The sequence below is a fragment of the Lepidothrix coronata genome, unplaced genomic scaffold (genome assembly GCF_001604755.1).
Source record: "Lepidothrix coronata isolate B3197 unplaced genomic scaffold, Lepidothrix_coronata-1.0 Scaffold60, whole genome shotgun sequence".
Taxonomy (NCBI): Eukaryota; Metazoa; Chordata; class Aves; order Passeriformes; family Pipridae; genus Lepidothrix; species Lepidothrix coronata.
The window spans coordinates 4,537,954-4,610,042 of NW_016690240.1; the positions used below are offsets into that span (position 1 = coordinate 4,537,954).

Below are 72,089 nucleotides of genomic sequence, written 5' to 3' on the forward strand. Positions count from 1 at the left end.
GGATTTGAAAGTCTGGTCTTCCGTTTCATTACTGTGATTAGCAGACAATTATTCCACAAGCAGGAAGAAAATTATGTGTGTTTCAAAAAAGATAAGACATTTTAGACACAGTACTATCTATCATTTCAAAACTTGGCATGGCTAAAGATCTTCAACATTATGCCAATCTGTGGTATCACACAGTCTCTCATGTCCTGTCTGATTCTTAAAATAACACATTTCCATCCCTTTGGGATTACACCATTACTTTATGTTGGTATGAATAATGGTTGTAGTTTAAGCTTCCTTGTAAGATGCTCCATAAAACTTGCTAGGTCTAATTTCAGAAACTTCTTTAGGATGACAACACCATGACTAAACAAAACACATCTTTTCTCCCTGAAGTGCCTGTATCTATCAGAGAGAATCTGATCAATAAAAAGAATATCTGCATGTTAGGATATTAGATTTTGATACAAGAATGTTGCTACTACAGCTGGAGAGAAAGCATCTGCTAGAAAAAAACTACTACATGGAAAGGCTTCCAGACTAACATGCTGGTTTGCACTGTCTAAAGCTTTTGCTTTCAGGGCAGCATTTACTCTTGGTACTTTCTGCTCAGAACTGTTATTTCAGACAGTATTCTGATATGCCTAGCAAACGGGAAAATATACTGAAGTTGCACATAAGGTAAGGTCTTTCAACATAGCTGCACTTAGGCTGTAACCATTTCTTCAGTCCAGCCAAAAAGTTATCACTGGCACAGATTGATATAGTAATTGTCCAATGTAATTAACAAAGTTAATATTTTAGTTTAAAGCTGTTCTGTTATTTTGGTAAGGTCAGTGAAAATTAACCTTGTTCCAACCTGGATTTTGATATTGCAGAAGAGATGGCACTGGGGAAGAACAGGTTGGTGTCTGCAAGAACCAAGGGTGTTCAATAGGCTTTCAGCAGCATTTAGCTGGACATGGTAAAAAATATGCTATGCTTCTCAGGATTAAATTTAAGGTCTTATAAAAAGGAACAAATATTCACTTGTTATAATACCAAAGTAAATAACAAAAGGAGACAACACTCATCTGAAGGTGAATTCCCGGGAAATATCACTGATTAACTTCCATCAGACTCTCCCACTGTATATTCAGTACCATGTATACAACATCTGAAAACTTTTCAGATCACAAATAGAGCTCATTTTCCACCATAGATGGATGAAATGTCTTTCTGTACCAAAAATATTCTATTTTTAGCAAATCAGAAGTTTACTATTGAAGCAAGAGGTTTTAGTCAAGTAAACTAGACTTCATTCAATATGCCAAAGTGGAAAAAGAAGCAGAGAGACAAACAGTTTCTTTTTTGGATGAATTTCCAGATCATGGCATTACAACATTCCCTTCCAGATTCTGCCACTTAATTATTTCACAATACAGTTTAAAAAAGCTTTCCTTACTGTTTTGAATAACACAATTTCTGATTGCAAATTCAGCATAGTCCTAGTTAATAGACAAAAATATGGACAAAGGTACCTTTAAGACTGATCTGCTACAAGCTTCCATAAACAGTGGATGGCAGTGATTTATTCCTAGGGAAAATCTTACTCTACTTCTTGTTTATTAATATGGAAGTGCTGACCTAGGTAAAAAAAGGTATCTATGACTACAAATTCAGTTAGCAACAAGAAATTTCTGGAAACTGAATCCTGGTAATTCTAATCAACTCTCTTCAGTTCTGTAAAGAGAGGGTACATTGATACTTTTCAACAGCTTTTGTAGAGTTCAGACATTAGAAGGAATGTAATACTTTAAAAATATACTTTTTTCCAAGCAGTCTACTCTCACATTTGATTCCTTTTAACTTCATTACATTCCACATTTCTTAGAATGCGTGTTTATTCTCCTCCAAATGTTACAATTGCCAGAATTCTGGACTTTTATATGTCTTTACATAAAAAAAGTTGCACAATTACATCTGTCTGGGACCTATGATTTCAGTTTCACTGAAGTAAATCCATGTCTTCGTGGAAACATATAAAAAATAAGCTTTTAGTTCAAGTGCCACTCAAATACATAAGACAGAGGTCAGGCTGTGGGTCTGGATAACTGGAGTGGTTGTCTTTGAAGATGCACAGAGGGTCACTTTTTTAAAGGAGAGTTTTTGCATCCTAAGAGGTACAGAAAAAAGGCTGCAGACTATTTGTGTGAAAAATAATCTAATATATATGTTGTCTCTCTTACTCCAGCACTCAAAATAATCATCACTGTGATACCAGCAACACTTTCAGAGGGAAGATATTTTAATTCACTTGCTTTTAGCATATTTCCCAGGCAAGAATCCTCTCATACTTCATTCATTACAGAGACTGTGTCTCCTTTACTAAGACAGAGAATAGTAATTAAAATAGAAAGTAAAGATCAATGATTTTGCCTGAAAATTATTGTTGTTTACATCAGATCAAACATAATCTTACTGAAAGATTATGTCAAAATCTTACATGGCATGATACCTTTGATTTCCCTACTTATCTTCTCTACAACCATAGTGCTTTGTTCAATGAAGTAATTTTTTTTAAAATAGTGAGATGTCATCTGACTTTTTGATCTTATTTAAAGTGACATTGGCAATATTTTTCATTTTTACGTCTTCTCTTTAATTGAGGAGAAAAAGTAAAAATATCAGTAAAACATTAAAAAAATAAAAGCAACTTAAGCATCTTATTTAAAAATTTAAAAACATTTCATTTTTAATCTAAAGTTTTGAACTATTTTAATCATTTTAAAGAAATCAGATTTTCATCAAAAAATGTTATACTTACGGTTTTAAAGCAAAGAAAGCATATTCTGAAGGAGTCCACACACATTTTCAGTCAAAAAATAAGTGGTATTCTCTGATTGAAAATTTTATCAGGTCTAATTTTAGTCCAATGGCTCAAATACTTTTCCAAAATATATTTTTTACATCTTCCCAAAACAGCTGTAGCAAAAACTATTACTAATCCTGTCTCTCCTTTTCTCAAAGTCTACCTCTCATTCCAGCAGGAAGAAGTATTAGTCTCACTTCAAACCTCAATTCCAGGTTTACATTTTCTTAGAACAGCCTTTTCTTCAACTCTGGGGAATACAATAAACATCAAATGGCACATTCTAAAGTAAGATTTTGCTTATCTGTCAGTTGCCATATGTGCACAAATTTACCAGAAACTATGGATTCCACAAGTTTTTGCCTTCGAATCAATATTCCAGACAAATAGCAATCAAATCAAATTTGTAACATTTTTCTATACTTCCAGCAAATTATGGTGATCCTTGTCCTGGATGTTACATTTAATTACTAACGACTGCAGCAGGCAGACAACTACCCAAGTTGAATCACACACAACCTTAATATTATTAGGGAAATTAGCTCTAAACATTATGACTGAAACTTGTGTTTATATGGTTTAACTAGGGTTATTTGGTGGCGGTATTTTTAATATACTTAATTAAATTGATACAAGCATCAGTGAGCTAATCTACATTAAATGAATTTGCTGACATCTACTCAGGATTGTGTGGATTTATGAAACTCTACAACTGGTAAGTGCCATTGTGTATCAGCAAAGAGGTGAAGAAATTAGACTGATGTGTCATCTAAATGTTGTCTCCCCAAGTCAAGTTTGAAGTCCAGGAGCAAAGGATGGTGATACTATGTGCCTGGAATGCACGGAGTTCCCAGGGAACGCATTTTAATGAAGATTATATTTTAAAAAATCCCTTAACACCACAAGCAGTTCTATTAAGAGACATATTTCAGAGGATATGCTGTGGATCATAGTTTAAAGCAAAACTTAGAGTGAGGATTAGAGCTCTGAGCAAGAGCTCAGAGGACTGGCAAATACTGGGGTGGACACAGACTTTAAACACGAAGTTTAATTCTTTATTAATAGATAGATGTGCTATTTTAATTCTGAAGATTTAGTAGAATTGGAATCTGATAGAATGAAATAATTTCTCTGAGTAAAAATGTGTGTCAGGTCAAGTGTTACTCAGAAGGTAACATTTCTAAACAACCAGAAGATCATCACAGAGGTATAGACACGTCTTCAGCTTTTCAAGGCAATCTTACAGCAACATTTTATTTGCAGAAGAGACAACCACAAGATGGCTCCTTTCATATGATGCTAGCTAAAATAGAAACCTGTTCTGATAACATAGGCTGTTTAGTCTTTTTCAATCCCCTTCACAAACAACTGAAACACCAGGCACCATCCTCTGACAAAAAGATGGTGCTACAATTGCTTTATTAAATCACAGTTTAAGGAGGAGCATGCTTCTTCTTGAATGAGTAAAGACTAAAACGCTCAAATACAAGTACCTAATCTCACTGAACAGTGTGTAGGCTTCAAGAACACTTGCCAGGCTCAGACAAAGATATTTCACAGTCTTCACCTTCCTCTAGATTTTTGTTTGCTCTCTGTGTAAGTGGACATGGCATTTTCCCCTTTATTAAATATTTTTTCATGTGATAATCTAATTCCTAGATTATTGAACTGTAAAATTATTACACAGTTCATTAACTCCACATCCATGTAGATGCAATCAAGCTACGGTCTTGGTTGTTGTTTCATTTAACATTTGAATTAATATTACATAAATGTACCACTTCAAGCATCCATCCAAGTGCAAAACAAAACAGTACACACAGTAATTATGGGTAATATGGTTCTTAACATCAGAAAGTCTGGTTTGGTGTGAAAGGCTTGTTATGATCCATTACACAGATTTCATTCCAGCAGCCATGAATTCCCGGAGCCTCAATGTGCAGCGCCCCATGGTGGCGCTCCTCAGGGTGTGAGTGTGGACGTTGTCATGGTATCCTTTGCATTCCTCACGTCTCAAAACACCTCAGAGCACAACACACATGACATGAACATGTCACTTCCCCTGTCACTGAACAGCGGGCTACAGTGTGGCAACTCCTTACAGCATGACAGTGGAGTCCGACAGCATCTCTAATGAAATATCAGGAGGAATTCAAGGAGTCACCATCTGAATTACCTAAAGAGGAACTTGAGCAAAACTCCTCTGCACATCCATGTGCTTTTTCAGATAGGAGTTACTGAATGCAAGTACTCAGCAAGTCAGATTTATATTCAGCTTAAATGTCTACTTTTTTTCCTTATCTCCTTTTTTTTTGTTTTTACAATTAGGATACAATTTGAAGATAATGACATTGAAGGACCTTTTCGTTACTGTGGTTCAGACTTAACACAAATGGAAAACAGAGATGGTTTGGTATTGATTCCTTACAGAACTGTTTTTTACCACAAAGCTGGTATTTTGCCTCCCAGGAAATGTTAATTTTCAGTTAAAATAGTAAGGAATGTGGGAAAAAGAAGGGTAGTTTGTCAAAAAGCCAACAACTATAATTAACTCCCGTATCTTTTAGGGACTAGACCTCTCAGCTGAACATGGCCCAGATGGTTCACATGTACGAAGAAGAGAATAGTTACACGGAGGCAGAATTGACAAAGCCTCATGATGAAAAAGGCCACTCTTCCCAGGCTCATAAAAGATGGCAGCTTTACAACTGTAGCGCCACAAATCTGTTTTTATTTATTACCCACGAAATCACATCGTTTCCTAAGTAGCAAAGCTTTTAAAAAGGCCTTCTTTACGCATGAGTAAATATTTTTCCTATGAACTCTTGGTTTGTCTTGCAACCCAACCCTAGTTTATTTAACAGTGAGATTGCTTTCTCCAGGGAAGGCAGTCAGAAATGGGGGATGGGAAAAGGAGAAGTTAGCTCTGTCTACAGGGCACAGCTGCTCTTTGCTACTAGACTCCAGTGGAGTAATACATCAGTAATTATTTGAAAGTCAGACAGATTCCTTGCTTTCCTTGCCAGACAAAACTCTGAGAATTGAGGACTGGAAAGGAGGATAAAGGACTTTCAGTTTACTGTTTTTCCACTCATGGCTTTTTTTTTCCATGTTAGCAGCTACTGCTGCTATTAATTTTCTGATCTTTGCCTCCAGAGGCCTCACATACTATGCAAACTCAGTTTTAGCACTTGAACACTAATGCTTCTAAGTTTACGAAATTAATTTTTACAGAATGTTTCAGCTGTTTTCCCTAATAACTTCCATCTGAAAAAAATGTGTTTATTTCATATTCTGTTTTAGCAGTGATTTCAACAGAACACTTTGCTGAAGAAAGGTGAAGATGGCAAAAAATCCAGATAAGAAGAACATATGGTTTAATTTAACTAAGATATGGTTTAATTTAACCAAAAATAGGAAGTAAACTTAATCTTCGAACTAGTCCCTGAAAATTATGAGTCAGCCTCTATTTACACTAGGAAAGTGTTCAAAAGTTCACACCATTGCTAAAAAAAAATCATGGCACCTAAAGAAATGTTATATTTTCACAACAGTTCACTGAGAGTTTCAGAGAAAAAAAAAGAAAAAAAGGAGGGAAAAAAAAGAAGATGAATAACATTTGCATGATTTTGTCCTTTTGGAAAATCACCCTCAAAATTAGGAACAAAAGTAGCTATTATCATGACCCACAGACCCAGAACTAGATTCAGGCATAAGGTAGGAAGCAGCCAGTGACTCTGTGACAACCTCCTCCAAAGAAAAGAAGTTTCACGGGATTGAGGACCAGACAAAATGTGAGGAACTCCTTATGTGACTGGGTGCATCAACGTAAGTGACATTTATGGAGGATTCATGTGTCAGCCTAAGAATCCTTCAGACTCCCAAGATATCCGTTGGCTCTGTGCAGGCACGGCAGACAACCTGTGCAAACTGATCCCGTTCCACAGCAGCAGCTGACAACAGGGATGAATACTCTTGGGCATCTCAAATGGCACTAGAAATGTATGTATGGGCAAATAAATAAAGCCCTAAGTGTTAATCAATGCAAGGTTGCTACAGCAAGAATGGAAGGATTTGAATGAACTGAGTATTTGATGAAATTGTGTAGTACTTTTTACAAAAAAAAACAACCCACATGACTTTGTTCTGTACAAGTTATTACAAAAATGCTCCATATTCAACCTGTCTGTAAGGAAAAACGGGCAAATATAATTTATTTGTATCAGGATGGCACAGAACAGATGAGTATGTTACAGTTATGTAACCCAGCAAATCCTTTTTCACAAAACATGGGTTTAAAATAATATATTTACTTCTTAAATTTATACTTATTAGACTACTGAATATTCAAGAAGTCCTCGTTTATAGACCATTTTCTCTCTCAGCCTTTAGCCAAAAGAGAACATAAAAGCAAACTTAGCTAAAATAAAACCAATCTCTTCTTCCACTCTGCTTTGCCTATTAGCTCTTCTGTGCCTTTCTCTATTTCTCTCTTAGAAGAAATTTAGTTCTGTTAAAACTAAACGCCCCAACAAAGAATGAAGTCTACCTTCTTGATCTGACAGAAACAGAAAGCAAGCTTCTCACTTCCCTTAAAAGACTAGGAATAGAACTGAGGATGAAATTAATGCAAATAGACCTAAAAATAACTATTTTTTCTCAAATATACAAGAGTGTGTTCTAGTAAGTTTAGTAGGTGAACTTTCTGAGTCATAAAAAAATTGAGAATGTATTTTTTGTATGAATAATAGTGTAAACATACTATTTATTGCATTCCATTAGAGTTCAGTTTATAAAACATATTAAATGATAAAAATGTCTTTTTATAAAACAGAAAATGCAAAGAACCTGAAATGTTATGTATTACTGTGCTGCTTTTTTTCATGAAAGTTTGTCAATCACAGTTTAACCTATGACTGACAATTTCTTGATTTAAGCTATGTGCAAACAGACCATAATAGCAGATCAGGGAAACCAAATCTGTCCTCTAGAAGGAAGTTAGAATCACAAAACAGATTTATATTTTCTGTATCTGATCTTTTGCATAGAAAGATTGTTGAAAATATCTTCAAGATTTGTATTGTTTTGTACAGAATCTAATGACAATAATGATAGGAAAGTACAAAGGAATGAATTATAATATAATTGAAATAAAATGTGAAAAGTTAAAACCACAATTTCCATGTCCTCAGTTTCACAAGATATGACAGTATAGAGTTTATTTCTATTAAATTTAATTAACTTAAAAAGCCTATTGCCAAAATATTTTAAGGAAGTCAATGGAAATGCAGAATATCAAAACATACATATTTTCACATTTATTTGGATAATGAATCACAATTCAAAAAATAGAGAGACAAATGTGACTTTGCAAGTCATATGCCAACTACAGGCTGATTAAGGAATCAGTCTCATATAGAAAGCACTGTGCTTGTCTATTTTGGAACTTTTGGTGTAGATCATTAGTATGGAAATAAAAGAGGTTGACCTCATAACGAGGAATTTAGTCACGAAAGAAGATATACCAGAGTTCAGTTCCACATGCAGAATTCCTGTACAGCATTATTAAAGCCTCTTCCCTTCTCTGCATTCTGCTTCCCCCTTGCCAAAGGGAATGCAATGGTAGTTGCCTACCTTGTAGGGATTACTAGAAAGTAAATGAAGCTAGTGTCCATAAGAAAACTAGTCAGACCACTGCCTTTATTTGGTGTAGTGGTTTCTATATCCCAGTACAAGATAAAAAACACCCGCAAATCTTCAATATTAATCTTCTCAAGTTCAAAAATCCTTAATTCTTGTTCATCTTCACTATAAGCCACGTTTTTGATATTTATTGCTTTTTATAATAGTTATAAGCAATACGTGAACAACTATGTCAATGCATATACACAACACTGTGAGAAACAGTTCACCATTTTTCAACCTAAGAAATTGTGTTCTTTAATACCAGACATTCTGGCAATGACCATTTTCATAACGTAAGTTGCGGTTTGGGGGTTTTTGTTTGTTTGGGTTGGGTTTTTTTCCTTTCTTTTTTTCTTTCAAGTGTTCTGCCATATGGGATCTGTGTTATTTAATTCTCAAATCAGACACACTGAAAGTATTCCCTCCCCTGGCCAAAGCATTTAGCTTACCCGTGCTTCTGTGTCACTGTCTATACATAATTCATCCTCCTTTGCACACCATTTTGGGATCTAAAACTTGGCAGCATTCTGGAAACCAAAGCAATATTTTATTTTTGGTGCAGATATAATAATATATAGGAGATACAAATATTAGCTGCAGTAACGCCTAATATTGAAACGCCTCATCTGTATATTCATATCACAGTGTTACATTTTTAGGTCAAAGCACTTTGATTAATTGAGCTTCTTACCACCACTCAGGACATGATTTTACTATTCCCATTTCACAGATAAAAAAATAATGAAATAAGCCTCTACAGTTTCAATAAGAAGACAGCTAAGCTTAAAACAAAGGTTTCTCAAAGCAAGCTTTCCATCCTCATATTCTGTCTTAATACTGCTGTAAAAATATAATCACATTTTAAGTTAATAATTTTTATGGTTTTATAGCTAAATATCTTGATACCAGATTTGTGTTGCTTGTCCTAAGTACAGAGAACCATATGTTATTACTTGACTGGGCAGATCAAAACAAAACTTTGAGAACACAAGTGAGGTGTTTCATTTTGCCATGTTTTTACAGTCTAAATCCACTGTTTCTGGCTTATGCCCTGATTGCGATATTTTAAGGAAAACCTTAAGCCAAATCTCCAGTTTGCTGTTGCAACAGCATTCTGGAAAGCATCTTCTCTACATGAGATCAGTACAATTCAACTAAGCACCCACCCTGTATCAGCACCTTTCCACAGTGAATGAACTCCTTAATCACCTTCTTGAAGACTAAAAAATTACCCCGTATGCTGAACGGCCAATTCTTTTTCTAAGATCTTACATATGCATAAAAAATAGTATTTGCTATGGGAAGCATATGTCAGAGGGGCGTTTCATGTTGGGCTGTAAGCCAGGGTGCAGTTCTTTCTGCTTGCAGATGTTTTCCTTTGTGTTAGAATCTTATTTCAGAGCATTGGATATTGTGCATACACAGCTTTATCTATGACAAAATCCAAAGAAGCTAAATAAATAGGAGGAATGTCTATGGAATCACAATTTCTGAGAAGCCAGAACTCATATATTAAGAAAAAGATATTTCACAATACCTTAAAGATCAATTCAAACTGATGTTAAGGAAAAGCTTTTTAAATGTTTGGGTATCTAGGTACTTTTAACAGAAATTGCTTAGTACCTTCTTTGCCCCAGAATGTAATTCCTGGTTTGCGTTCCTTAATAGCGTATACTGAAAAAGGAATATCCCTTAATGCCCGATCGGTGGAATTGTTCAAGGCCAGGCTGGATGGAGCTCTGAGTAATCTGGTCTCGTGGAAGGTGTCCCTGCGCACGGCAGGGGGGTTGGAACTAAATGGTCTTTAAGGTCCCTTCCAACACAAACCGTTCTATGATTCTGTGATTCTACGATTTTCAGGGGCAGATGAATTTTCATACAATTAAACAACTAAATTTTAGTATTAATTACCATGAATTACCATCAGCTAAGTTTTACTATTGTCAGAAAAAGTGGTTCACAAAAAATTTGGGCAGAGAACAATTAGGAGCAACCAACAGAAGTTTCCTAAATTTCTGTGGGGCCATTACTCAAGGACCAATTTCTGATTGCAATTCAAAATCCGGCATTGCCATTTTAATCAGACACTGACAGCCAAGTTATCCTTTGGTTTGCAGTCCATCGTGCAGCACAAACCCAGAGCGATCTGCGAGTGCCTGGAAGCACTTCCATGGTGTGTGGGAACACCGCGACCGTCGATGCCCCACAGCACAGTCCTCTCGCCGGCAGATTTTCCCTGCGGAAACACGGACCGTCCTCCTCACCCGCGGCGCTGGGGCGGCACAAAGCCCTCCACTCCCGCTCAGGGGCGCTGTCCCTGCCCGCTGCGCCCGAGGGGCCGCGCTCGCCCTGCCCGGGGCGGCGGCCGCACCGACGGGAGCGGCTCTGCCGCCTCGGGAACGGGATAGCCGGGAGATGCCGGGCACCGGGGAGAGAGGGGGGGCAGGGAGAGAGGGGCGGGAGAAAGAGGGAGAGGGGGAGCGAGGGGGAAAGGGAGGGAAGGAGCGAGGGGCAGAGGGAGAAAGGAAAAGGGAGAGGGAAGGAGAGACGAGGGGCGAGGAGAAGAGAGAGAGGGAGGGGGGCCAAGAAGGGAAGAAGGGAGAACAGAGAGACAGAGACGGAGAGAGCGGAGAGAGAAGGAGAGGGAGCGAGAGAAAAGGAGAGGGAGGGACGGAAGAGACGAAGACTGATCGAAGAGGCAACACGCACTCCCCGCCTCGCACCGCCCCCGTTCCCGCCTGGGCGCCCCGAGGCCGCCCGGCCCCGCCCGCAGGGGGGCGGAGCGTCGCGCGCGGCCCCGCCCCACTCCCTTTGTGCCGGGGCCGCGCGCGCGAGCCGCAGTCGCCGCCGCTTCCCGCCCGGGCAGCGCGCGCCCGCCCGCTCGCTCCTTCTCCCCTGCCCCCCTCCTTCCCATTCCTTCTCGCCGCTCTCCTGCTCGCCATGTCTCTGGGAGCCGGCCCCGAAGCGGGCTTCTCCAGTGAGGAGCTGCTGACCCTGCGCTTCCCCCTGCACCGCGCCTGCCGCGATGGGGATCTGCCCGCCCTGTGCGCGCTGCTCCAGACCTCGCCCCGCTCCGACCTGGCGGCCGAGGATTCCTTTTACGGCTGGACGCCCATCCACTGGGCCGCGCACTTCGGCAAGGTGGGGCCTGGCCGGGCTCGGCCGGCGGCGGGAGCGGGGGTGGGTATGGGAACGGGAAGGAGAAGGGGAAGGAGAAGGAGGGCGCGATTCCCGCTCGCGCGCAACGCGGCGCCATCTTTGCCCCTTGCGGGCGCCGCCGCCCCCCCATTCCCTCACCGCCTCCTGCCGCTACTCAGGGAATCGGGCGGGACGGCAGCGGACAGCCGCGGCGCTTGGCTCCGTTCCTGCCTCCGCGGTCAGCGAGGCGGGGGTGGGCAGGTCACGGGGCTGGCGGCACCTGCCGTCTCCGCATCTTTCATCCCTTGCCCGCTGCCGGCGGCAGCCGCCCCCCTTCCCTTCCCGGGTGACAGTGGGGGCCTCGGAGCCGGGCTTCCAGACGGTCCCCGGGCACCGGCACCGGGAGCCAATGGCGCGGAGCAGGGCAGGGGGCTCCTCCCACGCTGGTCCCCTCCGGATATCCCCGGCGGGCGCCGGCCATCCGGGCGGGAGGTACCGCCGAGGCGCGACCCCTTCCACGCCCCCTCGGATAATCTCCCGTGCCCTGTTTGACCCTCCACGGTTGACCCCCCCTTCCCGGCTCGCTTGTTGCTTTGTCTGCAGGGTCTGGTCGTGATCTGTGTCGTCTTCGGGCTCCGCACCTGGAGACTGCTTTGTTGTGGTGCCCGTGTTGTGACGACCGGCTCGTTGGGAGTGTGGGGAGAAGGCGCTTGTGCCTGTGAGGCGCTCCTCCCTTGCCTTCAGGATGAAAAATAAATTGTAGTTTATACGTACGGAGTTTTCTGTGTTGGCATCCTCGCAATGCAGAAAAGGGTGAAACGCGGGAAGTAGGTCTGCTAACTTCACGTCTTAAAATGGATTAAATCTTAATTTCTTGATTTTTATATAGGCCTTTCCTGTTTCTGATGCAGTGAGTGTCCCAGCCTATGCAAAATTCCAGAGCAGAGGGTTGGGGTTTGGTGCTTTTTCCTCGTTGATTTGTCTAGATTTGGAATTCGAGGGGCTTTTGTTCTTGTTCTCCCTCCCATTTCCAATATACTTCAATTTGTTTATTGGTCGTGTGCCAGAGGAAAAGATTGATATACTTAGGCAGTTGTCATGGTTTATAAAAGTACATTAAGAGATGGTTTCTATATATTGCATGATCTTACCTGCAGTGCTTCTTAGAGAAACGTTTTAGAAGCATAGCTAAGTAGTCCTTCAGTCCTAAAATAAAGCGAAACAAAAACCCTTAACCCACAAAATCCAAAATGTAAAGCAGCGCTTTATGTGTTCAAAAAGAAGCAAATAATCTACACTCTGGAAAACTGGAGTGCCTTAAATTTTATTGGGAAGTACACTCATATAAAATGTGAAGATAGTAATCCATGTTACAGTCTTGTGTTTCCTTTTTCCATCTCATAAGAATTTCTTTTTGGTACTAGCTTGTGGCAGCCTTGCTTTTGCCTTGAACAGTGTACATGTTGCATTGTTGGTTTTTTTTTTCTTTAAGCATCTTCAGCTCTCTGCCAACCATCTTAGGTTGTGTGAGTTTTTGTGTGCATTCCAGTTTCTGTTGAAGAGACACTTGCAGAAACAGCAAACAAAGGGAACAAGTCAATCTGCAATATGTCGTGCTTTTATTTGCCATACTCAGTCTTAGGTATGGGCAAAATTTGATTGATGGTGTTGTTACTTATTGGAGGGAAAAATCTGACAAATGAATGAGACTTGGAAAGATGACCTAGGCTATAAATGGGTTTTATACAATTTTGCATATATGTACTTTCCTAAAAGCCTTCGGATCTAGGCAGTTTCAATTTATGGACGTTATCTGTATCTTTTATAGTCTTGTTAGGTAGTGTTCCTTTCCCAGAGTCAAAGATTGTACAAAACGTTGAAAAAGTTACAGTAGTGTAATTGGGTCCCAAATCAGGCTTTGTGTTTCTGTGGTATAGTTACACTTTTTTTACCTTTCACCAGTTAATAGACTGTTGCTAGCAGTGACACAATAGCTTCTTTTAGTGGACAGTGAGGTGCATGTTTTATGTTTTTATTTATGGGGTTTTTTTCCAAATTCACTTTCATCAAAGCCAAATGGAGAGTTCTTCTGTTTATCCAAGTACCATAGATATCAAATATTAATTTGTGAAGTGTTCATTAATAGTTACTGAACAGTAATCTTCCTCTTCACTTCTTTGTTTCTTTAGATTTCATGGGATTTTCACTTGTTTGGTTTTTTTCTTTTTTCTGAAAGAAATTAAATGGTGACAGAGCTTAGTGTCTGTCTGTCTGATATAGGGCCATTTAGCAACACGGTCCACCAGACATGTATTGGTTCTAACTGCAGCTCTGTAGCATGATGAAATGACAAAACTGATGGAGTTCCTTTCTGGAAGAAGTCCTTCTGGAACAACTCGTAAGCAGTGACATCTAAACCAGTCCATACATGTACACACATGTGTACGTGAACAAACAGCAAGAGTCTGGGTTTGGTGAACTTTACGAGCATTGAGATGTTTCTGTCCCTTTACCTGTTGTACAGGTTGAACATGAAAGATGGCCCTAGCTGTATCAAAAGACAGTACAAAATAATTTTACAGTTAAGCTGTGTGCAACTACATTCTTGCACAAAGGTGTAGATGTGCTTCAGTAGGGAAGTAGCAGCAATAGTCAAGTTGGTTATAAATGAATATGCAAAAGAGGAAAGGTAGGGGGGAACACTGATGTAACACTAGGACCAGTAAAAATGAAGTCTCAAGACTAGAAATGAAAACAGTATTCTTGAATGACTTACTCTGAAACATACTTTTACAGCTTGCAAATAATAAATAAAATACCAGCAAATTCAGTTGGACATGATAGATATTGCAAGTAGTGTTTCTGGTTGTAATATCTGGGGTTTTAATGACAAAATGGGCCTCCTTTTAGAGTTAGTAGCAAGTCCAAATTTACTTGCTGTGTGGAGTACCTGTGGTGGAGTTTGCATTTTCAGGACATTCCCTGACTGCAGAGAACTGCTTGTCTCCTGAGATGTGAATTAATTCCCATTAGAGTTGCTGTATTCTAATTAGAGTTAATTATGTAGTGTCCTAAATTATCCTGGCATTCTGTAGGTTTCTGAGAGGATGGGTCAGAATGTAGAATTGTTAACAGTCTAAAAAAGCTACTAGAGAGGCAGAAAATGAAGGGCTTGCATAAAAATCACTGTTAATTCACTTTGTTTTGGACTAACCTTAATTCAATTTTTAATCACTTGCATGTGAATTTTTATTTTCTCTGACCACATCTATTTGCTTGTGCTCTTCTGCTTTTATTTTTCATTTTTTTTGCCATTTGACTATTTACCTTATAGGAAGCACAGTAGTGTTGCTTTTGGAACAAAAGTAGTACAGATAAAAATGACCATCTTTTCCTTGGCCAGTGTTGTGGCCTATGCAGGGACCTGTCTTTATTCTTGACCAAATCAATTTAACCTCTGCTTTAAGTTATACAGTGGAAAATATCTGCTATATTAAATTTAGGTTATTTAATGAATGTGGACTTGTGTATCCTGCTATCAAGTATAAATTATCAAGTGAGTTATTGTTTTTTGTCATATTGACTTTTCCTGTCTGTGGATGTAATTACATTTATACCTCATTCTTCCATAATGTTGGAAGAAGCATGTTTTTGTGACAGCCATGTTACGGGAGAGCCACACTTCAGCTTTTAATGAGTTGAAATGTCTTCATTGTTAAAGCACTGTCAGAGAATGTAAAAAAAAAAAAAAAAAAAGGCAAGCAAACCCAACATTTAAAGATGAAGTTGTACAGATAATCATGACATGTAGCCATCTTATAGAACAGATTTAAACAGCACAGGATAGCACTAGTGAATGAGATTCTCGTTTTCCCTTTTCAGTTGATGGGCTGTAATGCCTGTCTAATTATGGAATTCTTTTAGACCGGTGCCTGTGCAGGAAATATTATTCTTTCCTGAATTTGTAATGCTTGTTTAAAGTGTTTTCAAATTAACTCCATTCAAAGTCTTTTTTTTTAAAAAACTGGCTGAAATTTATTTTTGTTTGCAATTGCAGTAGATGCTCTTGGTGTAGCGGGAGGTTTTTTTCCCATCACATGACAATAACTAGTGTTACAATTTAATTAATAATTACTGAGGGTTAACAGCAATATTAGGGGTACTAACGTGTGAACATCAAGGAAAGTCTAAGATTGGCAAACACAAAGTGTATTTGAGTAGTCTAGCATTAGAATTATATGTTTGCTTACACCAGTTCTTTGATGTAATTTTTTTCCCCCAGAAAAAGTGCTTGTTTTCTTTTGGAAAGGTACTTTGTCTTTGGTAATATTGAGGTTTATTCATTAATACGGCAGTATTCTAGTTACCCTCACCCTTACTTCATGCACTTAGTGAGTTAATGGTACATCTGTGTCCAGCCTTAACTTCATTACAGTCCAAAAAAAGTACTTTTGTATATCCTGAAGGATAAGGTTCATATGTGTTTGTTTGGACTTTATAAGGGAAGAAAAAAATTAAAGTTCACAATGTATTTGCAAAACTAATATAAAATGATTAATTACAGTGGTTGGTAGTTACCTCATATATGTAATTCAGCAAGATCAGGAATTCACAGGTTAAAAGAGGGAGAAAGAAAGGCTGACATACAGAAACGGAAGAATGTTGTAATCCTGCTGTTGATGTTTCTATCTGAATCAAGCTGCAAGCCCACATTCGGGTGCTTTTTAATTGTTCGTTTGTGGACAGACTACTCCACAGCTGTGATATGGCTGATGTTTCCTTCAACTGTGAGAGACAGAGAGACCCATAGATTTTTGGTTTATATGAACCAATGCCTTGAGCCAGTGTGGGATTATTATGTGTGTGTGCGGTGGTGTTTGTTTTCTAACCGCAGTTAATGGATGCCTAGACTAAACTGTTTATTTCAGCATAGTGCATTCCTTTTCCTTTCAACGAGAAGACAATGTTACTGTGTGACAGGAAAGGAGCGTTGTTTTGACTGCTTTTGCAAGTTGAGGTCATTGTGGCTGTGGTTTGCCTAGTTTCTACAAATGAGATGTTATGAACATTTAAAAATAGTATCTGGTTATCTGACCCTTCTGGTTAGTGTGTTGGGAAAATAAAAGTCAGAATATAATGGAACAAAATACTGCAATTTTTTAAAACAAAGAATTACTTTTTTTTGTATTGCCACAAACATGCAACCTGTTGTGTTTTTTTTTAACGGCTCCTCATCTATAATAACAGGAAATGGTGGGAGAAATGTATTCCTTTTATAGATTTAGCATACTAGATATTATTAAGAATTAGTTTTCATTACTAATCTTCTGTCACTCCAGGAAAACATTAAATAAATGAAAAATCTTGTGTTTTTCTGATTTACCTTTCTCTAAACTCTTCTGAGAGTACATCTGTGTATCTCCTGACAAGGCTCTTGTTTTGGCAAATGTTACCTAATGATGTCTGGTTAGTATCATTATTTTTTTTTCCTCCTTAACAAAAGTGAGCCAAATGGCTCTTGTAGTTAGATCTGAAGTATTTATGTCCTGTTTTCCCTTTTCCTGAAAAGAAATGTGGAATTCAGTTTTGTAGGTGAGAAGTATTTTTGAGATATAGTCTATAGCCAAAGGAGGGAGGAGTCAAGGAGGAGGGGGATATCCTAAATCTCATATTCTCTCTTGTTTTGCATCCATGTAGTCTTACTCGGAAGTTTAGCTTTTCTTGGATTTATGTATTTATTTAGCACATGCTAATTGTCATAGCACATCTGTGTAACATTTTTGGTTTTATTCCCTCATGTCTTTAAAGCTGGAGTGCCTAATGCAGTTAGTAAGAGCTGGAGCTTCTGTAAATGCCAGTACAACCCGTTTTGCTCAAACACCAGCCCACATTGCTGCTTTTGGAGGACATCCACAGTGCCTGAATTGGTTGATCCAAGTGGGGGCCAACATAAACAAACAGGTATGGATTCATGTGTACTTCACCTATGCATATAGTTTTGGAAGAAGTGTCTTGATCCCTTTCTATGACATATGTGATCCTTACATTAACATACAGATACTTTATTTTTAACATCAGCTGAAGTCAAATGACTTAATTATTAGTTATAGACCTCTTACATTAGAGTAGAGATAGGACTAATAAATGTCCTTTAAGCTTCTAGGGGTTTGGAGGACATTTGTTTTAGGAATTGACATCTTGCTACTTCTTGAACAAAATGGTAATGCTGCTTTGGTATTGGCAGCATTAGCAAATATTCTGATATTGTAGTGCTGCTTTAGGGGCAAGAAGGAAGACTAGTAAGGAACATAATACGTACTAAATATGCTAAGAATTGGAAAATTCGCCATTACCTACAGAACCATGAGACCCTTACGGTGCTTCATGATTTAGTCACACATCTAACTAGTAAGGTCTGCTGTGGTTTATTTTAAGGTGCACATGGTTTTATGTTTTTTTTTCTTTTTAGATTATTTCCTAAGCTTTTCTAGTAACTTCTTGAAAATAGATCAGAAGCATGTACTTCACTAACAAAGAATGAATGGATTACTTAAAATTTTTTTTTTACTATAATTTTTCATTACTTTTACTGGGAGTATGTAATTTATTTGGTAGTAGAGAGTGCATAAATATAGCAAAATACCTGTAAAGAACTGTTTTACTCTGGTGAAGTAACAGAATTGGATGCTTAAAATCTATCATATTTTTGAAGAAAATGTTTGAAGTTCTGAATGAATCTATTATGTATGCTGGACATACATAACATATACCTTTTTAATGGTAATAAAAAGTATTTTTAGTAATATTCTATGAGAGTAATTGATAGTACAGCATATGCTGTTATTGAAAGCTGTGGTATAGCACAGCATCTGTAAAATGTCTGGCCTATTAAAAGTTGTATCATACTTTTCTTAAAATATTTAATGGCCAGACTTTGTTTTACATGCAGTAGAGTTAAGCTAAGTCTGCTGAAGAATTTAAACACTTGCACTTCTAGAGTTTGGTTCTTTTTTTTTTTAAGCTATGCAAAAATAAGAAATGGGGAAGTTTGTGTTGAGTTTTCAGAAAAGAAGGCTGGTGCATTGAGAACAGCTGTGAGACACCAGGAGAATTGTAGAAACAATGAAGGTGACTGGATGCAGAGGCTATAGATCGCATCTTCTCCTTGATACCTGACAAAAGTAACTTATGCAATAAGTTATTGCTGCATAGTGGTAGAATCTTCAGAAGAGAAAATACAAGAACTATAAATGCATCTGGAGACCAGGTAAGAATGTAAAGAAATGGTGATTAGAGAGGAAACATGGCATGCACAGAATAAAGATGTACAAATAACTGCTAAATGAGAAGAGAAGAATGAATGAAAATGAATGAATGAGAAGAATGAAAGTTTCCAGCTATGAGGATAAAGAGAAGAACTGACCAGTGAGGTTGAAATGGAGTTGAAGAACAAGCTTGCTGTCCCGGAACATGATGGGGGGAAAAAAAAATCACATGTAGTGAGTGAGGTTGTAGCAAAGAAGAAAGTAGCAGCTAGCCTCCAGAAGAAGAGAAGAGTGGAGAGATCTCTCCATGGGCTGAGGGCAACATGCAGATGACTGTAAAAGAAAGCAGAAGGCAGTATAATATGCAGTTAAAAGTGGGCAGGAAACTCATTCCAACTTAAAGAAGTCACCAAGGCAAGCCAGTGACTCGGGAGTCTATATTTTAGTGGTTTGTCAGTGGAGCAAATGGTCCTCCACAGGAGGAAGAGTAGTTTAGTTCTTGAGTTCAGATAGTATGATAGTATCTTATAGGCTTCTAAGGGCAGACTTAGGTACTGACAGGCCAAGGACACAACAGAGATGGGTACTGAGAGCTGACATTGTGAGCACCTTGTGTGTTGTTAATGGTAGGCTCAAGTTGCACTTGAATGTAGTAGCTTTTTTTTTTTTGCCCCCACAAAATACTAACTGAACATACAATTAGAGGCATTTCAGACTCAATTTGATGATAAAGTAAGATACCTGTGGTTAATTTTAAATAGTAGTAGAAACAAGAGTGTCTCTCAAGTTGTTTGTTAGGATGCAACTGGTCAGTCACACTGGTTTCGCATGCGCAAGCACTGAAAGCTAGGCAGTGTGCCTTCATGATACCTAAAGCAGAAAACTCATCCCACAGATAGTTGGATACATGGCTATGTAAAGCACAGTGCATGCTTTGCTTTCCCCAGTTCCTTCAGCTGTTTATTAAATTGCAGTCAAATTCTACTACTCTTGTTTGATTTAATTCCTTAAACGATCTTGGTTCCTTATTTAACTTGCAAGCACCTTCAGATGATCATCTAGGGCTTCCACCCACACTTTTGAGCTGTTGGAGCACTATTTCCTGATGTGTATTTTGTTTATTCCTTCCAGCTCGCTGACTGATGCTGTACTCCAAACAGACATAGTCACTGGCTAATGCTTGTGTGAGGACAAGTGTTCCATGGACACTGGATACAAAACACATGCTGAGAAAGATCTGGGAATACTTGATATTTAAAATAGTAAACTTTCCTTCCAAACTGACTCCTGGTCATTGGCTACAGACTAACCCATCACTTCTGGAAAAAGAAAAGGATAGCTTCTGAAAAGGAATCCACTCAAGTCTGTCAGTTTTAACGTAAACCTCCGGTACTCAGTAGAATTTGCATGCATGCTTTCTCATATCTGCCCTGAGGTATTGTATTGTAGCCCATGCTGCCTGCCCTAAAGTTTAGGAAAACTTAAAAATGTCTTATCTCCTTGCTGGTGACAACTGCCCAGGACACTTCTGAGGCAGCAGCAGTGAAGGACAAATGCTGAAAAGTGCTTGTCCCAATTGTCCTTTGCTCCCCAGATAAGTTTTCTGAGTATATCCTGTGATGCCTAGCCCTCTTATATAACTGTGTGTGCTGGCTAGAACCATCTCTATGAGCAGTGGGCAGTTCTTCCCCCCCCCCCAGCTCACCATAAAAAATGCACAGGAGGAAAGCTGAAGTGCCAAGCAATGGCCTGACTGTTTTTACCCAACAGTGAACCCAAAAGAATGTCCTGCTGTTTGGGTTTGGTTTTTTTTCAGTGGGCAGCGCCTGCTAATAGTTCTTAGTAATGTGACTCAGGACCTGCACTTGGCTGCCTGCCTGCTCTAGTTCACTGTAATAGTGCAAAGCAATTATGTTGCTACTTTTCCTGAGGATTTTTTCTGTTTTATCCTTGTCACAACGCAGATTGATTCTGGGCTGTTGTACATATTAACACCAGATAATCATGAGTACTGTTTGATTTAGCTGTTTAGTACTGTTTACTGTTAGCTTTCATTTAAATACTTTTTTCCCTCTAGCCGCAGCCTATTAAATATGTCTGTTGTATGTTGCCTGTGTTGATTGGCCAAAAAGTTTTGTGTGGCCTGTCCTAAAGAAAAGGGAAAAGAAATACTGCATCCTTACAAGTGATACAACTTAATTTTCATGCAGTCAGTTATCATCACATGGCAGTGATGGCAGATTTAGGAGGGTTAGATTACCCATACTAGCAAGAGCTGTAAACGTGCTGATATACTTGGTGGGGAGGAAAAAAAACACTCATTATTTTGGTTTGTTATAGTTTTGTATTTTAAACACCAATTTGGACTAAATCCAGATAGGAATATCCCATCAGTTCTCATTTGCACTCAAAATTCAGAAGGAGAAACAATCACAAATTCAAAGCATTTTTAGCAAAGAATGAGGAAAAATACTCAGTGTTCTTTAGTTTCTGCTTCCTAGCTTCAGAAAGGGTGCTGAGTCTAAGACATCTGAGTAGCTTCTGGAAATGTGATCATCTGATAGAACTTGAAATTCAGTCAGTTGAGTTAAGGAATTGGGTTAGTTTGTTTCTTATCAGGTAAAATGGTGCTTCTCTATCTTAGTGAGATATCATTGGAAGTGTTTTACAAGTGCTTGCAGAGTGTTGAGGTTTAACCTCAGTAGATCCCTAAGCACCACACAGCCACCTCCTTGTTCCCCCCACTCAGTGAGTTGAGGGGAGAATCAGAAGGGAAATGTGAGAAAACTGATAGGTTGTGATAAAGGCAATTTAACAGGTAAAAAAAAGGAAGAAAAGAAAAACAAATCCAAGAAAAATCAAGTGATGATAAAAGCCTCACACAACAACCAGAAAAGCTTAGTTGCTCACCAGTAGCTGACTGATGCCCAGCCAGTGCCCAAGCAATGACAGCCCTGGCAAACTTCTCCCCCCACCTGCCACAGCTTCTTTTGCTGAGCATGATGTTATATGGAACAGGATAATCCTCTGGTCAGTTTGGATCAGTGGTCCCAGCTGTGCCATGTCCCAGCCCACTCCTAGCTAAGACTTTGGATTTGTGCCCAAAGCCATGTTTTTAGTACACCAAAAAACCTTACTAGCTGCTCTGAAGAAAATTAACTCTGTGCCAGCTAAAACAGTACAAATAGTTGAAAGTTTTCAGTGTAAATGTGTATGGGAGCTTTTTATTTTAAAAACAAATATCTGCAGGTAAGTTGGTTTTGGATTTTGGGGGGGGAGGGGGCTGGGTTAGGTGGTTTTTTTTGTTTGGTTTTTTTAATAAATGGAAGGGGACTAAAGGTACCAGTGAGCAAAATTACCTGAATCATATCCAGGGACTTGGAACTTGGAGAACAAAACGGAAAATGTCCTCTGAATTCACCAGGAAGATCCTCAAGCCAACAGAAGTTTGGGTCCCAAAAAGACAGAAAGAGGGAAAGTGGAGTAAAAAATGGCTTTGGAATGAACTGAAAAAATACCCACATCTAAAAGAGACCTGGGAATAAGCAGCAAGTTTAAGAAAAGTATTTAATCAGTAGAGGAAATGTCTTTTGAGGTTAAGCAGCATAGTGAGGAATTGCAAACTGATTAGTCAAGCTGAGATAGATTTACTGATTAAAGCAAAAAAAGCAAAAGACTCTTCAGCCACATAAATAGAAATACAATAAGGAAGGAAGCCAAATACTTATTCAGTAAAATGAAAGAAGTCAAAGGTAATCTAGACATGACCCCAAGGTAGAGAAGACTGCCCTGTCTTTGTGAAAGGATAGCCATGCTTCTCCAGGGGAAACGAAGAAGGTGTTGATCAGAGAGTTGCAAATAATGTGTGTCTAATGCTTCATGACTTTTTGTCATTTCTTCAGGAGTACTGTACACAAAATACTTAGTTTCCACAGAAACAAATGTGTTATCTTGAATGCTAAATTAATGAAACTTAATTGGCATTTCTGCTTATTTATTTATAGTGTGACTTCTAGATAGTGAGACAAGTGTTAGAAGGGTAAATGGGACCTTGACAAGTTCTGCTCTTGGTATGAAAGACCAATACAAGTTATTGATGCTTCCCTTCCTGCAATATTACTACAAAAGGGATTATATCAGAGTGAAGCACATATGGGAAGTGTGAACAATTTAAAGTATTATGAGGTATTGACAAGGATAATTAGGACTTTGTAGAGCCCCTCAAAATAACTTCTTTTGCTCTGCATTATCAAAAAAATATGAAAATGTGCCAGCAAGCTAGACCCTGAACTGTTCTCAGAAGCTTCTTGGAAAAAGCTGTTACTTTGTTTTTTATTTGGTCACATGGATTCCAGTTGTTGAATCAAAACAGAATTGTTCTGATGCTCATACAGAGCACTTTAGTTTCCTTTTTGGATGTGTTGAAAAATAAGTAAATTTAAAAGCCATTTTTTAGTGGCCTATAATTTTTTCCTTTCAGTCTAGCTCATAATCCAGAGATAATTTCTTAGTAGAGCTAGGAGAGTAGTTCAGAAACTGTTTCAGTGCCCCTTAGGAGAATGTCAAAGGAAGATAATAGTAATGATGGCTGAAATTTAGGTGCTGTAATTAAAAGGAATGCTATAAAAATCTAAATATGTGTATTCTGTCATTTTCTAAGTATTTTCTCAAATCCTTAGCTTTAGACACACGTGCTTTTCTGGGCCAGTGATTGAAAGCAGTCCTTCTCAAGACATATTCTCTTCTGTGATACTAATGTTCTTCCACTTGGCGATGGAATCTTTAGCTGCTACAAGCTTAGCTCATGCTAATGCAGTGGTGGAGTCCTTTTGCAAAGGTCTTTGCTTATCTTTTCTGTCTTTCTCCGCAGCAAGACTTCATACTGCAGTTCTCTAGGTCTTACTGTGGACAATATGCTAGTTTTATGGGGCTAGTAGAGATTTTTGTCATCTTTATCACAGGCATGGCTAGTTGAGCTGACTTTCCCTAAACTGAACCTCTTTTAACTGAGGGTTGGTTTTGTAAATACTAATGCTGAGCACAAGAGGCAAATTACTTCTTTTCTACACTTTTACCTCTTTAACAAAAAGGGGGAGAAGGGGCAGATTGGGAGGAGAAAACAATAACAGGATGGTGAATGAAAGACCGCTTCCATGATTGGAAAATTTATTACACTAGGAAGAAAATTTTTCAAGGTAAATTAGTGTCAAATGAATTTGCATGTATGACAGTTAATGTAATTGTATCCTCTTTTAAACTTCTCTGTCTTCCTGTTACTTCAGGAAAACTTATAAATAGGAGAAATTACATAAACTTCATTGGAAAGCAGTCTTCTATCCATCAGCTATAGACAGCCATTTTGGAAGGAGGGCTGTATGGCTCTTTTATAATCTCTAAGGAATTTTCTGCTCTTTTCTGTCTCCAAGCTTTGTCAGCCTCAGCAATTTTCCTTAGTTTATAAGAAAGTAAACTTTGTTAGGTACCATTATTGTTCCTTCCTGGGTGTGCTAGGTAGTTCATTGTTTGGCTGAATATCTATCTTAAGCACTGGTAAACTGGCTTACTCAGCGAATTTGTAACTCATTATAAAAATATTTTACCATGAAATAAAATTGGCAAATTGGAAATTGAGAGTACATAACACATAATCCAAAATTCATGTTCAAGTTATATTTACATGATCTAAAAGATGTGATTAAACTTCTCAAAAGCTTGGCAAAGAATTTAAAACTTTGGTACTTTGTATCTATTAAGGTGGTAGTATGATTATATTTTGAATATAATCACGTTTCAAATAGGGCTTAAGTATAACCAGTACTGTAGAGCTAGGCATGAACACTGTTGTGTGTAAAGACTGGTGAGTCAGTAAGGTGCTGTGTTAATTTAATATAGCTAGTGTTGATATTTTAATAAAAGAAACAGGGAAGCAGAACTGAGGCACATACAGTTAGAACATGTTTAATATTAGTCAAACAGACCAGTAAAGTCCATCAGAAGTTTGGAGAGAAAGAGGATGGGGAAGAAAACAAAAAAAATCTTTGCTAGCCACTGGAAATGTTAAGGATTGTGATGATTAAATCATGTTAACAAACCAATAACAATATTTACTTGCTACTTCAAGGCAGTGTTTCATTACAGATTCTTCTCTGTTGTTCTTAATACTGGTGGTTAATTGCAAGTACTGTGTTTCCTCTGCAGCCTGTAGATCACAATGCATGGAATTTACTTGCTGCTTGCTTGGATTTGTAAAATTGCTGTAGATTCTCCCTGTTGTGAAGACAGTTGGTAGGGAGCAGTTGCCTGAAAAGCCTCCCAGTATGTTTACACATAATGCAAAAAGACTAAATGATTGGATGTGCTGGTTAATACTAATAGAATGTAAATGCACAAAGAAAATCAGAAAAGACAAGTATGTGGGATGTGGGTCAATATTTATGTCTTGGGAGAGATCTGGCCTGTCCTATGAATGCTGGGCATACTTCTGTTACAGTAGAGTTCTGCATACATACTCCTCTCCTTCTGAGTACCAAGGGAGCAACACAGGACTGTCTGTGTAAGTGTATCAACCAGATCTGAAAGCAGTACGGTCCCACAAGCTCAGCCTTGCTGCTTCTGGGTTCAGGATGGCTTGCTCAGTCCAACAGTATTGGGACACAAAAGTGCTAGGAGATAAAGGGGTTAGAATAACTTGTTGCAGTGCTATATGTTGGGGGGGGTGGTTTAAGAAGTTTTGCTGAATATGGTTGCTGATTGCCTAGTTAGGCTTATCTTGTGAGTTAAATGCCCTTTGTGTTATTTCTTGCTAAATATCTAATGTACATGGCAGCCTACTGCAAACTTTAAAGTAATGATAAAGTACCTGATGTATTTGCTAGCTTATGTGTTGCTTTTATGTATCTGCTTTCTTAATTAAAGTGAGTAATGTAACAATAAGATTTTAATTTTTGGGAAGATAATGCTTGACAAAATGTAGTTTATCTTTACAGGATTATGTTGGTGAAACTCCTATTCATAAAGCAGCTCGATCTGGTAGTATGGATTCCATAAGTGCCCTTGTGGCTCATGGTGCGCAAATAGAGTAAGTGAGGTTTGGTTTTTTTGTTGTTGTTGATTGTTGTGTGTGTAGCTAACTAACTTAGACCAGTAAACATAGATACTAATTTCAGAAGGAAAAGTCAAAACAGCAGACACCTGATTAAAAGACAGCTAGACATGTTCAACTGTAATGAAGCCCAGGATGTTTTGCATGTCTAGTAGTAAAGATTATTTTATTTAAATTATAGCAGTGTACTAAAGTATTACAGCATTTATATCTGATACGTTATAATATTTATCACTCTTCTGTCAGATGACCCCAAATTGTACACTTTATTCAGCATGTAGTTATTTTTGCAACAAATCTACACCTTGCACTGGTGAATAAATATAGAAAACAATGCAAAAGCAAAATTATGCGCAAAACAGCAATTCACACACTCTTTGCAGTTAGTTTAATACTGTTTGTTAGTGTATTGTGTATTTGCCCTGTTAACTTTTTTCTTTAAAGGTTTATGTACTGCAAAAACATTCAGAAAGCTCACAAACTTTTGCAACTTACAGCATGGACAAAATGGATGCAGTTTTCACCTAGAAATGTTGAGTATAAGCTCTATGGCTTATAATAATGTCAATACTTAAGCAATTTGTTTTAATTAGCACTAGCTTTATTATCTGAAATGGTAACTAGTTATTGTATTTTAACCTGCAATATGAAACTGAAGTTGTGAGTGAAATAAGAATCATTTAGTTAATTTCCTGTTTTACCCTTTGGTTTCCATCTTACTGTTTTTGTAATGCTGCACTGATAAATATACCATAAAATATAACTCTTTTCAGTGGTGTCATAGCATATTCAGGAAATACACTACCTTTTAAGTGAATAGTAGTGAACAAATTGCTTTATATGAAGGGATTGCTTCACAGAAAAATTAAATAAGCTGTCTCAGTTATTGACAAGATCATGAAATCAGTCTTAAATTTATAAATTCCCATTTTGCTCTCACTTTCAGATATTTTAAAGATAAACTTGGATTTACATTTTACTGTGGAATTGAGCAAACCTTAATTATCATCATCAATTAGTATATAATCTTGTGGTTTTTACGAAGTAGGCAACCAAAAGAGAAGTTGTGGAACTGCATAAACCATGTGAAGTGAGTGATGTCTGCCTTTGACCAAAGCTATTTACAGCAGAAGTAGTGTAGGTTTATAGCAGTTTTAGTGAACAGGAAATAATTTGAATTCTCAGTTTTTTAACTTTTGAATTCCATCTATGTTTCAGTAGACTAGATTTGTCACAAGTTTTATACGTTATTAAACATCAGATTCTATCCAGGAAATGGTGAAATCAGTGATGCAAATGCAATAAGCTTGTGGAGCAACCCATGTTTAGTCATTTAGAGGATAAGGACTTGGCCTTGTCACCTGAGAGAAGTAGCTATTGACTGATAGGAGTGAGGATTCTTTTTCCATAGAATCCGGTTTCCAGGCTCAGTATGTTAAATTAGGCCAAATCAATGTATGTGCTTTTGACATTGGTTTATTTTGAGTCATCTGGGTTTGAAAACTGGCCCCATATTAATGGTTATGTTGATTTTCTGATTTTTGTAAAAACTTAAAAATGTAGATGCTCTGAAAGTTTTGACTCCTTTATTTTATGGCTCCAGTTAGAAGAAAAGGAGAGGGATTTTAGCCATAAAATTGAGTTCTAATTTGTGTATTTTAACTGAAATGATAATTAACTGTATAAGACCAAGTCAAGACTTTTATTCAATACAGACCTAAGCACTATTGCTGATCTGTAGTGATGACGAATAAGACCTTTTTATTTTTACTGGGATTAGATCTTTTAATCCAGTTTTTTCTTTATTTCTTCATATAGTTGTGGTATCGAAATCTAGTTTTGTGAAGATGCAGAGAAATGTCCCTTATGTCTGTAAATAGTCAAATATACTATTTTTACATGATATTTATTGTATACATCCAGAATTCACCATCCCTAGTTTTTCTAGCCAGTAGAAGAGGGATGCTATTACACAAACACTAGTAATGAGTAGTGTAACGTTGCAAGAAATGTATTCTTAATAATGACTAATTATTGAAATACTGCTGTTAAAATGAAGCAACTTGGACTAGTGTAATCTTGATACCAGTTTCTACTTTATTCACTCCTTTGGTTATATTGGAAGCCAAAGAATATTGACAATAGTCCAGTTAAGGGTAAAAGTAAGAATTTTTAGTTTTAATAAAATGGCCTCACTTGAATTGTTCTGGTTTACTTTATGTCAGGCTTGTTAGTGTATTGCTTTTACAGAGAAAGATAGTATGTTGCAGCCTCTAAATTTCATTAAGCTGTTGCATTGTTTTCCTAATTGATGAGAGAGAATTTGGGTCTCTATTCCTGTGTAAATTTTTAATAATATTAAAAAATAATAATTGTACCCTAGTGAAAATATTTTGATTTTTTTTGTGGTATTTACCTTTTCATTTTAGCTGAAGCATATTCTGTGCACAGTATGTCCTACAGCCATAAAAATGGTTGCTCCACTAACTATGATATTCATGGACCCTTGAAGAGGGGGAAGCAGGTGGTCACAATGTCCTCATATGAGTGAAAAGGTTTGCTGTGTAACTGACTTTTTAATGTGGATAGTACCTTTTAAAGTATCCATAACTGCTGGATTTTCACTAAAAAGCATATTTATGCAATTTATGTATGGTTAATTGTGTATTATTTATTATGATGGTGACAGACAAGCGTCCACATCTTTTTATGGAGGAAAAGCCTTCTTGGTGCCATGTTTTGTTTTGCTCTGTTACACTATTTTTTAAATGCTGTGTATTAATATACTTATATAGATTGCATCACAGCATATATAAAAATATAAAATTCAGCTGTAAATACAGGACAGTGTTGAATCAAAAAAAGAATAAGCAGATGCAGGTGTTAATTATCCTGACTTGAACTTCCTTCATTTCATGTCCATTTGCATTCAGTGCACTTGAGCATTTTGTCCACTTATTTCTGAATAAAAATTCTTCTGCAATTCTCAGTTAAGCAGTTGTGTACTCCTTAGTGTCTTGTTTTAGAGCTAAGAGGGAAGTTTCAAACACTGTATTATCCTGGGATAGAGAGGTGTAACTTGTGGAATGGCATGTGGTTTGGTATGCAGCCATCCAGTTGCACACAAGTATTTGCCTGCTTTATTGATCAAGGTTCTTGAATAGTACCATAGGAAAACTTTTTATTAGTCTGCCAGAAATCTTAAGGTTTTGGGGGAAATTGGTTTGTATACCATGATGGGATGTTACAAGACCCCAAAGAGACACTTTCTTTCCAATTTCTTATACTCTGGTCTCCAGGTTTGAGGAGAAGAACTGACATCACTGGGATAAATATACCAGTACCTCTGTTTGTACCAGATGACATATCGTGGTGTTGATCTGGTTTGGGCAGACACTTCAGCCACGTTCTCAATAAAGCTGTCTGGCATTCATTTGAGTGTGTAAATTCACTCTTCCTATAATGCCAGAAATGTCCTGTCACTGGTATTGAGTTTTTCAGCAAAAATTTTATTCTCATTCTTTGACAGTGGCTTAATTTTATTTCTGTGTTGCAAATTCACGTGTCACAAACTGCATGGTGTTGTTTAAAAAGGCATCATTAATTTCTTTTTTCTTCTTCACAGCTGCTCTCCAAACTTCATAACAGAAATCTATCTATTCTGAGTTTTTTAGTGGATTAGCCCTTTGTGAAATTCTTGTTTCTGTTTAAAGTGAAGTCTGTTTCATGTTTTAGTTGTGATCACTTTTCTGATAGCTTTTGTTCTCCTCATTTGTACTTTTGAGATTTCTTAACTTTCTGAAAACTGGTCATCTCTAGTGAAGAGACAGAATAGTAGTGATCTGTGGATTTCATGATGACAACACAGAAATCGGCCATTCCCTTGTGATGTAAACCCTCAGTTCCTTTTCAGTCTGGAGGGGAAGCTTACATGGCCTGTTGTCTTGAAGGGTGTCAAGGTTCAGAGATCTGCATTAGTTTCCAGATTTCTACTTGATTTCTTAAAATCTTAGCAGCTACTTGCAGGTTTTTGATGTTTGCTTGTTTCTCTTGCCTGGCTAACTTAACTACTGAACTTCTAATATTGAAGTGCAGTCCCTTTCTGGTGTCAGTGTACCTGTGAAGTGCCATGACTGTGTCATCTTTGGCTTCAGAAGCTGCACTGCTACATGGGCTCAGTGTAGAAGAGCCAATCTCCTGCTTTCTTACAGTCATTAGCCTCATCTCAAGAACAGTGCTTCAGGTTCTTACTGATCATTTGTCTGAGAATAGGACTTAGGTGCTTTTTCAACAGAGAGGTTCTTATCTGTTAATTAGTATATTAATGCTTATATAATATGTTGGGTACTTTTCAAACTTGGACCACTTCATACAAAATTCTTATTGTTAACCTGATTGCCTGCTGTCCAGATAGCAGTTAAACTGCTGGATTAATTACTGTTGTTGCATTATTAGTCTGTGCTGTATAGTTGAGGAAGCAAATGTGGCAGTTCTTGTTTAATTGTACATAACAAGCATTTTAAGGGCCATCACTGTGGTATTCTTGTAGTGACCATTCTGCAGTACAGGGGTATACACGTTAGAATTTGTTCTGCCTTTCCCACTTTATAAAGATTTTGACAGAAAGGCAAATTCCAGGTGGCATGTACATTTCAGTAGTGAAACACTAATTCTGCAAAAAAATTGCAAGGAAAGCCTGGTAGTTTCTTACGTTTAGTTTCTTACTTGATTGCTGTGATTGTAGAAGAACTTTAAGTGGCTTGTAGGAGCTTGTGACCATGAGGTAAGGTAGTAATTTGGGTTTAGTCTCAAGAAAAGATTTTGAAATACTGAAGTAGAATGTATATGCCTGGATAACTGATAAAAAATGAGAGAGACTCAGTCTTAGAGTAAAACAGCGTGGAAACCAGTAGTCTTCACAGTTACAACTTTTTCAAATAATTGCAGGAAACTGAGGAAAACTCTTACCACTGAATTTGTGTTCAATTTGAATGTGGATTATTCTTCATGGGTGTGGAATAACAACAGTGGTTACTGACATCAGCTCTGAAATAGTGCAGAATTATGAGAGGTTGTGCTTCTTATGAATAAAGTAAAGTCCATCATTACTTTATGACCTTTCTGGAACATACAGAGGAAGGTCACAAAATACGTGTGAGCTTGATGGGATAGCTTATTCTTCAGTGAAAAGCCTCATAGCACTGGTTTCTTGGCTTTTCTTCAGTCAAAAGGAGCTGGATAAAGAACACTGAAGTGTTACCAAGACTTTTTTATGAGGATATCTCAGATTTCTGACAGGAATGTTTGGGGTTTTTTGTTGGCAGTGGTCTGCCTTCACTAAGATACTGTGCTGATGTTCACTTTTTCTCTAAGATAAGCTATTCTGTTGCTATTCTGGCAACAGATATCTGGGTGCAGTTAAGTCAGGGGAAGAAACCAAAGCGTTATGAAGTGGAACTTGGCCAGAGTTACAGTGAAAGAAACAAATGCACAGTATATTCCCAAATATAATAGTCTGTATAGTTCTGATGGTTAGTCCAGACGTTGGTGGTGGTCATGTACAGGTGCTGTGCTTGATCTGTACAGGTGCTGTGCTTGATCTGCCAATACACTTTGACTAGATATGTGATGAGAGAATTGTTGATTGCAGCGTTTGCTTTAACCTGCTGTGTTGGTTTGGGTTTTGTTTGCTGATCTAGTTTGTCTTCTTAGTAAAGTTGTTCACAGATCAGCTAGTACCTCTGTACTAGTTGTACAGTTAGTTGTGTAGCTAACCAGCAGGTAGTTGTGACGTGGCCCAGAACATGTTCAAGTTAGTCAGAAAAGTTTTCTAATGCGTGTCACGTGTCACCTGTTACAACCGGTAGCATGTGCTTAACAACACTAAAGAGCTTTGGCAGCTGTAATTAAGGGAAAATGTTACTCTGCAGCTTCATTCTCTTTTCTTGAGGTGGCTTGTCCATGATAGATAAGTTTTCTTTTAAATGGAGGAAAATCTAAGTTTGAAAAACTTTCTTGTGAAGCTTGTTTCAGGTGGTTTTATGTACTTCAGCAGTTTCTTAATCCAAAAGGTCTTTTGTCTACTTGAATGAGAGCGTCAAGTTATTTTTGTCACAAAAAAAAAAAATCATGTAGTTCAGTAATCTCCCTCTATTATGGGAAAATAATTAATCCATCTAATACTTATTGTCCTTTCACTCTTGATTTTCCTCCCCCCTTTTGGCACAAAAATACCTTAAAATTAATTTACCTCTTTTCTTCAGTTTTATTCACAGGCTTTCACTGTCCATGCTTTTTGTACTGAATCACTTGAACTTTATTCCAAGTTTAGCACATCTGAGAGAAGCTTGCTTTTTTCATTTTTCTTATTCTAAGCTATCATTGGTTTTCAGTTGCTATGTTGAGGAGAAATAACATCATTTTATTTGCTGCTAGAGGCATCTTGACCGAATCTGTATTGCAAGATTGTTTATCTTTTCAAGTCAGAGTTTGCAATGAACCTTTTCTTCATAGTTTTCCATAACATTTTATTCATTGTAAGCAACTTTATCTGCAACTCCTTCTTGGTTTCTAGAAACATCAAAGCAGCAGCAATGATAATTCTCATTGTCATAAGGTTGGCTGGGTAACTCTTCCCTTTAAAGTAGCTGCAGTACTATAAAGACGCTTATTTGGAATTCATTTTTGCCAGTGATCTGGGAAATATTTTCATTTTAATAGGAAAGGTCTTCTATGCTGTATTGCAATCAGACTGTTGTTTTGAGAGCTACCATAGTCTTTCATACTTTCCCTTTGTCAGTTGTATTCAGGAGTCACTTCTTACATAATTAAATAGGAATTTAAAAATATTTTTGCTTGCTGGTACCAGACCAAGTCAGACAGGCCTATATTATTGAGGCAGAAGTTTACTTGGAAATGTGAATATTTTTTACAAAAGATACTGTAGATCAAAGTCTTCATTAAAGCATATAAATGGGAATACAGATACAGCATAAATCACCACCTGATGGTCATGCTTGTGGTAATTCTAACATTGCCTACCATAGTTAATGAATTCTTTCTTCTGCCAACGTTTGTTTAGTCATGAGTTAAAGTATCTAGGAGCTAATTATGGCTGCAGAATTTATAGTTCACCTTGATTTTTATGTGGAAAAAGTGGCTTCATGTAGAAGAGTTCTTCTCTCCAGTATATTCATGTTGTTATGAATTTGGAGGATGTTCATAGAAACTCTACCACTGTTATTAAAAGTCTAAAACAATTTCAACTGCCAAATGCTTTGTTGTGAAATAAAAACTTGGCACCAACTTGTGCTTTTGTAGAAGCCCAGTGTGTAATTCTAGCATGAAGTTTTATAGCTGTCCCCAGCAGTGACACACATCTGTTTAGTTAAGAGTATTTTTCTCTTGGTATCTGGGAAGAAAAAAAAAAAGTTTGAAGCTATTTCATAACTTCTGTATTTGGACACCAAAGGGTTAAAACACTGAAAGTTTAGTATTTTAAAATCATTTTGCTTTAGAAATTTTAGACTAGTATACTGCTGTTTATATAGGAAACGTTTTTTTCTCATTGTGGGCGTTTTAGTATTCTGATCTTATTTTTTTTCTCTTTCTTCTTTTGTTTTGTTTTAATCCTTGTATCTGCTAATTTTTGTATAGGAATAGCTACTAATTCTTTTGAGATACAGCCTACTAAATTTAAATAATTGAAGCCATGAATTGACCGGTAATTTTAATCCATTCTGTATAAATTTCAGTGAAGAACTGACAAATTGGTTTCAGGATGAAAGTAATAATGCTTTAAAAGGCATAAAAGGCTTAGTATCTTGTTGTTAAGGTGGTCACATGGTAATGGCTTACATATTGAATAATGTGCTACAGCACTTTATGTATGTTAATGTACTTTTAATCTTAATGTTGCCTGCAAATATGTGATCCCTTATGATATAAGTTTCCTGTTTATGCACCATTGCCCGTTTAAATCAAACAGAAGATTCTGAAACTGTAAAAACTACACATGTCAATGTTTTACAGCTACGTAATTCGAATTGACTTGATTTTTTCAAGTAATCCTAGAAAGGGGGAGCATTCCATATAGAAACTGCTGAAACTGCCACAGGTGCTTCTCCGAAAACCTTACAGTTGTGGCATTGAATGTTCAGTATCGCTTCCTTTCTGCACACAAGGCATACTGTTGAGGTATTTGTTGCGGTGATTGGTTTTAATGCTAATCTAGGAATTCAGATATAGAATCTATAGATTTGCATGCTTTGCTTACCCTAATTTACAGTTATCTACATTTTTATTTGTAAACTAACAATAGATAAGTTGAGATCAGTAATTTTTAACAGATATTACATTGATATACGAAAACTGTGGTTTATTTTCTTAGATTGTCGCATGGCATTAACAAAAACACAGTGAGCTGTAGGCACTGTAATCACTATTTCAAATTAAACATTTAGGAGATTTTTTTTTACATATATGAATGTTTTTTCAAAAATATTTATTGTTGACTTTTTGTAGCAAATGTTTGTTTTGTTTTTCAAGGTATGTGACATTATAAGTGGAAGATACTGTATTTCAAATGTTAAAAACACAGCTTTTTTTTCCACCAATGAGTATGAAAAAGGAACAACTGAAGCAACTTAGAAGCAATTTTTTTAAAAATAAATTCAGTATAATTTAGAATCCAATGCAAGAAGCACAAGTCTTTGTTTTCTTTATACAGATCTTTTGAAGAGTAAATTTTGTAAGTTATCCTGAAGCAAATCTTTCCTGCATATAGATATTTAAACAATTCTAGGTTTTTAGTTGTTGGGGTTTTTTTCCTCATGTTTTTTTTTTAATTATTCCTGACTTAACCATAGTGGAAGTATCTTGATTATGTTTTGAGAGCTTGCATCAGATTTTTTCCTTCCTTTAGTGAACTTCTGAAAACAACAAATTGTGGTTAGATTGAAATAATAGAAACATCCTGCTAAATAAATCTAAAATGGAAGTAAATTTCATGTTTCTATACACCAGTCCTGTTTGGTCAGATAATACATTTGTCTCTTTTGGTTTTGAACAACAATTGAGTTGCACTGCCACCCAACATTTTTGAAAATGCTTTTCAGAAGAAGGAAATACCTAAACATATGCTTCATCAGTGTCCTCTTTGTAGCTGCTTTAATTTGATTACCACGACTCTCAGATGAACTCAACCTTTAGAATGGGAGTTCAGATGATGTCAACCAGAGGAAGAAAAATGGAAATTTAAAAAAAAAAAGTCTTCTTCATAACAAGATTAGTCCGTTTTGAAGACTTCCTGTGGACATCACTTGATGGAAGAAGAAAAATTTGTTCTAAGAGTGTTGTTTTAAGCACTGTTAGGTGTGTGAATAAATATGTATGCAAAAGTCAGAGCTTTAATTCAATATATCAGTGCACGTGTTGAGTTTATTTATAAAACACCTGTCACTACACAACAATTCAAGTCTCATCTGTCAAGGAACTTCAAGATCACCTACTCATCCATATTCAGACTTCTGTCAACTTTTCTCGTGGATTTTTTTCCATTTAGAATAACTTTATAATACGAAAATGTATCCTTCCAGTTACATTTGTCTTTCTTCTTTTGCTTTGGAGTTAGCATCTTATGCTTCTGTACTTTGAAGAAAACAAAATGTCTTTATTTCCAGCTCCTGGATTTTAGCCTACAAGAAGGCTGAGGGTAAATAATATCATGCTTCATGATTCTAATTTGTTTCTATTAATAAGAATTACATGGAAACAGTGAGTAAACTGTAAAGCAAAAAAGTGCTGCCATGTGAAAGAACCTTAACAGGACTCAGTCATTTTTCAAATACTTGAATTGCTTTGGAAAGGATGCAAGGTATGTGTTTTCTAAACATGGAGTGGATTGACTTTCTGACAACTTACCAAAACTGTGTTTAGCCCTGGGCAATGTTAAGTAAGGAATTTTTCTCCTGTTTGTCAGTTCAAGCCTTCACGTGTGTTCCTGTCTGGAGTAGGTGCCAAAAAGGGAATGATATTTTCAGAGCTTTACTCTTCTTTCTTCAGTTTTTCCACCTATTCCTGAACTGGACTGACCTTCAGTCAGAAGGTTTTTGACTTTTTTTCTTTTTTTTTACTAAAGGGAAAAGGAATTAAGTTTTTGGAGCACAGCTGTCCAATTTGACAGTAACTAGGCCAGCCTAGTCAATGAATATACTGCACCAAGTCAATGAATGCTGTTTAATAAAGGCTGACTAATTGTAAAACACATGTAACTTTTCAAGACTTATTCTGATTTTATTATTTACAACTTTATTGCATCCTTCTGTACCTTCCATGCTGGTAGGTTCTTCCTTCATAAGATCATCTTTGAAAAATGCCATGTGTGTAGCTTGCTATTTGTCTTGTTTCAGCTAGGTAGTCCCTACCTTAGAGAAAAACCTCCAAAAGCAACATAAGCTTGTCCTCAAGTTTGGCATATTTGTCAGGGGGAAAAAAGGTTAAAAAAGCCAACAACAAACCCTACATAACAAAAAACCTGCAAGAAATTTCTGCACTCATTTTTGAATTCTGAATAACGGAGTTACAGAAATAGAGCTGTTGTATCTGCTGTATGATTAGCAGTGACAAAAGGACAGCTTACCTGAAGGTTTATGTCAAATGTGTGTTCCAAGCTTCTTTGGAGTTTCCACTATTTCAAGGTGTTTAGGGTAAAAGATGAATGCTAGTACTGAAGGGACTCTTAACTTATTAAAGAAATGGAGGATGGGTGGAAAAGAATTTTTTTCAAGAAACATAACATTTGAGATAGTTCTGTCCATGTTGTCCAGTGGTTTACATTTTTTCCCTGCTGTTTTTCTTTCACAGCCCAGGTCTTGAAGTTACTTTCAGTTATAATATCCTTTACCTATTCTTTTTCTTTATGTCAGCATCTGTGAGAAATGAAGTACCTTTCAAGCAAGGGACACCTAATAACTGAAGTAGTTGAAAATTTACTTGAATATAGTGATTATCTCTTTGAGTTTTCTGCTTGTTGATTTTTTAATTTATTTATTTTTTAACCACACAGACTGAGCCAAATAAATCTTCAGTTACTATTTCTCCTTTTCACTTGACAATCAGTTTACTTATAATTGTGGTTCATAACCAAGGGCTGACATAGGAATTGTGCATAAGAGTTTGAACTCCTCTTAGCCGTTTCTATTTTTGTCCTTGTAATCTATACTGTACTGTGTACAGTAATGACATTTACATTCTTAGCTCTTGGGCTAAGTTCAGGTAGCTGCTTCCTTTTCAGCCATTGGCAACATTTGAGACAGACCATGCACTGCACATTTAGTAATAGATGTGTTCCCACTTCCTTGTAACTTCTGCTGGAACAGGGTGGTTCTGCTCCAAGTCCAGGTTGGTGCTTTTAAAGAATGGTCTAATAGATGTCTGAGCTTTTTAGTTCATTCAAGTACTCCACAGTTTCTGGGAGGATTGTATTACACTTTATTTTTCTGTATCACACTCAGAATTCTTAGAGTGATGACAGTATTTCTAAATTATTTTGGAAATGCATAAAGCTATTCTAATCTGGTAAAATCCTGTGATATCTTTTAAGAGTGTTTTCTCTCCTACTTTGTTCCTAGTTGAGTTAGGTTTTTCTCTTGGATTACTTGCATTTTGTTATGATATATATAACATGTATAATATAGCATAGCTAGCCCTTGCTACCTTTTGTGTTCTCACTGACAGATTTTTCCTCCTAGAGAAGACTAGAAAAGTGAGCTAAGGAAATAGGTCTTTTTTATCTTTCTAGCCTGGTTTTGAGGAAGTGACAGAAAGTTTCTTCAGAATTTGTCAGCTTTTCGTCTTCTTCTTCACATTATTATTGAAATGCAAGCCAGTTAAGCTGAAATTTGAAAGTATTTGAAAGTAATCAAGCTTTGATTAAAATAATTAACAGCGACAAGTGGATATATAGAGAAGATACTCAAATTAGTGTTCTAACTGTGAGGGAGCAAAGGGAATTTGACAGTTGTGTTCTCTTTCTTAGCATTTGACCTAAAGGTTTCTGGAGTCATCCAGAATCCATAATCTCCTTTTATTTGATTGAACTTTTTTCTGTTTTTCCACTACTAACTTCTGAACACAGGACTTTCTCTTGAAATTGATAAGCTAAATTCAGGTTAGCACTTACAAGAAAGGTTTCTAAACTCTTAGAAGCAAGAATGTTATATCCAGTGGGCTTGAATCCACTAAAAACCTATGCAGTGCTTTCAAACTACTTCTGTAGAACAAGTACATCTCTGTCTCCCTGTTAAGAGTCATCTCTTCAAGATGGGACAGATCTTAAAATATCAAAGGTCATTACATTTTAAAATATGACAAAATCTTTTAAGTTCATTTATTTTGTGTCTGGGAAACATAATTACTCTTTCCTAGAGTTTGGTCATGTAGCCTTACACACTTGGATCGTTGTACATCTCTAAATGCCTCTGGCATCTCATATTGACGTTCCTTTGAGGAATAGTTACTGAACTGTAGTCTGCCTTACAGTCAACTTTTCAAAGCAGAGTTATTTTTCAATAATATTTGCTAAGTAATAGAATTACTGACTCCTTGAAGTTTTATTAAATTAGGCGGTCATTCAATACCATATTGTTTGTGTCATTTTTATTTTCATGTATCTTTAATTTGCTCTTGCTTAGATCTCCTTTATTATTCTTTGGAGGCTTGCAAATTTAAAACAGATTTTAGAGAACTGAGCTATTTTTTTTTACCAAAACAGATCTGTTGAAATTTCTGTTTCTCCAGCTGTAGTTTCATTGTATTACATCTGTATGCTGCACAAGTAAATCAGAACTACTAAAAGCATTGAATGTTAGCTGAGACCTCAACAAACCACCTGATTCAGCATGGGAAAGGATTGACTGTATTTTGCAGAATTTCTGAAATCATAGGCTGCTCTTAAAATGAGGAGAGAAAGAGACACCTCTCAAGATCCAGCAACATTTATACTCTAGAACTTTCTCCTGATGCCTCTCTTTAATTAGCCTTTGTTTGTGTTAATCCCATTCTTATACTGCCTGCACTGGATGGACAGAAGATCCTCTTTTGCAGCTGTCTTCTGGGTATTCAAAAGTAATACCTCCACCTTGAAGTTTCATTTCTTTTGCGTAACTAGGTTTTTCAGTCTTACAGAGTCTTACTTGTTAGACCACTCTTGACAGCTGTTCTCTGGATTCTCATTAGTAGTCCAAGTTAGTGGTGACTTAGAATAGTGTAGTATGGAATGAAATTAACCCTGGTCTAGCCTAATAGGTTTTGTGATTTTGTAGTATTTTGATTTATCCATTTATGGAAATAGTCTTGCTGCAGTAGGCAACTTCTAAAGTCTCGTTTTTATAGCAAATAAGTTACAATGATCTAGGAAGCAAATCTGGGTTTTGTTCTTTGGTTTCTTCATATGAGCTGGATTGAGTTCTTTTCTATTCCATATGAGTTTCAAGAGGATCGGGTCTGTTAAGCTCCTGAATTCTTCTTCTGTTGGCTGGTCTGTTTCTGGATTTTTAAGTAATGGACTTGTCTAAACTATTGAAGCCAAGAAACAAAAGTTCAGTTTTTCTGACTAGTTACATCTGTCTAAAAAGGCAGAAAAATATTATGAAAGATTGATTAGCATCTGTTGCTTCGCCATCTAGTTTTGTAATTTCTGGCCCTCTTATCTCCACTTTTATGCTCTTCCTTATGAAGTTAGCCTAAATTTATAAGCACAAAATGTACTGTATGTTTGTGTAAATGTATGTGATATAGAGCACTTCTTCAGATTAAACTTCTACCTCTCTACATGTCCTCCATGATTTCATTTATAATCTCCTTGTATTAGAATATTCAAAATCAATGCCATTCTCTCATGCACAGAAAAGTCTTGATTCAAATTAACAAAGCAAGTCCCAGTACTTATGATGTCACACACTTTGAAATGAGAAACAAACCAGAAACAAAAGTATAAGCAAAGCATAACTAAGTATAGCATCTTTATCTATCTATCTCTTTCTATATATGTATATATTTTGTTGTTAGGAAGAATAGTGTTGTTGTTGTTACTTTAGAAACCAGAATGCCATGGACAATTGCCAAGTCATTTTAAGTTTGTTTGAGTATTTGATCTTTTGCTCACGTTAAAGCAATAGATTGCAGAATAAAATGCAGAAGATGGTAAAATTCAACACTTAATTAGTCTGAAGTTTATGTAAAGATCAGATACTTCAGACTACTTTAGAATAAAGCATTTTGAGAAGTTTAAATAGGAAGATGGTTTAAGGCACATAGTATATTGATTTTATTTAACAGTGTATTGTCTCCCAAATTTTGCTTAGATGCCAGATATATGTGCAAAAAGTAAAGTTAGTTATAAAACTAAGATTAATAACTAATTTCTTAATGGAAATTTGCTAAGTGTATGTTTTCTCTCATCACCTGCAGATAGATAGTAAGGGCAGCAGCAGCAGCAAGCTAGCGTGATGAATGAGTGTAATTCAGTTTCTTTGTATTGTACAGCTTGAGAAATGCCAGTGGCCTGACAGCAGCAGACCTTGCACATACCCAGGGCTTCCAAGAATGTGCCCAGTTTCTCTTGAACCTCCAGAACAGTCACCTGAATCGTTTCTATAGCAATGGCACCTTAAATGGGGTTCATCAGAATGCAGGTCCCAATCCATTCAGTGGTGGGACTAGTCGAAAGAGATCCTTTGAAGATACGGAGTCTGCTGGAGCAAAGAAGGCTAGAACAGAAGGTGAGACCCCAGAGGTAAAAGGGGTGGGTTGATACTGTTGCTGAGAAAGGAAAATAAACATTTTAAAGCCTTTTGGAGTGGATGTTGAGTATTATTGACAAACTCACATATCTAAATTACATATTAATCCAAGAAGAAGATGGATATAATTCCATGCCACAAGATCCCAGTTCTCCCTGTCATCATCTTGGCGTGTTCAGAAATTTCTATTTCCAGAGAGTGCTATAGCTGCACGATGCCAAGAATAATTATGCAGAGGAGTAGGAGCTAAAATTAGTTTCTACTCCTTCCTCAGTTTCTTCACCTTCATGAGAGCCAAATAACATTGCGTTGATTCACATAGATACCCGGACGTTCTGATGGTAATTTTCCACTTGGGGATTAATTCACAATTCAGAAACTCTGTGCTAGGTAAGATGAATGAAAGAAATTTAAGGCAGAAAGGTTTCTCAAATCAAGAGGGATTATGTCTGTAAGCTAACATACCTCAAGTTTCCAGGATCATGCTCCAAGGGGAACTGCTGTCTTAACAGAGGGTGTAAGACTAAAATGAATCTTAAGGACTCTTGTTCAGCCTTGTGCATTGAGGATACTGCTGCTTTCTCTGCCAGCAATGACACAGTAGTACAACCCAAAGATATTTTTTGGTAGCTCTATGAAGAAGTTTTTTACATCTTATACACACCTTGAGTAACATGATAAAAAATATCTTCCTTTCTTTTGCCTATTACATTAAATTCTTACTAAAAACAAAGCAGCAATTCTGCACTCCAACTCCTTTTTTCCTGTGGTTAACATCAGGAAAGGGACTTCATGGGTTTTTGTTGAAGGGTCTTCTTTCAGTTAAAATTGATGTTATTCTAACATACGTGCCTTTCAGCGAGCCAAATAGAATGGGCTTAAACAGTGCTTAATTCCAGATAATAAGAGGGAAATTGAGGCCTAAACCATGTTTCTAAATATGACATGGGCAACATAATTACATCAAGATTGACACTGTAGTATTTTCAGTACTTGCTATCTGGCTGTTACTTCTAACTATAGCAGGATCAGAGGCCTTAACTGGGTACTTCATAGCCAGTCATGAACAGGATATGTTGCTTCATGTAGCTGGTTTAAATGATAAATTTCATGCTGGAGATGAGTCCCTGTGCAATAAAATGCAAGACTTAGGGAATAATGTCCTAAGTAGATACACAGAATAAGAAAATTTGCCCAGTATTCAGGTGCCCATAACAGTTTCAGAAAGATGTCTTCAGTACACTGATGTTCTGCTACTGGGAGGCACTGCTTGCAGAAAAATTCATCTTTCATTTTGAAGAGCCACTCCTGAATGTTCCTAACCAGCCATCCCTTTCAGCTTCAGGATGTGGCTTCAAGCTGGTCCGTAGGCAGCGTTTCCCCAAAGTCTGTGGGGTGGCACTGGGCTAGCTGTGTGTATTCTCTGTGTTTCCATGAAATAGCAGCATCTGCATCACCTTTCACTATAAACAGTTGGTCCAGTGCGTAAGTTAGATCAAGCAAAAAAAAAGACAATGCAGTGAACAGGAGCTCCCAAGTAATTACAAAGATGTTGGAAAAGCAATTGAGTAGATAATTTTTTTTAAATCGTTACCAGTATGACTTTTTAAGACTTCTGCAAACAAATGCAAAAGCTTTACTGCATTTGCTTGAAGGTTTTTGGAGTAACTAAGATGCATCTCAGCTGTGAAAGCTGCAGTTTCTAATCTGACGTGTCTGCCCTCAGAGACATCAGCATCAGTAATAGCTATGTATTGATGTAAAAAGTCTGTTGCAGTGAGAATGAATCACTGTTCCTGAGGCATTTTTGTAAACAACAGAGCTGAGTAATAAGGAGTCATCAGTACATCTTTGTGCCTAGCTGGCCTTTTTACAGAACAAGCCCAATTTTGTGTTAATTTTGCCCTTACTAAAACCACAGTGACCTATTGTGTTTTAAAGACTATTTACACAGGAGACTCCAGATGTTCAAAGAGTGCAAGCAACCTGTATTTGCAGGTGTTGATGGCCATGCCCCAATTCAGAATAACCACTGCTTTGAAAAAAATTACTTTTTGTGACAATATATGTCCCATACAAGAACCTCTAACAGTAGAATAGGAAGAAGATAAATGCTTAAGCTGTACTTTGCTCTGGAATAGCTAAACTGGGCATTGGATGGGGATTACTTGTAATTCTGTTTAAATGCATACACATGGATCTGCTACCATGTGCATAGTAGTGAATCTTTGACCTCAAAATTAAGTGCCACTGATACACGATATGCCATGATTCAAAGTAATAGCTCTCTCAAAGGTAGTGCAAAAATGAGTTCTGAAGGCTGAAGCCGAACTTGAAGTAAGTTGGTGGCCGCTCTCAGAATATACAGGTAGTTTTTCATTTTGACTTAAAAACATGAGCTGGGTTTTATGTCTGTTCTTCTGAAATCAGTTCCAGAAATTTCACTGTTCTGCCTGGGCAGGTCAGCAGAGTGTGGTGCTCAGGGTCAGAGATGATGATGATGATGATGATGATGATGATGATGATGATGCACACCAGGCCATCTGGTCACACAGCTGTTCATGGCAGTCCTAATCCTGGCCCTTCTGGTCAACCCTCAATGGGCTGGCTTTGCACTGTGTGTTGCACAAAGGTACTGACTTGCTGCACACGATCAGTGACTGACTGTATCAGTATCATGGCTGTTTTGGGTGTTCTGAGTGAGGTGGGGATGGAGAGCATTGCCAGGTGCACCCTTAACTTGGCCGGCATGAAATGGCACATGAAACATTCCTGTAGGTAACTAGGAGAAAATGCCTTTAGTTTCCTGGTTTAAGGGAGTTTGAAGCCTGCTGATCCAAGGGCCCTGGTGTCACTTAAGCCCTCTGTGATTTCTTTGGCCCTGGAACACTTTAGCTATTGCTTAAAGTTCTTTAAAACTGAACAGTTTATGAAAATTTTGATTGTACCCAAGATAATGAAAGCTGACTTGCAGTCTACCAGAGCAGCCCTTTATAACATGAGTGTGTGCAGTGTAAATAGCAAGATGTGTTAATGCCAGTGTGAGAGCAAGGCAGGGCCTGCCTGCTGGGATAGGACTGGAGCAGCCCTCTGGGTAGTAGGTATAAGAAGTAGTAGTGAAGTTGAGCCCATCTTGCTTATTAAAGCGTTCCCCACAGCAGTCTCACCGCTTGCCAGCTTGTCTCAGAACTGTGTGTTCAGCTCTTGAAGGGATCCGTGAAGCAGTCTGTTATGCAAATGGGTGAATTACTGGGACCTGGCCCTTGGGAGTGAAAGAGGGAATAGTCTAGACTGACAGTAGACAATTGTGAGGTAGAGATTACTTTTTATCTGTTGGGGACACTAGCTGTAGAGCAGCCTAAACATGAGTAACTTAAATTGCTCTCTATTCAACTGCTTAGCTCACCAAACTAGTAAGCTTGATGTGTAGGTGCAAAGTCTCATAGGTGCTCTGATAGTTCTCCATTATGAGGAATTGAAATGAATGAGCAAGTACTTAGCAGTTACTTACTCTGCATTTTGAATCTCGAACATCAGAAGCTCTCAGATGTGTAAAATTTACATTTCTTTGTAAAGTTTTTGCTTTAATAATCAAAGTACTCATCTGTTTGTTGGCTGAGTTTTGAAGTGGGCACCAGTGACTAAACCTGACTCCTTTTTTTATCAGCTTACAGCTTTGATGGCTTAATACCAGTGATGAATGGAGGAGCTGAGGACGATGCTGACAATATGCACGTTGATAGAGAGTTTGCTGTTGTATCAGGTGGGAGTGGACAGTTTCCTGTTAACTACAACAACATTCAAATGGTTGAAGACACCAAACAACAGGAGAGTACTTCTGTTGGACCAAAAGAAATTGAAATATATACTGTTTCTGCAATGCAAACTCCTTGTCGTTGCAAGAATCAATATGCATTTTATTTTTAATTTAAGTATAAAATTTAGTCCTTCATTTTTGCACATTGTTGTCTAGAGTCTTGGAAACTATTGTATTGCTGTAACACCCATTATACTGGGGGTTTAATAGGCATCAAAAATTAGCTGTTTCACACAATGTATTGTAATTGTGAAAGAGAAGATTTATTAGTTGTTTTTTAGTATTTCAGATAAACAGAAATCCACGAGGACTGTTTCACTTTTAACCTGAGGCTTGTATTACGTTGTGCCTTGCTTTTTGTTGCTATACTTTCAGGTTAAAGGAAATACAGAAATAATTTTAATTATTCATTTAATTTTGATTAAATAGATTTAATTGCTAATAACAAGACGATACAGAAATATATCTTAGCTTTGAAAATAACATGTTATGACAAAGCTGTAGTCAAAATATTACAACAAATACTATAAAGAATAATCTAGACATACATCATATCTTCAGAATTTGTTCAGACACAGTGGCGTAAGTGCAGGATCCTACTACGGAGTTTCTTATGTAAATAAAAGACTGGACATCACAGGTGTTAAACTACTATTTGGAACAAGTGCACCTTGGAAAACAGTTTTTGTGTTTTGTACCAATCTTCATGAGACAATCAAAATGTTACTAGTATTACTGAATATTAATGCGCTAGGTTTTTTAAGGGCTGCTTAATTAAGATGCATTTGGAAACCCCAGGATATGTATAGAGTTTGATTAAAACTGTCTTGGGTCAGCTTTTTCCTTGCTCTTTGTAGGTTAAGACATGGAGTTACTATGATAGTGCAGTATTACATTCAGAAATTAATTTCTTATTATTTATTGATTTTTTCCACCATAAATTTGTTTGTGCTTTGTACCACAGATCAGATTCGCCAAAGGGAATGATAATTAATAGGTATTTTAATATATTAGGAATAAACGTATATACATATATATAATCAACACTTTAAAAGTAGACTATGATATTTTCCAGTGATAATTACTAAGTGTTCTTATTTAGGGAAAAATGATTGTCTTTCATAAATATACTCTATTACTATAGGTGCTCATTTTTAACAAATAATAACATTCTATAATTATCACTAGAACTATTCATTACCTACTTTTTGCATATTATCTAACAGAAGTGCCAATTTTGTTAGATTTGATTTGGCAAAGCCAGCCTATAATGGTTGATTTTTAAAAGTTAAAACTTCGCACTTTTCAGTTAATAAACACTATATTAAATTCCTTCTGTGCGTTTTCATCACTGAAATATTAGATCTTTGATGTCTTGATGAGTTTGTGGGGGTTTTTTCCACTTTCAACAAGAATTCGTGGTTAGTGAGTTCAGCTGATGTGGTTATTTTAACTTATGTAGGGACTAAACAGGAAACTCCAGTTAGTAAATCCAGTGAGTTACAAACTTTGAACACATTTCTTGGCATTATGTATTGTTGTCTGTGGAGTATCAGTATTGTAATACACATTTCAAGTAATAGCCATGCAAAAGACTAATAGAGAACCAAAACTTCATATTCTTCCTTGTCAAACAGTGGTACTCATTATGTGTCACTTAAATTGGAGCCCAGTGTTAATGCAAATGTGGAAAGTTGCCAACAGACTTACTGGCTTGATTTGGATCCATGCAGTAAATGCAGTCCTGTTCTGCACATGGGTTTATGTGTTCAGTGTGGACATAAACATATGTGCATGTATCCAAGGATAACCACAGAATGTAAAATCTGTAGATGTCACCACACAGGTCTGTAGTTTCCATGCTTGCCTTGCTCATCTTCACCAATATAGATAGACATAAATTTTATTTTTAAGGCAGAATATATCATGCATTTTTTGTGCTAGTACTTTTGAGTACCACTGCAAAAACATGCATTTCAGACAGGCTGATGAAATCCGTTCATGGAAACAAAACCTATTGTACTAATTTCTAACTTGAAAGGAGAAATTGCTTCAAAACAGTTGTCAGTGGTTTTTGCATGCACATTTTTAGAATTTTGTTTCCTGCTAATAACATTTTTTAGTCTTCTGTGCACTCTGCTCTTGCTGTTGTATGGCATTTTGCATGTGGTTTGTACAGATGCTATTATAAACTTATTAAATACAAACCTGCCCAGTATGTTATCTGGGAAGCTGCTAGGTAAATTGAAGTGTTTTTTGAATAAAGGAACTTGGAAACATTTTACAGTAGCACCCCAACATAACATTTCTTTATTTGACTTATTTCAGTGCATATTGTACTGTAAGAGTTACCACTAAAACGAAAAAAAAAGAGCCATGGTTAAATTACAGCTGAAAAATGAAAAAACCCAACCTTTCACCCTCTCTCTCACAGATACTCAGTTCTTGTATGTACATAATCTTTCATCCCAACAGGGCATTACAGTTAAGGTGGAAAGATGCCTTTTATTCCGCCTTTGAAAACACTGCCCAGAATGTTGTGTGCTGCACTTATTTCATACAGTTAAATGAAAAAAAATCTGAGTTCGCATTGTCTTTGCAAAGAATAATACAGGCATATTTACAAGTTGAATGTAGATAGATAGTTGCATTTTCAACATGAGAATCCATGTTACAAGCTTACTGGTCAGCTCTCATTACTTTGAACTGCCTACATTGTTATAAAGAAAGGGTAGATTTATTTTCAAAGCTGTGTATGGAAACATTTTTTAAATAAGTGAAGTACAGTGGAGACATTTTTATGTATTTCCATTTATTCTTAATTGTTGGTGACAGGTGTATTTCTTAATGCAGATATGAATAGCAGTAGCTCCATATTGAATGCACTGACAAATGGATGTGCCATCAATGGACATTTGGATTTCACCACCGCACAACAGCTCAGTGGGATGGATGCCAGGCGTGAGGAGTGCTTAGCATTAACACCTAACGGAGTAATTCCTGGAATAACTTCCCCCAGTAGGCACCGAGTTCATACCAGTAATGGCACTGAGGAACCAGAAAAAGCCATGAGTAATTCCACTGATATGTGTGGATCTCTCCATCTGAATGGAAGCCCGAGTAGCTGTGTTTCTAACCGGCCCTCATGGGTTGAAGACCCTGGAGATACTTTGCACTATGGACACTACCATGGTTTTGGGGATACTGCTGAAAGCATCCCTGAACTTAGTAGTGTTGTTGAGCATTCCAACTCTGTCAAGGTCGAACAGAGATACGACAATACTGTCCTAGGCACAATGTATTTGTATCACGGTTCCTAGATGAATGATCTCTATGTCAAATGCATATTGAAATTGCTACCAAATGAAACTGAGGAGACAAAATCCTCACATAGCATTAAATTTGAAGATCGCAACTTGTTGCTATTTTTACACTTTGTTTATACGAAAAGTAAACCCTTAATTTGACAGCCTTATACAATAGTTGTAGTTTGTTGCATGTATGGGGCTTATTTAGTGATAATAGGTGCTGTCATGATGGAATGTTTATTGTTTTCATTTTTTTGTTACGGAATGTTCTGGTTTTGTATTTTTTTTCTAAGCTTGTGAACACTATCTCTCCCTTTTTAGAGGTGTTTTCCCTTTTATTAAAACAACGTTTAACTGAATTTTGTGAAGAAAATGTTACGTATGTGCATCACTTAGAGGTAAAGATTTTTCTTTTCCGTATCTTCTGCTGAAGCTATGGTAGCAATATCAATGCCAGCTCTCACTATGCAAGGTTGAAAGTGGCAGTCTTCTGGAGCTTCTCTGACTTTATAGTTTGTACATTTGTTTGGTATAATTAGATGTTCATCTTTAAATTTTTTGAACAAGTTGTTTAGAAGTATGGAGACAAATTTGGAAGAATTTACTGTTTCACTTTCTGTAGCGTAGAAGTGCTTTTTGTTGTTGTTGAGCTCTTTGCATTACGGAGTGGGAAAGTTCGGTCGCAGTTGGGTGTGCCTCAGGTTTGCTCTGTGGTGGGTTTCTTTGGCTTCTCTCCTTTTGTGTGCGCTTGATATTTTACCATAGCTCACAGACCGGAGGCATGTTGGCACTGTTCTGCTTTGTACGCAGTTTAAAATTGCTGTTACTTGTTATAGAATTTGCCAAGTCAAAATATTTGAGTTTGACTGTCTTGGATATACATTTATTGTCTTTTTTTTAACATACGCTTTGAAAATGTAATGTTGTGTACTCTTTGGGCTATGCTCACGGAAAATACATTGTATTTAATGCTTAATACACAAATCAAAATTCATATAAGTGCACTATATGAGCACTAATAATATAAGTTGCTGCTTGTGTTATAAGTGAAGAGTGGAGAAGAATATGGTAAATGAGATAAGCCCTCTGAATTGTGTTGATTTTTTTGTTCTTGTTTTGTTTTCAAAAGGGACCTTTGCAAATTGGATTAAAAAATAAACATATTACATTGTATCTGAATATTTTGTTTAGATGTTATTATTTTTGTAGCAGTTTGAGGAAGCCTTAAGTAGTTTATAACTCACAATTCTCCATAATCTTGCTCCGTGCTGCTGTGGAATGTCTTCATTTTGTCAATATATGGAAGCAAATGGGAACAGCCCAATAAGGTGTTCTTGATTAAATTACAGAAACACATACTGGATATTCTGTGTATGATGTATGTATGTGTATCAGCCTTCAACTCCAGAAATGGGTTAAAATACTGCCTGTCTGATTTTTATAAAAACTGTAGTCTCCTTCAAACATTTTCAAGCAAAATGCTACTAACTACAGAGAAATCAGCATTTTAAATAGCCTTTACAGTTTTACATGGTTTACTACACACAAGGGACTCGCAGCGTATTCAGATTGAGAGTAGCACTGATAGGACAATTGACCAGTTCTTTTGCACGTAGTTGGCCAGACCAGCCAGTTCTTAGACAGTTTGATTTGCTGATGTAGAGTCCAGAGGAACATGTGCTATTGCCATCATACTACCACAACATAGCAACTGCAGTTTGCAGTAGCATTTGGTTCTGGGGATCGTCTTAGTATTTGCTGAGTTTGCTACGCATGCTTGCTTGTGCTTCTTCAAACAAATCAAAGCAACTCATAATGAGCACTGCCATCCTACCTCCATGGCTGTAAACTGATCCCTGAAGGGCTTTCTTTGGGTACAAGTGAATTGCTATGCGATGGTGGAATTTTAGGTACATAATTTTAGCATGGTAAGATTTGTACTGTGTTCATAAGGCAAGATTTTTAAAATTTGTGTCCACTTGGTTTTCATTCACTTCCTCTCCACATCTTGTCATTTAAAAATACCTTGGGAGATACTGTATTTCAAATTCAAAAGAGAGAACTTACAGTTTTGTTTTAAAAAGCACTTCTATGCCTGTGTGTTCAACCACATGCTAACAGAGACACAGCTTTCAACATCTGTATCTGTTATCAGGCCTCGTCAAAGCCAATTGTCGATTACGATTAAATGTAGAAGACCAGTGAGGGCCATATGATGTAGACACACTGTGTGGATTTGTTGGGTGTCTTTGTTTACGGTTTATGTTGCAAAAGGCAGAAGTCTGTGACAGAGTATGCCTCAGCCAAGAGCCAAGATATATAATTTTTAAAACATCAAATAAGGATAAGAATTCCAAGACTGCTTTTTTACAGGTGCTCTTTGAGACAATACTTACAGCGAAGGCCATCTAAAGTATTGATTTTAAATTATTCCATAAATGTTCGACAGAACATGAAATAAGGATTCATAGAATCCCAGCATGGTTGAAGTTGGTGGATACATACCCAAGCATATGGTGCTGTTGTGAACCCATACCACTCTCACAGGAAGAAAAGTTTTCTCATGTTTAATTGGAATTTCCTGTTTTTCAGTTTGTTTTGTAATTGTAGACACGTGTAAGCAATAAAACTATAAAAGTAATGAGCTTAATAGATCCAACTGCACTTCTGGTAAATGAGTTAGTATATGAAGAACTTAACGTTGTCAAGTATGGAATGAGTTCTGCCAGGTGTAGCTGAGTCTTTCCGTATCATAGAATCATAGAATGGACTGGGTTGGAAGATCACCTAGTTCCAAACCCCTGTCGTGTGCAGGGACATGTAACTATTGATGATGTAGAAGCTTTGTTTTTAAATACCTTGCTGTTAAAATACAGAAGACTCTTCTGGTTTTGCTGTGCTAAACCAACAGGTAGTTCTAGAAGCCTGGCAGAGCTCACAAGCCCTCCTCAGGCCTGAGTTATCAAGTCTCGGATTCTGCTGACAGCAGTGCTGAGCCAGTTGGATTATGCTGTGCTCTGCAGTTCCTGAAAAGACTGCTGGGTTTTAAACAGCTGAAGTTAAAGTCTCACAAGCTTGTTGCCTGGCAAGGGCAATAGTACTGTAGGACTGTTCATACTTAGGCCTTTTGTCCAAGTGTAGAATTATCAAGACTTGTATCAAGCAAATGTTTTTTTAGGTGTTGCTATGTCTTACTATTATCTTGGTTCTGGGAATAGTTGTCCAAAACCAAAGTTTTCTGTCCATCTGCCTGTATTTAACTTGATAGCACCGCTGTAAATGTCATATGGAATGCACTGAACAGTCATTCTTACAATCTCTTTGTTTGAGACTCAATTTTGTGTGAAATTTCAGTTTATTTTTTTCTGGCTTGTGCAGATGTTTTTGCCCTAATTCTCCACAAATGTAGCTTCTTTCCTATTTTGTTTTTCAAAACCATTTGCAGAGTTTTGTCAGAAATACAAATAAGTACAGATTCAGGCAGAATTTTAATATGGAATATTTATGACTGGTTAGTTAAGTTTGGCAATGTTGGAAGAGGGAAAAGGGAACTGTTACTCCACTTCATACATGGTTACAGTCTTTAATATATTTAACAATCCCCTGATTCCAGATAAAATACTAGTCTAAACTTCTAACAATTGTGAAAGAAGGCTTTCATTTGAGATGTGTTTTGGATTAAGGTGAGATGCTGCTTGGTGTCAAGACCCATTGCAAATGCTTTCACACCCTGTGAACTTTTTTCTAAAAGTTTCTCTTGCACCTGACTGTGATCAAATCCTGATCCTTGTTCAGACTTGCATTCCGTAAGCAAGCAAAAGACACTGTTATACAGTGTATTTCACTGCTTTAACAACCATCTTTCTGCAGCCTGCAATTGACCCCCAGCTTAGTATTTATATCCACATTATAAATCTGTAAGGAGCATCTGTTGTTCCGATTACAAACATAACACATAACAGATCCAAAAGAGCTGTCTCGACATAAATAAGTCCTGAGCACAAAACATGCCTAGATGGAGAAGGATCCCTTGCTGTCCCATGCACTAGAGCCAGCCTGCAGTACAAGCAGTTACCAGTAACACACACCCTCTGAACTATGGCCTTGAACGCTTCTCCACTTACTTTGCATTCCACCAGTTTCTCCCAGTCAGTGAGAAACTTCACATTCCCCCAGCAGTGCCCCAGCCTGTGTTTCCACTCAGGCACAGCCAGTGCAGTATGTCCTTGACATCCCCTGATCTGGGCATGTGGGGCAGCAGCAGCAGAGGGTGCGGTGGCTGGACCACCTTACTGGTGCCATTACATGTGACACATGCTGCAGCGTCACACTGGCACCTTCAAATCCTGGTACATTTTCTCCAGGCTGGTTACTACCCTGGTGAAATTCCTCTTAGTTGTGCTTTCTAGGGACCTTTCTGACAAAAAAAAAAACAACAAAACCTTCTCTGACATTCTAATAAGTAATTTTGTTGTTGTTGTTATTTGCCTCTATCTCTAAAGTATGGCTTTGTGTCAAGGATCAGCTAAAATTAATTTCTTGATGTTCCAAGGAGGAAGTCCTGGATGCCTTGGTTTTGGGTCAGGTGAACTGGGGATGGAGCGGTGTTGTGGAATTCCTACAGAGATAAAAAGAAAGGAAGGGCAGGGGAAGCCTCCCGTGCTGGACAGTGCTGAGAGCTGCAGCAATTGTGCTGCAGCAGAAGAGGCAGGAGTGGAGGGTGATGAAGATGAAGAGTGGAGATGGTACCCTAGGAGGATCCCATTTCCCTGCTGCTGCTGGACTAGGAACTGCAGATCCACAGGGCAGGAAACCCTTGAGACCCATCTGAATCAAGGAAAGAAAAAGAAAAAAAGAGCCTTGTGTAAACAGGATTTACTATTCCTGGCAACTGGTAACTAAATTTCTGCTACACTGCTTAAAAATTCCCAGACATTTCACACCTCTCCTTCATTGCCCAAAGTTTCCTGTCTCAAATGGGTGCCTGGTTGTTCACAGGCAACGATCAAAAGAACTCTGGTTTACTGCAGATGGTTTATTTTAAAAGCATATTGGCTGTAATATCTTTTTAAATACACTGCCATATACTTGGCTCTGTTATGAACATTTATTAATATTCAGTTTAAAAACTTTGCTACACTCAAAATCATACCCCCCAAAAAAAACCATAACGTATGTTACCTGTGGTATGAGAATGAAAATTGGGCATCACCTCTCCCTCCAAAAAGCATGTTTTTAATTAATAACTTCAATTCTGTGTTACTCAGCTGCACGCACAGGACTCGATAACCATTTCCAAATCAGTAGGAATTAGCCTCAACTGACTGAAGTGCAGTCAGGGGAGACACACTTCTGACATTGAAGACAAATGCCCAGGCTCAATCACTAATCTGAGTAGTGTTCTGCAAGGGAAATGACCAAATACTTAAAGCTGAACACAACACTGAGTTGCCTAGTATTAATTACATTTCTTCTTGCCAGGCTAAAACTGTAAGTTAAAGGGGAAGAACAAGTTTATCTGAGTTTCTTTTTCTGCAAAGGCAAGATGGAATCTTACTACAGAGGAAATACCACATATTAATAGAGCTCTTCTTTTGATGTCACTGAAAAGTCAAGTGCTGTTTGTTAGTGCTAGCTGGTAGCTCGATCTCACCAAAGACACGTGCTTTCCTGTGGCAACCACAAACTTCACAGTGTCTGCAGTTTTTGCCAGATTTTGGTTTGGGGAAAAGAAGTTGGGGTTTGTTTGCTTTTATTATCACTGTATTTTTAAAAGGTGTTGTGAGTTGGATCAAGACTTCATATGTTATGTGCATAGCTTGGAATCTCAGTTTATTCTATTTTATATTTGACACATTGTATAATATGAATATTTTATAAAAATCAGTACCAAAAAGACAACTTATGAAAATCAAGTAGGTACACAGTGTAAGAAGAATAAAGCAAAAAGTACATGCACGATGTAGAGAATCACTTACTTAAATTGTAGTTCCTGGGATCAAGCAATTCTCGTGACTATAAGAGGTACAACCAGAAAATTTTGTAAATTCTAGGAAGTATAAAATCCTCAGGATTTTTTTATATACAGCACAGCTGATAAAATGCCTAGAGATTTATTTATTGGACTGTGTTCATAATTAATGTTTCATAACTTCATTTTCAGCTGTAATTCTAGTACTGATAAATCACGGACATGTCTTTTATTAGCTGATGTGTTGGTCACTGTTATACTAGAAACTACCACCATTCGCCAGATAAATTTTTCAGTCTTCATCTTGGAACATTGTCCCTCAGGTACAGGTTGGCATTGCTGACAGTAACCAAGTACAGCATAGGTATAGAGAGACATGATTGTCACATGGGCAGAGGGGATCACTGTTTTTATGAATGCACAACATTTCTCTTGTGGTGTACGCAAGCAGTGCTGGGTCCGTCAATGGGGGTAGTTTTCCTGTGGCCTCTGGTGGATGTCAAGTTTTACAGGAGTCAGGAACAGTCCAACCACTGTATTGGAGCTCAAGAATCACCATCATCCATACTGATACCAAAAGAACTGCAGTTCCACTGCAGTGGCAGCACCTGCTTTTATATTTTCACGGAGTCTGCAAAGCCAGCTTCTCCTGGCGTGTGCAACGCCTGCCCCTCAGCAGGGCAGAGTTAGTGGGCCACATCTGCTGAGTGGTCTGCAGGGGCAAGAGGATGGAGGAGTTTGTGTGATCATTGATAAAGGGCTTATCTGTTAAGTATTTGCAGTTTAGGAGCAAAACAAATCTTGTCACCCTCGCTGGAAAGCAGCCTTTGGTATGTGACCTGAGGGAAACTAATAGTGGGGATCTGTCCAAACAATATGTCAAATGGGTATCCTTGTGATTCCCACAGCTGCAGAGCAGGACAGGTCACCTCTGTGCACATGTGGGTGCACAGCATTCCCTGATGGAGCTCCTTACCTTTCTTCAAATACTGTACACAATTCTGTATACCTGCATCTATGAAATGGCCACTACAGCACTGAGCAGGAGTAGGTCTTTTCACTTCATGGTCGACACATGTTCCCTGTTTCAGCCATCAGTCCTGGTTTCCCGGCCTCTTAGCCAGGGTCTTGCTGAGACATTGTGGCTCTGGTCCAGCCTGCACACCCATGCTGCCTTCCCAGGGACAGCAAGGGCCAAGGGGAACTGATGGGCAGCTGGGCACTGCTCATGATCCACAGTCAGGACACTATCATGATACATTCTGAGCAAGGAGCTGAGAAACACTCCTGGAAGCCACTGTGCAGGATAAGCTTTGCTCTGAAAGACTAATTTCAAACAAGAAATTCAGTGCCATATGCAAGGAAGGGGGCAGTGGCACAATGGGCATCACCTCTGGCAGATCCCTCTCTGCACTGGGACCAGCAGCCCTCCCAGTCCCTGGTGCCCTAGTGCTTCTGTTGCTGGGAATGACACAGGCTTGGTGGGCACATTGGCTGCAACAGCCCCATATTACTTGAGTTGTTGATGAGCTGCCCAGAACAGCACTGCACAGCCCCAGCCAGACATGTGCCAGTGGGATGCTCTGTAACCAGGTCAGCGTGGCACCAAACCCAAAATAACAATCATTAGGTCTTTGGTACTCTGCTTGAGGTTAAGCCTGCCGTGACCCCAGTAGTAACAGGCAAAACGGCTGAGGGAATAATCCTGCTGAATCCAAAGACAGAAGAATAAGATCATGTCTTGGACTCTATTTGCAGAGTGAAAGAACTGAGTTATGCACAGATGACCTCTTGGACCAGATAGCTGGGTAGTTTGAGACTGAAGACAGCAAACAGGAACAAGACTGCCTGTCCTGAAAGGAATTCAGAAAATGACAAATGAACTATCCATACAGTGAAGAGAAAGGGGCAGAAAGGTGGAATTCTTGGTATGGATGACTCTGAGTTAGACATTCTCAAGGATTCACCAGAGGTTTTCCAGTATAGAAAGATAAATCCAAAAATCCAGTGATGAGACGAGATGAGTTCCAGTGATGAGAAACCCAGAGATTTCAGGATAGATGTGCTGCCAAGCTGTGTAAACTCAGATGCTGGACTCCAAATAAGTTTGTACTGAATTTGAGGAATTTATCTAGGCACTGAATAAATTCTGACTTATTATGTCATCACCCTGGTTCTGACAGAGAAACCACTGAAAGGCTGAAATATGCGTAAAGTAAAACTGTTTTTAAATGAAGGGAAATGCTTCCAGAAATGGTGTTTCATTTAGTGTCATCCAGGACAATGATCAATACCACTTTAAGCACATGCTCTCAAACCTTCAGGTATATTACTCCTGGGAACAACAGATGGAATAGCAAGGGGGGGAAAAAGGAAAATGCAAATGCAAACACTAAAGTCTGCTATGACAAGCAAGATACAACCTTTCCAGAATTAGAGCAGTTAAGCATCCCACAGTCATTTGCTTTCAATAGGCCTGAGTCTGTACCTGCTACAAACAACACACAGTGCCCATTTTACCGGGTACAGATGTTTGGTTTCCCTTTTGCTTAAGCAACAAATTAATTTGCCCAATCTAAGCACAACGTGAGCTTGAGGAACTGGAAATGCTGTATCCTGATGACCAGGAGCAGAGGTCCATGGGGAACTCATGGGTATCAGAAGGACTCCAAACCTCCAAGTGATCTGCCACCACATTTGGTGCACCACTGAAGTGCCTGAAAGGTACACAAGATACTGTATACACATTAAGTCTGAATTTTGTGAGATTGGGAGGTCAGGACGAGAAGGCCATCAGTGCCCTCGCGACCATTTCCTACCCTATTGGTTTGATTGCATCAAACCTTCCCCCATCTCCTCCTTGGGCTCCTTCACTACATGTCAACTACATGCAATTTCCTATCAATTTCAAGGCCTTTCTTTCATTTCCAGTCCCTACATCACTCAGTACAGTCTGAACTTGCTGACTCTGCAAGGGCCATCCTGCCAGCTCCTTAACCCACTTGCTGAATTTTTAAGCATACATCTTCAGGATTTTCTTGTGCAAGCTCCCATGCTCAGGGAAACTCCTCTTTCACATATATTAGTCTACTTTACTGTGCTCCTTAGGATGCTTCCCTGAAGAACTGCCTTAAAAAAACCCTTTATATACTTTTTGGGTCACTGATGGGTTGGCACTAAAACCTATCACCTTGACCAGAACTCTTTGTCTGATTTCTTGAACTGCCTGCCTGTATCCACNTACACTTGGAGACAAAGACTGATGTTTTTGGTTGTGTGTTTAGATGATATCTAGTGCAGTGACATCCTAGTCTAGTGGTAGGGATTCCAGGAATGATAGTAATAATGACAACAACAACAACAATACTAAGAAATTAAGAATATAACCCAGGACCCATGTGGTGAGCCCATGGTAGGATGGGACCAAAAGCTACAGCCCCCAGCAGCAGCTCCAACATGGTGGCAGTAACATCAAGATGTTGTCTTTTCTCCTCCTCTTCTACGCACTTTCCATAGGAACACATTCAAAAATATAAAATAATATGAATGTTATGGATTGTGTCCCACTGCAATTATTTGCAAGAAAAAGTTGATTGATTGATTTATTTATTTAAGTTTAAGGACAGTCTTCCTCCACATCCTGCTTCTGTAGCATGTCAGGCTGAAAAACCTCTTCCCTTTACCTCAGGTCTCATTTTCAGATCCCCTTCTGACTTCCCAGTGAGCACCAAATGTGTGTTTCCCCATCCATCGTTACACTATTTCTTGTCTGCAGCCCAGACTGCAGCTCTGCTCTCGCCCCACTCTGGACTCTCTGTTCTGCCACTCTGTGGGGGTGTACAGAGCTTGGGCAATACCCGAAAACTGAAAGTGCAAAGGCACTGGCAAAGAGAGGAGAGAGAGAGAGCGAAACCAAAACTGATTATTCTGAATCTGTTTTCAAAAAGAAACCAAACCAAAACAAGGAAAAACAATACTTGGGAAATGAAACCGCAGCTATGGAGGTACAAGGCTCACAGGAGAAAGGAGGATGGGAAGGAGGTCTCAGTCCCAGAGAGGGCTTCAGTACTTTGTGGTAGCTTAAATTCTGCAGGAAGACTCTGGAGTGAGAAGCAGACTCCATATCCAATTTCCCACCTGAAAAGAATTATCTGGATTAAAGAGGACAGAAATAGAGGATAACCAGTTAAGAGATTGAAAGAACCCTTCTAGCAGCTACTTTGGCCCTCTGTCCCTTCCCAGTGTCTGAGCCCAAAGGTGAACAGAGCCACATGGCTCTTCCTAGCAAGATGTAGCACAGCTCCTTCCCCACTGCCTGCAGCAAACAGATGTTCCCCAGCCCTGCCTTGGGCTGCTGACAAGGTGCAGTTCCCCTACTCAGCAGAAGCCAGGGACTGCCAAGAGGGAGTAGGTGGTTTTTTTGTGGCAGGTCAGAAGCAAGCTCTAGTCCCTCCCGTACTTTCATTACTGAGATTTTCAAGGAGCTATGCTGGTAAAGTGAAAACAAAGTCCCTTCTCAAATCGTGAGGGGAGTAAATTGGGAGATGGTTGTGAGAACAAATGTGTGACACAGACAAAGAAATGGGAAAGGACAAAACCAAAGTGGGGAAGGCATTTAATGAAGCCTTAGCAAGCACTTTGTGTGCTCCCACACAATCCATTTTCTGCTCCAAATGGCTAGAGGTGGGTTTCCACGTAGTTAGGAATCTCTGAAGGATTTTAATCATTGCACATTGCAGAAAGGGGAGTTCAGCATGTGTCTTGTGTAGTATTTAACACGTGGGAGGTTTTTATCTTGCAGAATACTACATGTTGAGTGTACTGGTTGAGGTGGTCTTTGCTTGCACCTGTATTTTTGATGTGCACATGAGCCCCGGTGCCCTCTTGAGAGCCTTCTCCCTGAGATTATTTTGTAGTGTAAATGGGAATGGTGTCATGCCAAGGAGTGCATTTTGGCTTGCACAGGGGACTGCAAAGCACTTTTTTTAAGTAATAATTTGCTATGGTTTAGTGCATATGGGCTGTGGGAACATATGGGCCTCTCTGCACAATTTAGATATTAGGAAAACAAGTCTTTGAAAGGAAAGAAATGATGTTGTTTAGGCAAAGAGGGGGATTGAGTATGGTGCCAGATCCTGAGACAGAGCTATTGAATTAGGGAGCTACTGAATTAACTGCAACTACAGTGAAATGGGGACAGAAAAAAAAATCAATCAAACAAAGAAACAAAGAACAAAGAAAAAAAAAAAAGAAAGAAAAGGCAGAATCTCACCAATTACTTAATAAATAAAACCAATGGGTATCAGTCAGAGTGCACATAAAAGCCAAATCCAAAGAGAAATAAACCACAATTAGCTGAGGAGACTGAAGATAGAAACGTGCTTTCTATTTTGATGTCCACAATGAGAGCAAGTGTGAACATCTGTTTCCCATGGCCATCAGGAATTGGTAGTGCCTCTCCATCACAGGCACTGAGGTCAGTCTGCCCAGCACCATCAGAGAGGAGCGAGCCTTGCCCGCTTGGTGATCTGTCAGGGCCATGGTGCCTGGCAGGAAGGACAAACACTCTGCAGCACCTCTGTCCGCATGTGCAAGCTGTAGAGATCAGATCATACAAGCTCAGGAGAGCTGACTCAGGAGAGCTCTCTCTCACTTTCATAACACTTATACAGCTCTCATGAAAGCCTGAATCATCTTTACTCGCTGCCGTGATTAAATGAACAAAGGCAGCAGAAAGTTCCTTGGGGATCTATGTGGATTGCTAACTGCTCTACCCAGCCTCTGACAAGTGACTGTAGTAAAACATCAGAGAAATATTTTTGCCTATTCAGTAAGCTACTGACTCAACGGGCTGAATGAAATGTATCCCAGAGTCCAATCATGTTTCTCTGCTACTCTAAGTAAGGGCCACGTGCCACCTCACTGCCTGACACCCTTATTGTTATGTGGGCAGTTTAGGTCAGTGCTAGTTGTAATGAATTTGTGTGTGTTTTTCTCCACTGTTCCCTTTTTGAATATATAGTATTGCACATGTGGAAGGTAACCAAACTGTCACCTCAGTCCCAGAAGGGATAGCCTAAATGTACTGGCAAATTGCATTGTCCTCCAGTCTTTCATGACACACCTCTGATGGGTCCTAGAGCAATCAGAGGCTGTACTGAGGAAGTCCTCAACTCTAAGGAAGTCCTTGAACTCAGTTCCTTCATCCCTCCATTCACACTGCACGTGCATCTAAAGCCCTATCCTTCTGCATCTCTATTCCTCGGTGAAGAGGAGAGGGTGATAAGTATCAGCCTACAGATAATGATAAAGCCTTCTTGAGTTTCACTGTCACACCAGCTAATGTTGCAAACTAAAATTAATACATTTCTATCAAAATAAGGCTGGAACTCTGACATTAAGCACTCCTATCACTCCTGTGACTGGATTAGGGCAGCTGCTGTAACCAAAGGAGATGGCCCAAACAAAAGCCCACTTGCACAGCTTACATGTGTTATATGATCTGTGTACCTTTTCCTGAACTGTTTTAGTCAGTTCAGAGGTAATGAAGACAAAACACATGTTTTAAAGCCTCCATAGAAAGGTAGAGCCTAGGATGCATTTCTATTACCTGGCATATACATTTGTTGGAGAGAAAGTTGGATGTGAATTGAAGACTTGAAAGAAATCAAACTACTTGAGAAGGTACTGTAATTGAAAATAAGAGAAATGTGTAAAGTGAAGCATTTGGAACTGACTTGAGAGGGAAAAAAATATAGGGCTCTTGCACTCTGAAGTTAATGTCTTGCTTGATTTGTAGTATCAAAATTCAGAAACATCTATATCAATTAACTTGAAAGTGTGAGTCAGGCATTGCCATTTAGGGATAGAAAGATACAATTCTTTAAGGTTGTTCCTCAGCTCTTACACAAAATGGAACAAGGCATTGATTAAGATATAACCAATAGTGCCCAGTTCTGGGGTCCTCAGTACAAAAGAGATGTAGAGCTCTTGGAGGTCTGGCAGAGGACAATGAAGATTATTAGGGATCATCTCTCTTACAGGGAAAGGTTGAGGGAGTTGGACCTGTTCAGTGTTGAGAAGAAACAACTGAGAGGGGACCTGATCAGTGTCTATAAGTATCTGAAGGGAGGGTGTCCAGGGAATGGAGCCAGACTCTTCTCAGTGGTGCCAAACAATAGGATGAGAGGCAAGGGGCAGAACCCGGAACACAGGAATTTCCTGTGATAGTTTTAGGCCTTCCTGGAAACCAGCTTGTAGGTAGGAAGTGGTCATATCTAGGTATTCCATCCCATTTTTCTACGTAAGCCAAGGTATAAATAAGAAAGGAAGAGAAGCCTTCGCTCTCTTCTCTTCCAGTGAGGTTTGAGAACAGTAGGTCCCTGCGTTGGTCTTTCTTATCTGGAAGCTGAGGTAGTGACTGCTGTTGTCTGCCACATGGGAGGCGGAGAGATCTGGCCGTGTCTGGCGACCCTGCTTTCCTTGAGGGAAGTGGTGATATTTCATTTCGCTAGTTCTTTATTTTGTTAGTTCCTGGGTTTTGATTGTGCATATCTGTTTTGGTTTTGTCCAATTTTTTCCCTTTTCCCTTTCCCCTTTTCCCTTTCTTTTTTTTTTTTTTTGGGGGGGGGGTTGTACAAAGTATTCTCACTGTATATAACTGTGATATATGTAAAATATATATATATATTATTTTTTGTATAATTTGCTTGGTTTTGGTTTCTTTCAGTTTCTACAGTTTTTCTTTCCTTTGCTCAAGAGGTGACAGGAGGGAAAAGGCTTTCGCTAAGTTTCAGAGACTTGGTGGAAAGCCAGCTCCAAACTTGGTCATTCCACCTGAACATGAGGAATAACTTCACTGCGCAGGTGACCGAGAACTGGAACAGGCTATCCAGAGAAGCTGTGGAGTCTCCCTCACTGGAGATATTCAAGAACTGTCTGGATGCAATCCTGTGCCATGTGCTCCAGGATGACCCTGATTGAGCAGGGAAGTTGGACCAGATGTCTCTTCCATCCTTACCCATTCTGCAGTTCTAGGATTGTCTGATGGCAGAGCTAAGTCTACATTTCAGGTGCAATGTCACCAAGGTTTTCTTCTTTGCCTGTGAAAACCTGGTTGTGCCTAAAATCTACCTGAGGGTAAAACTGAATATGCATCATCCAAAAACGACTCATGAAAACAGAACTATCTCAGAGAGTCCAATTGCATGAGCAAAACAATACAGTTTGCCAGCATCTGGCTAATACTTGATGGAGGAGCTGGTTTGTCCTTCTTATAAAAGGATGGATATTGCTGAACCAGCTACAAATCCTACAAACTCAGCCTAGGAACATAAGTCTGAATGCACCAAGTGCATTCAGAACTGTGCAGGGCACTGAAGGCTTTCATTGTCACCTCTGCAGCCACAGGGCAGGAGTGATTGATCGGCTGTGTAATAGGAATTTGGAAAAGGAATCAGCTGAGGATGCACAAGACAGAGTGGATGCCTTAAACTACTTTCTCTTCCTTGCGGTAGCTCCGTAGGGTAGACATGAATCAACTGCCGTTACAGATTCATATTGTCATAAGGCTCAGGTCACTCTCACGCTCCAGGGTTTCTTCTCATGGAATTGTTCTCTGGTATCTTCAGAACTGTGCTCCATTTTTCATCAAATTCACTTTTTTTTTACTATCTACATTTATTTCTTTGTAAGAACACATTAAAATGAACAGATGCATTGAGTTCGACACAGGGACAATATTCTCTGATATCATATTTCTTCCTAAGGGAACTAGGATTAGAGGATCAGAGGATAGGATCACTGTGAAATTCAGTCTGGAAGGGACCTCAGGAGGTCCCTTGTGCACCTCTGCTCCAAGCAGGGCCAGCTGTGAGGTTAGACCAGGTCACTGAGAGCTTTCCCCTACCAGGTCTCATAATCCCCAGGATGGAACCTGCCCAACTTCCCTGTGCAGCCTTTCTGTCTGCCTGCCCCTGCCCTGCCTGTCCTCATGGGAAAGGTTTCAGTAACCACACTGAACCCCTCTCATTTCAGTTCCTGCCTGCTGTACCTTGCTGCCCTGCCATGCATGGCTGTGAAGGGCCCGGCTGCCTCCTCTCCATCCCCTCCCCTCAGGCACTGACATGTCTGTGAGGTGCCCCTGGAGCTGTCTCTGCCCCAGGGCTGGACAAGCCCCCCTGCCTCAGTCTCTACTAATGGGGCCAAGCTCCAGCCCTGAGCATTGCAGGGGTGAAACTCACTCCAGGTTATCAGTGTTTTTCTGCATTTGGGGGCACCAAAATGGTGGTATCCAGATGTGCTCTAACAAGGAGTGCTGGGCAGAGGGGACAATCCCTGCCCCAAGCTCCTGGTGGTGCTCCTGCTGTTGCAGTCCCAGATGCTGCTGGCTGTCTCTGCTGGAGGGCTCACTGCTGGCTTCTGCCCAACTCACTGTTCCAGCCGGAGTGTGTATCTGCACACCAGTTTTCTGTAGCCCTTGACCACCTTCCCTTATCAGTTTATCTCATTATTTTTGAAACTATTCATAGTTCTAACTTCTACAACATCCTTTGCCAATAAGCAGAAAAAAGAGTGTTTTGTGAAAATTCATTTTTCATGAAAAACTGCTCCTTTTTATTCACTTCTCTGACATTTCATTTGGTGACCCTCAGTTCTGGGAGAAGCAGAATTTTCTTATGCAGCATACAATTTTATAGAGCTACATCATATTTCTCCTCAATCATCTATTTCCCAAGCAGAAGAATCCTATTCTGTTCAGTACTTTTTTGAAGTAGGTCTATACAGCAAATTCTAGCTATTTCCTCTGCCTCTTTTTCATTTCCATGATAGCATTTTGAGATGAGATGGCAGTATACAAAAAGAGAACGCATCATAAATTCATAGTGTAATGATGCACCCTGCTTTGTGCTTCCTTTCCTAGAGATTACCAAGAGTCTCTTTACTATTTAACACTAAACTGATGTTCCCAAAGCACTTCCAGACCTTTCTTAAGTGGTTAGAGGAAATAGAGAGCCCACCATTACGCATATGTATGTAGTTTAGATTGTTTTCCCTGAGTGGATTATCGTGAACGTAATAACATCAGCTTTTCATCTCTGCCTTCATTTCCAGTTAATCAGCACCATAAGATCCTTCTTCAACTGTCTGCAGCTGGCTGCAGTTCAGATATTTTGGGATAGTTTTATAGATGTGGCACTTAGGGACATAGTTTAGTGGTGGACTTGGCAGTGCTGGGTTAACCGTTGGACTCAATAATCTTACAGGTACTTTCCAACCTAAGGAATTCTAGATTCTGTGACCAACAAACCCTCTCATCTCATGATGGATGCTTCTCTTTCGACATCACTTACAAGTATTTTGAATAATGTAGGTCGCAACATAAATTTCTCTCAGACTTCACCCATATCCTCTTTTCAGCTGCTTATTTATCTCTACATTTATATCCCTACTTCTAAAGCTACCACTAAAGCTTTGCTGTATCCTTTTTTCTTCAAAGATCTTGGATAAAGGGACCTAGGGGAATAACTGAAGGGCAACACTGTGTCCACTGGCCTGCACTGACCTTTCAGAAGCTGGTCAGTCTGCACCATAGCATGCCCACAACCTAAAACCTCCATCAGTTATTAGGAAACTACATGGTACCAGCCTTTCTCAAATGAAGAAGGCTCTGGCTAAATATTTAGTACAAGGTTGCTTTCACTGGGACAGATGAGAAGTGGCATTACATCAGTGCAACCCTGGCAGGAGGAGAGCTGGTCATTTCCCTTTGGGCAGGACAAAGCCTCCTTTAAGAAAGCTTTACTTCATGTACTTCAGGCTGTGCTGTCATGTTGTTATGCAGCAGAGAAAGTGAAGGTTCCTGCTCACTGGGTCTGCAAGGAAAAAGAGCCTCATTCTCTGAGAGAGGAGCACCATTCATACTGCTTTGAGGAGACTCCAGGCTGCTCAGTTCTGTACAGGGAAGTACCACAGTAAGTCTCACCATGTGCTCTTTGCAGTCAAATAAAGTGTATCAGCTTTGTTAGGGAAGAGGAAGGGTAGCCTCTGCTTGGAACAAACCTAGCATTTCTCCATAACGTTCTTGAAATAAAAGTGGACCCAGTGTAATGTGTCACCTGTGTGCCTTTTACCATAACAGTTAAGGAATGCTTTTACATCTGAGGAGGGATGTTGCCTTAGCAGGGAGAAGCTGCACATTTTAATGGAAAGCCATCCAGAAAACTCACCTAGAAAAGCTCTGAAAGCCCAAAGCTGACAACAGCTCACTGACACTGACATTGACCAACCTTGTGGGTCGCCAGCCTGTCAGATAATTCCTCTTCATGAGCAGAGCAGAGCAGGAGGACTGGGGAAGTCAAGAGAGAGGGAAAATTGGAAATGCAGGTGCTGAGGCCATCCCTGTTAGAGCCACGGGACCTCTACACTGTTAGCCCAAATAACCCTAATCAGTGGTGGTCCTAACATTGTTCTGCCTAGAAACCCTCGCTCCAGCAGTGGCCCAAGAAAGGCGTGTGAGAGAGTTGAGATAGGGACCTGAGAGAAGACTCCTCAGAAATCTCTGCCACAGTTTCACAGTGTCATCAGTCCAAGGGCAGCTTGGTCTAAGATGGGATGAAATACGGAGAAGGACATTATCCACTAACTGGACTCTCCTGCAAGCCCAAGGACCTCCCTCATATGTCCCCTGGACAGTCATGAAGGACCACTTGCCTCTTCATGTAGGACATGTGCTGCTCCTCCAGCTCTTCACTCAACACAGGGCATGGAGACGAGCTCTTCATAAGGCAGGGCCTCCAAATGTTTCCAGCCCAGACCAAATACCTCATCCCCATTCCATACACATCACACACTGTTTGCTCCTAGACCTGGCTGGTGTGCAGCAGTGAGCCAGAAAATGTGTCTGTGGTCCAACCCTGGTCTCACATGCTCAGTGTCAGAGGGAACACTTGAAGTATGAGGGATTTCTTGTGCTACTCTCCACTTGGATGAAGCTACCAAGTGAATAAGGAAATTGTTTTTCTCTCTGTGTCTGTCACAGCACAGATAAAGCAACTCATCCTCTCCTTGGTTTTTTTTTGCCTAATTCTTCTGCTACAGCCTAATCAAAGGCTGCAGAGCTCCTTCAATTTTTATTACTTTAGTGGGAATGATTACTGTCTAAGAGGGACAAAAATCCCTTTAAATAAAAAATAGGGGTTTTTTTGTTCACATCCTCAGATCATGTTAGCATTGAATTTTAAAGGTCGAGGCTGGAGTAATACAGCTCACCAGTTAGGTCTTTGCTAGCTTATTATTGCATTCAGAAGGAGAAATCTGAAAAAATTGCCAAGAATGATTGAGACCAGGCTGATGACAAAAAAGTTGAAATGAAACAGTGATGCTCACTGTGATGGTGACTTTATTAGTTTTTCCACTTCCTCCTAAAGAATGTTTCTCCCACAAAACTTAAACACCAATGCTCTGCAAGAGAATACCCTGGCACTTGGTCTGCCAGGTCAGACATCTGTGATACCTCACTCACGTGCAGCCCCTGAAAGAACACTGAGGGCACCATATGAACTGCACAAAAAAAAGTGTGTCAAAAGTCAGGTATTTTACAGTGTGTAAGTTGCAAATTTTCAGGCAGCTCCTAAAAAGGTTCCTTTCATCTCTGAGAAGCCAAAAAAGTGCTGTCCCAGAGGGCTCCTTCTATATGAGTGATTTGTAAAATGTTAGGAAGTCAGCTCATGGTTGCAAATTGCTTGACTCTCAAGAGAAGGGGTAAATAAATGAAGAAAAACCGGGAGATCAAGGACTCTGTACTCAAACAGCTCACATTTAAAAGATAGTTCATTGGTATCAGCACAACATGAAGGTACTTACATTTGTAAAGTAACATGATTTGGCACTTCAAGAGCAACCGTAAAACATCCACGTGCAAACAGGAATTAAAAAGTTGAGAACTTGATCTCTTGCTAAAAATATTTTTTTTGAAGTTAAGCAGTGTCAAGCAGGGAGAACAGCTAGAGAGAACAGCTAAAACACAGGATGGACAGCGGGTACAGTCTTTTGTAAGCAGGTAGCACTTTACACTTGCTTAACATTTTATTTTGATCAAATAAACCTAGCTTATTTCCATTTTGGGTCTTGCCTAGTAATAGAGTGATCTCATAGTAAGCCAGGAGGTGGTGATGTTCCTCACAGAAACAGCACACTGCCTTGGGACAAACTAACAGTACGTACAATTCAGCATGTGTGTTGGAGGACATCAAGCACAGGGGTGTGTGCTGTCATAAGTCATCTGGCAAGTGTAGGAGCTAGCAACATCAAGTGATAGCCAAAGGAGAAATATTTCCTCTAACAACCTCTTTGGCAAAAATCTGCAGCTTTTCCATAGCTGAGAAGAATATGTTCAGTGCTCAATGAAAAAATAAATAAGCAAAGAACCCACAAAAAGGGAGTCCTGATACACATGGAAAACTTCAGTGCCTGAATCTGTGTGTGTGTGGTGCCTTCATCCACAAGTTCTATTCACCCTCTGCTCTGGCTTTGATTAGCAAAGAAGTCCTGACAGCCAGTCCATGGCCCTTGCTAACATCTCTGATGGAGAGTGACTTGCCAGGGAGGGGTCTGTGATTTAAGCAAATCATTTGTTACCTCCTTGACTCTAATCAGGTTGATTTATACCACTTGAGGATTTGGACCATGTACATGACTGAAAAGTGTTTGCAATACCTCTGATTTGACGCTGGATTATAGCTTGACCTTGCTGATCTTGATATTCACACTACGGACTGTAATATTTTCAAAGTGCTCAAGAACTTTCCTTCCGTTTGGGGGATTTTTGGTAGTTATTTTTGAAGCCCTGATAGATGGCTGAAATATCACAGCTTTGGATTTTCCTGCCTTATGTTAGAAATTACTGTGCCATCACTTTTGAAGCTCAGCTTTACAAGTCCAATATATTAAACAAAATCAGAACTGTGCAATATCTCCTGAAGGTGGGTTCATGTTACGATATTAGTGTCATGTAATTCTTTATAGGTCAACTTTGAATGGCATTTGTGCATTTGTAATGTAGGAACAGCTGCCCAAAAATGAAGTCCCGGACTCTTAAATGACTTGGCATAGCCTTCTGGGCCTGAATGTCAAGTCTAGCTAAATATGTCTTCAGGGGTCAGATTTGAGTTTTCAGTCTTCAGAAATATGTTCTAGTATCAATATCCCTTGCGTTTTTGTTTCCTGGGTAATTTGGAATGATCATGATATGCCACTGTGATATTTTGCCTCCTAAAAGTTTTTTTTAAGAGGTTATTCCATGAAAAGCAACATTTTTATTGTCCGGGGGGTTCAATTTTTTTATTTGATTAGCTCTGAGCCTTACACTGTATTTGTTCACTGCGTGTGGACCACTCTACAAAGTGCCACTTAATATTTAGTTCAAATTCTAACACTGAAACTTCATCCAATCTCTCCAGACTCAAAAATCTTATTAATTCTCATTAATTTTCAAATCCTAAATACAAATGTGTGTATTATAGCAGAGCACATATTTGCTGACATTGGGATGAATGAAATTATCTGATTTACTGTTTGGGAATTGTGAACATACTGTATGACATCTCTGAATGCCACCATTCCTTTTGAAATGCCCTGAACTAGTGGCACTGTGAAGACTAATTACTGTGCTGTGATTTTAGGTGTGTTACATCAGTCTTAATAATTATATGCTTGATTTAAGATTAGCATATTGTGAAACAGGTTTGTATTAAGATATTGTTTGTGGCAAATGAGGCATCCACCATAACAACAGTTCTCTCCACAGCGTTAAAAGAATCCTTTATCTTTTTCCTACAGGATGAATTAAATCATCATCTTCCTCACTTCAGTGCTGAAGTTTTCTGACATTATTGGGAAGTCAGAGGGCAGCAGGGTTGCGTGAGGAAAGGTGTAGATTGAAGGGAATTGTCTGAGTTAATTCAGTGAGGATGACTCTTCGTATGAGAAAGGATTTGCCAGTGCCTGTATAGGTTTAGCCTGGATCAAAAAGAAAATAGCTGGGTTGGTCTCTCTTTTTGATGGGATCCCTGAAGAGGAAGTTATTTTGCTTACAAGAATTAAAATGAACCAAACTTCAGAGTCTGAGCTTGACATAAGTACTTTTCAAAGCTGCACTACTCTTCTTATGTGTCTGTTTTATCTGGAGAAGCATTCTTCTTTTTGCGAGACCGAGTTTGTAATAGCAAATAGCACCCTCTTGCCAAAAGGGAGAGCTTGAAATTCCCCCTTGAATTTCTCCTGTAAGCATGGGCACCTGGCACCCAGCCACAGCACACAGCATGTGTCTGCCATCCCGAAGGCTCTTCTCTTCTGCGTGGAGAGCAGTGGCAACTGGGAAGCACTTGCAGAAAGCTGAGCAGGCAGAGCTGCCCACGGCTGAGAAAAGGGAGCCGGTCCCACTTCAGCTGCTGCTGGCCACACTATCCCACCACCTCCCTCGTATGGCTAGCATCTTCTTAGACCCATTCCTGCACTCATTTACACACAACAATGGCAAAACTTGGCCACTGTTTTTGCTCAAAGAGGAGCCCAGTGCATGGCATCTCCAGCAGAGGTGGTCATAGGAACTTTGGCCAGGGGCTGGGGTGGGACCACCCCCTTTTGGCAGCAGAGAGCTGTTACATTGGCTCACGCCGTCTTCTGAAACCTTACCCCAAGACAGCTGCAAAAGAAGGAATATGACGAACAGGAACCTGGAAAGAAGGCAAAGCAGCTTCTTTAAGCTGACTCAGCCCTTGGAAGAGTGGCGGCCGGCTTTAAGAAGCTGATGAGGGAACAGCAATGGACACAGGTGCCCAATCAAGGTGTAGCACAAAGGCAAAAAGCAGATTGACGTCCCATGGGCCATCTCCAGTGGTGTGTCTTTCTAGAAAGAAGCCATTCAGATCCAGGAGTAAATTATAATTTTCCATATGGAGAGGGAAGTGCAAAGATGAGTCCTCTTGGTCACCAAGAGCTTGTATGACTGCCCAAAACAGCATCCCTGTTGGAAGGGCTGTGTGTGGATGCATGGACATCGCCTTCCCACCGCATAATCTGCAGACTTTTACTGTCCCAGTAAACAGCCCTTGGGACATCCATGACTGTAAGGGCAGTGGTGTGTGCAGGCCTGGGACCAGTTCCCAAACTGCTCCATAGCACTTAAAGGACAAAACCTCAGTCAAATTTAGAAATCTCTTAAGATGGGAGGGATACTGACAGTAGCTTTACTCCTCCTTTGCTCTCACTCTCTATCCCCCTGATATTTCTTCAGTTGATATTGATCCATTTAAGATGTATAAAGCAAATAACTGTATTTAACAGCCCTAGTTGCAAGCAATCAAAGAGCTCTTAAAAATCTCAGAATGTGAATCTAGAATGTTTACCCTCAGGCAGGAATTCCATTAATAATTTAAGATGCCTGTGTGCAATTGAACAGTAATGGTAATTTTCAGCTACAAGGAATCAATCTAACAGCATATTCCAGATGTCTGTATGCTGTGGAAACAGCGTTTCTCTGGGTAAATGCCATCTTTATATACAGTGAGCTCTGAAAAATTACAGCCACTTTTCTCTATGGTTCATTTATAAAGCTTTCTTGAATCCCAGGAAAAGCCCTTATAACGTGACCCGCAGCTTACATGCATATCATTCCTTGCACAGTCAGCAGAGCTGCTGCTGCCTTACCCTATAAGTCCAACACTTCTTATGTGTCCAAAGCCTCAGAAGTGAATCATGGAATATCCTGAGTTGGAAGGGACCCACAAGGGTCAAGTTCAAATCCTGGCCCTGCACAGAACAGCCCAAGGAATCACACCATGTGCCTGAGAGCATAAAGTGGGGGACACTGGTTTCAACATGCCTTCCAGAAGAGCAGCGCTAGATCCACCTGAAGCTGGATCATCTCTCTGGTCAAGCCAGGGCACAGTTACACGTCACACATAGAAGGCCAAAGGGTGCAGTTACATATCGGACAATGTGCTGTTTCTGCAAGAAAACATATTTCAGCAGTTTGGCTATCAGCCTGGTTTCACAGTGAGATCCAAGGTAACAAATCCATGGTGGGCCTGCCCGTGGGGTCAGCAGCTCGGTGCCGGCCTGGTATGGGCTCCTCCCTCATGTGTAGGACAGGTTGTGCAGACGTGGAAAAGGCTCTATCAAGCCCAGGGTGTAAACCTCTGCAAAAGGTATTTTCAGGACAGGCAAGAATCAAGAAATCAAGTAGGGAATATATGAGTGCAAATAAATTCCTCAAGAAAGTAATAGCTGTAAGAACACCCAGCCCAGGCAGCGATAGCTGAAGCAGGTAGAGCAGGCTGTGCCACTGCAGGGTACTGATGGCAGCTCTCCTCATGCAGAGCAAAACAAGGCAGTGCTTTGTCCGGAGGCTCCTAAAATCTCTGGTGACATGTCTTCCCACAGGTGGGCAGTCCAACCCTTGATATATTGTAAATAAAATGCCACAACACCCCCTCCGGAAGGAGTGCACTATAAACTTAGCTTTGGTCTGATGTCTCTGGTGGCTGCCTCCAGCTGGAGGGTGGCATCCATCCCTGCCTCCATCCTCCTTCACACACTGCCAAACGTTTTCCATGTTGGCTGTCCCTACTGATGGCCTTTGAGCTGTGGAAATTTTACTAGCTGTGGTTGGCGCTGTGATAACAAAAACCAGCCTGACAGACAAGGCTAATGGTGAGGGAGGGGGGAAAATAGTCGGTTTTTACTGGATTTTTCTGAATTCAACCTCCCTCAACAAGGATGATTATAACTAATTAGGCAGAGCATGGTAACAACGCTCACATTTGGAAGTGTGGTGTCTCAATGGAAGAGGAAATTAAATAGGATGTGATCAGAGAGCTGCAGATAAAGAGAAAATAAGGCCAGTCCAAACCAGTAGCTTTTCATCAGAGAATAGATGAATAGGTTAGTCAAGTCGTTTTATTGTACCTAGAACACTGGTAAGTGTTATGTAGTACTGTAATTTGCATTTCAAGAAAAGCATCTGACATACCATCCTTGAGGACTTTGTTTCCCTCCTGCCTCGACCTCTCTCTTTCCTTGGAGTGCAAGGGTGCACAACTCACTTAAACCATTCCACAGGCAGAGCTTCTTCAGGTGACACCAATATGCCTAAAATATTCCT

At 39.0% G+C, this 72,089-nt stretch overlaps 1 protein-coding gene across 2 annotated transcripts; it reads left to right on the forward strand.

Moving 5' to 3' along the window:
- Nucleotides 1–11,364: 11,364 nt before the first annotated feature.
- Nucleotides 11,365–49,134, forward strand: ANKRD10 (ankyrin repeat domain 10). Of its 2 annotated transcripts, none has more exons than XM_017817333.1 (6): nt 11,365–11,665; nt 17,471–17,623; nt 25,914–26,005; nt 40,574–40,809; nt 44,498–44,593; nt 47,501–49,134. In XM_017817333.1, exons 1-6 carry the CDS (start codon nt 11,465–11,467, stop codon nt 47,965–47,967), a joined length of 1,245 nt encoding a protein of 414 aa, XP_017672822.1. In that variant the 5' UTR covers nt 11,365–11,464; the 3' UTR covers nt 47,968–49,134. The 2 variants fall into 2 exon arrangements, with proteins under 2 accessions (XP_017672822.1, XP_017672821.1); XM_017817332.1 differs by having other exon boundaries at nt 11,378–11,665; nt 47,483–49,134.
- Nucleotides 49,135–72,089: the final 22,955 nt, after the last annotated feature.

Coding starts and splice junctions, on each gene's coding strand:
- ANKRD10 (XM_017817332.1), top strand. CDS start 11,465: ATGTCTCTGGGAGCCGGCCCCGAAGCGGGCTTCTCCAGTGAGGAGCTG. Junction 11,666..17,470: donor GGGCCGCGCACTTCGGCAAG/GTGGGGCCTGGC, acceptor ATGTCTTTAAAG/CTGGAGTGCCTAATGCAGTT. Junction 44,594..47,482: donor AGAGTTTGCTGTTGTATCAG/GTGGGAGTGGAC, acceptor TGTTGGTGACAG/GTGTATTTCTTAATGCAGAT.